Source organism: Coffea eugenioides, chromosome 1 (assembly GCF_003713205.1).
Source record: "Coffea eugenioides isolate CCC68of chromosome 1, Ceug_1.0, whole genome shotgun sequence".
NCBI lineage: Eukaryota > Viridiplantae > Streptophyta > Magnoliopsida > Gentianales > Rubiaceae > Coffea > Coffea eugenioides.
This window is the reverse complement of record NC_040035.1, coordinates 9,845,768-9,917,856: the sequence shown is the minus strand read 5'-3', so window position 1 is coordinate 9,917,856 and position 72,089 is coordinate 9,845,768. Positions and strand designations below refer to the sequence as shown.

Below are 72,089 nucleotides of genomic sequence, written 5' to 3'. Positions count from 1 at the left end.
TGAAGGATGCAATGAGTAATCTGGAAGATCAAATATGTCTATTGACATCCAGAATAAATCGATTGGCTTCTCAATTTGAAGAATTGCCCTCGAAAATTATTGTGGATTTTGAAGAAAATGAGAGTGCAATTTGCTTGACTAGTGATGAGGAGATGCAAGAGTGTCAAAATGAGAGATCTACAGATGCTGTTGAAAAAAAAGCCGAAAATGAAGAAATGGAACCCCAACCGCAACCCATTCAAGTGAATGAATCCAGTGAACAATCTCCAAATACGGTGACATCTTCTCCACTCCTTAATCAATATTTTCCTGACTCCTATTCTTCAATTCTTGTTACTGAAATTGATTTTATTATACCAGAAAATTTAAAATTTCATGACAGGAATAAGTTAAGAGTGGAGATGGCAAAATATCTTGAACCAATGAATGCGTGTGATGGAGGAGTGAGTGGAGAATGCAGATCATTGTTGACTTGTTTAGCGCCATTTACTAGTCCATGGAAGCCCGTAACTCGTGTGCTCAAAGATTACTCCATCTATGAGGGTTACCAGGATCATATTGAAGATGAAGCATTGAAGCGAGCCACAAGATTTTATCCTCCATGAACAAGCATAGATTGTCTAGCCAAAGACATTAAAGAAAGGCGCTACTTGGGAGGCAACCCAAGACTATTTGTTTCAGTTTTCATGCATTTTTTAAGTTTTAGTTAAGTGTTAGTGTCAATTAATAGTTTGATGTTTGGTGCCAGGGAATTAGCAGTTAGACGTGCCCACGCTAGGTGGTCAAGCTAACGGATCGAGAATTTTTTACGGATGGTCAAATGATTAAGGGCAGTTAGGCGTGTCCACGCCTGAGACAGGGGTTGCTTGTTATTAAAAAAAAAAAAAAAAGAGGGGGGGTGAAAAGACTGCCCTTACCAAATGAAAAAAAAGGGCTAAAAAAAAAATTTTTCAAAGGGCACGAAGTCCTACTCTTTTCTTCTTCTTCTTTCTTTTCTTTTTCTTTCCTCTTCTTCCCTTTCCTCTGCTTGGTCTGCCGACGCGCCCCACCTGGCCGCACGACCGCCGCCCGAACCTCCGCAAGCTTTTCCCCAGCTTCGTCCGCAACACGCCGCGCTGCATCATGCGCACAAGCAGGGGACCTCCACCAGCCCCCTGCGCTCTCTCACCTCTCTCTCCGCTGCTGTTCACAACCAGCTCTGCACCGCCAGCTAACTCTCCTCTCGCCATGAGTTCAGCTTCCACCGCCAACAGCTCCACCAGCTCGCCACATCTCCGCGTGCAACTCCAAGCGCGTCGCTGCCTCCTGAGCTCGCGCCACCAACAGTTCGCCCAAGCTCCGCAAACTGCCACCCAGCTCCCCCTCTGCTCTCTCTCCACTTGGCGAACGAGCTGCACTTCAGCTCACCTCCACCAGCTTGGCGCCCCTCTCCGCTGAGCTGTGCGCCGCCGCCTGCTCAAGCTCCACAACCACCACCACAGCAGCCCTGCGCGCCGCTACCTGTCACCCAGCCGCGAGCCGCGAGCCGCGCTTCCTCCCCCCTGCAGCTCGTCGACGAAGTCCACCAGCCCACCACCAGCTCGTGAGCTCTCATCTCCTCCAGCTCCACCCCAGCTCGTTACCACCTGTCAATTGTTGGCAGGTGGAGGTATTGCGATTCCTGCCTCAATTTGTCTTATTCTGAACCCTAAATTGCGAAATTTTGCACCTTTGCTTGGGCTTCTTGTTGGAAAACAGCGGGCAGTAATTTTGGGCATTTTCTGGTCTAATTTTGGGTAGAGTTGAGTTAAACTGCTGCGATATTTGGGGGTACTTTGGGAGTGAGTTGCCAATTGCTTATGGCTTTAATTTTCGCTCATTTTTGGCGCTGCTTGGGTGTTCGCATCTATTTTGTTCATTGGGTTGGTTACTTGCTTTATTTTCCCCCTATACACTTACCAGTGGTACTGGTAATGGTAGTTGTTTGACATCTGATAATCCTGTATTCTGGATTGCCTAATTAAGCGAGTTGGGACTACTGGGCATTTGTGATTGAGTCCACCCTGTGATTGAGTGTTTGGATAAAGCAGGGGTGATTTAGGCATTTTCTGGGGGAACTTTTTGGACAGATTTGGGTTTAATTGCTGCCAAATTTGGGGTATTTTCTGCTATTTGTTGAAAAGCTAGCCTTTTGATTACTTTTTCCCTGCAACTCATCAGTGGTACTGGTTGAGATCTTTTGCCTATCGTTGTGGCTTGCATTTGAAGATACTTGCTTATTTTGAAGTCAAAGTTCTTGCATTTGAGTTGCTGCCGTTGAATTTAATTCTTTCCTGTCTGTGCACCAGTGGTACTGGTTGCAGGGTTGCTTTCCATTTCTTAATCATCTGTGTTGGACTGCCTATTTGATTCCATTGGTTGTTGCAATTGCCTTTTGCTGGGCTACCAATTTGAAACCAGTTGTTGAGATCTTGGCTGAATTTGTGTCCAATTGCTGAAATTTGTTATTTTGATTAGCACTAGCACCGCTCTTAGTTTGTTCGACTTGTTGTTTTGGTGCATTGTTGGAAGCTGTGCGCTGGTATTGTGGGGTACTTTCTGCATCTGTTTGTTGAATTGGAAGGCTACTGTGCCACTTCCATTGCTTATTGCTGTTGGTGGCGTCTAATTGACTTGCTGGGAGTATTTTACCTATTGATTTCAATTGCTAAATCTTTAGAGCATTTGTTGCGATTTTGGACTACATTGTTCCTGCATTTGACCCAATTGGGGCCACCAGTGAGTATTGATTGAAATTGTTGTATTGTTGGGATATTTGTATAGTCTCTAGGTGCCTGGGTTGTGCATTTTGTTGATTGGGTTGTCTACGAGGGAGGCACCAGTGGCTATTAAATTGTTATTGTTTTGAATTTGCTAAGTGGCCTCTCCCACCGATGGCCTCTGATGCTCAGTGGATGAGCGAGTAATGCATATCGCCAACCAGGTGGCTCCAATCCCTAAGAACCTGGCCGCGTATTTCCACCTGAACCGCCCCTCTTTTGATGACTTCAGGGAAGTACCGTTGCCCCTCTCCTTCCTTCTACTTTTACATTATCACATTGAGGGCAATGTGTCATTTAGGTGGTGTGGGGGGGGATCGTTGTGGTGCTAGTATTTTTGTTTTTAGTTTCTAGGGGCTTTTCCTTTATTTTTAGTTAGTTTTTGCCTATTTTTCATTTCTTTTCTTTTCTTTTTCTTTCTAGTGGTCAGTCCTTAAAGGAATACCAAGTTTTGATGCTGGATTGTTGCCTCTAATTATGCTATTGCCAAGTTTTATTAATAAAAGGGTATTAAATTAATGTGGTTGAGTTCATGAACATCTCTCTGGTCAAAATCGGTAATTGCTTGACTTTTCTAATTTTTGGTTAACTTTTCTAGGCATAGGGAATGATAGTTGGCATTTTTTATGTGAATTGGTCCAATTATTAATTTTAGTTCTCCATGTTTGGAAATTTGAGGCTGGCTGCTGTTATTTTTGTGATATTTTCTAGTTCTTGTGGTATGTTATCATAAATAAGAGGTGACTGTACTCTACTAGTTGTTACTACTGAGTAACCGGGGATCTTCACCTAAAGTGTCGATTCTCGCGTCAAAAGGTAGTAGTTACTATGAGTGCGTGGTCCCGTAGCAATTAGAGCTGAGTAACCGGGCTCCTCCATCTGTCAAATGTTGGAGTTCGCGTCAAAAGGCTCTAAGGGCTATAAACTAAGTCTTTTGTTACTAAAAAAAAAAAAGAAACAAAAAGAAAAAAAAAAGAAAAAAAAATAATAAAATAAAGATTGTGTTAGTATGTGAATAAATCAGCTTGCCAATTTGTGATCTTAATGTCGAGATTTTGGTTAATAGTTGGACCATTTGCTGATAAATGTGAGCAACCATTCCTTTTTCTTAGATTGGTTTGCTTTAAATTGGAGGAGTTGGTGGTTGGGAAGCTAACCGGGGTGATTTTTCTTAGATCTTAACTTGTGAAGCTTGATATATGTTTTTCTGGGTATCTTGGCAATACTGTATTTGGAGCAATAGCCATTATTAAATTTCGGTGTTCAATTGTTGTTCTCATGCTTGAGGGCAAGCATGGTTCAGGTGTGGGGGGAATTGATAGGGTGTTAATTGTTGGTTATTTTATTGTTAATTTTTCCCTTTATTCTTGCCAAATATTGTTTTAATTATTAATATTTACTTATATTTGGTATTGGACTCGATTTCAGGAAGTGAAACAGAAAACTATAAAAATGAGGGACTTTTTGGAGATAATTGGGATTTCAAACAACCGGGCCCACATGGTGCTACAAAGAGATTGCATTTCCTTTGCTGATTAGGAGATTGGAGTCCTACGGGCAATAGGAAACTAAAAGCAAGGAATTCGGTAGAGCCCCACTTTTGGTTTGATTCTCAATTTCAGCAGGGGACCACAGGGATAAGAAGCTTTAGTCATTGTTGGCTTTAAAGAGGAGACAAACATACAGAGAACTCTTATCAATGAATCAATAGTTTTAGTTTAGGCTTTTAGCATAGTTTTAGTTTTTCTTCTCTTAGCTCTTTCGCATGGTTGTTCTCCATTAATGGAGGACTAACCTCTTAATTCTAGTCAAGGGGACAACTGAAGACTTGGTTCAACAATTACTGTGAGATCGAAATTATTTTAATCGCTTCCTCATTTATTGGTATTTATGTGTTTCTTGTTTTTAATTGTTATAGTCCTTATGTATGATTGATTAGTGCGCAATAATTAATTATTCATATAAGCTATTTTGCTAAATAGAGGTAATTGAATCCGTAATTATTCGTTATCTCTATCTTAGTAGCAACTGGCGTAATTGGGTTTATGTCAGGGGAGCATATGATCTAGTTTAAATAAACCCTCGTAGCGTGTTTGTTGGTTAGGATTGGGCCTTTCTAATTATTAATGCAATCTAGAAATTAAATCCTACGGTCGTACCTAGGGTTATTTTTGGGTTAGAGAAATAGCTAACGGTCGTACCTTAGCTATCGAGAAATTAAGGAAGGGTTGGTTGTTTATCGCGTGCATGACAACTATAACTAATCTATTACTAAATGTTGGAATTATTTCTGCATCAATGATCAGTGCATGAACCATTTCTGAAGTGTACCCTTGGCTAGAGTTTTCTCTTAATTATTTCTCTTAATCAATTATTTTCTGCGGTTAATTTATTTAGTTAGCATTTAATCCAAAACCCCCCATACTTTGGACTCTAGAGGAAACGAATTATCCCCAGTCCCTGTGGATTCGACCCTGCTTATCACTATCTACAGAAATTATATTTTATTTAAGCAGGTATTTATTATTGCACAGGTTCGGCACCTGTCATCAAGCTGCCCGAGAAATTTGCTGCAGGCATGCTAATTGAAAAGTTACCCGAGTCATGGGCCGACTACAAAAATAACTTGAAGCACAAAGAAGAAAATTACACAATTGATGAACTCGTGAAACACATCCTGATTGAAGATTCACACAGGAAGGAGTTGAGAGCTGCCAAAGCAAAGGAAATGGTATTCAAAGCTAATCTGGTACAAAGCAACAACAAAAGGTACGCCAATAAGTCCCAAAGTAACAAGTCTTGGAATCCCAATTACAAACCAAAGAATCCCAACTTTAAGAAAAAGAAAGGCAATTGCTACAGTTGTGGAAAACCAGGTCATCATGCTGCTCAGTGCAGATATAATAAAGGTAACAAAGCAACTGCTAATCCTCCTAAGGCTAATTTAGAAGAAGGAGATGAAATAATTGATGCAGTTATCTCACAAGTAAACATTGCAGCCAATGTGAAAGAGTGGGTGGTAGACTCTGGAGCTACTCGGCACATATGTGCAAATCGAGAAGCATTTTCCTCCTATATTCCAATAGAGGATGATGGAGAGGTAGTCTACCTTGGAGACTCACGAACTGCTAAAGTTCTTGGTAAGGGCAAAATGTTTTTGAAACTCACTTCAGGAAAAACTTTGGCCCTTAATGATGTGCTGCATGTTTCAAATATTCGGGCAAATCTTGTTTCTGTGGCTTTGCTTGGAAAAGTTGGGGTGAAAGTATCATTCGAATCTGATAAGATTGTAATGACAAGAAATAATGTGTTTGTAGGGAAAGGCTATTGTAACCAGGGACTTTTTGTACTTAACATTTCCAATGTGATCAATGAGGATGCTTCTTCTTCTTCTTATATTGTTGATTCAATTTCTTTATGGCATGCAAGATTAGGACATGTTAATATCAGTTATTTAAAGAAAATGCAATTTTGTGGTCTAATTTCTGGTAATTAATGAAAAAATGGACAAATGTGAGATATGTGCAGAAACTAAAATGACAAAGAAGACTTGTATAACTGTTCAAAGAGAAACTGAACTATTAAATTTAATCCACACAGATTTAGGTGATTTAAAACAAACTATGACTAGAGGAGGAAAAAGATATTATGTTACTTTTATAGATGACTACTCTAGATATACTAAACTTTATTTACTTAGAAACAAAGATGATACTCATAATGCCTTTTTATCTTATAAGTCTGAGGTAGAAAATCAACTTAATAAGAAGATAAAAAGAATTAGGTCTGATAGAGGAGGCGAATATTTAGCCTTAGATAAATTTTGTGAACATGAAGGCATAATACATGAAATAACACCTCCTTATTCACCCGAATCTAATGGAGTAGCTGAAAGAAAAAATAGAACACTAAAAGAAATGATGAATTCTATGTTAGTTAGTTCTCATGCTCCTGATAATTTATGGAGAGAAGCTATTTTATCTGCATGTCACTTACAAAATAGGATACCTCATAAGAAAACTGGCAAAACCCCTTATGAGTTATGGAAAAATTATAAACCTAATTTGAAATATTTGAAAGTATGGGGGTGTCTTGCTAAAGTATTGTTGCCTGAACCTAAGAAAAGAAAATTAGGTTCTAAAACTTCTGATTGTATGTTTATTGGATATGCTGAACATAGTGCTGCATATAGATTCCTTGTTTTAAGAAGTGATGTGCTGGATTGTAATACAATTATTGAGACAAAGAATGCTGAATTTTTTGAACATATTTTTCCACTGTCTAGTAAAATTTCTCATGCACCTGTTGAAATAAATAAGGAAATTATTCCAATTGAGGAATTAAGAAGGAGTAAAAGGCCAAGAAAAGAATTTTCATATGGAAATGATTTCCAAACTTTTCTTATTGATAATGATCCTTTAACATACTCCGATGCTATTTCTTCTCCTGATTGTAAATTTTGGAAAGAAGCAATTAAATCTGAAATTGATTCTATCTTGACAAATAAAACTTAAATTTTGGTAGACTAACCTCCTGGTGCAAAACCTATTGGTTGTAAATGGATTTTTAAAAGAAAATATAACTCTAATGGCTCTATAGAAAAGTACAAAACTCATTTAGTAGCAAAAGGATTTGCTCAAAAACAAAATATTGACTATTTTGATACATTTGCACCAGTAACTAGAATTGCGTCTATTCGAGTTTTATTTGCTTTAGCTTCTATCCATAAACTTGTTATTCATCAAATGGATGTCAAAACAGCCTTTTTAAATGGTGAGTTAGAAGAAGAAATTTATATGTTTCAACCTGAGGGATGTATTGTATCTGGACAAGAAAATAAGGTTTGTAAACTAATTAAATCTCTTTATGGTCTAAAACAAGCTCCTAAACAGTGGCATGAGAAATTTGATCAAGTATTGATAAAAGATGGATTCTCGTCTGTAGAAGTGGATAAATGTGTATATGTCAAAATTATAAATGATCAATATGTGATAATCAATTTATATGTGGATGACATGCTTATATTTGGTACTAGTCTAGATATTGTAAATAGTACTAAATATTTTTTGTATTCTAATTTTGATATGAAAGATATGGGTGAAGCCAAAATGATATTGGGTGTTAAAATCATAAGGAGGGGTAATGGTATAGTGTTGTCACAAGAACATTATACAGAGAGACTTCTTAGGAAGTTTGAAAATTATGATGTGACACCTGTGAGTACTCCTTATGACGCTAACACTCAATTAAAAAAAAACAATGGTGACCCAATTGCTCAGTCTAAATATGCTCAGATTATTGGGAGTCTGATGCATCTGATGAATTTCACTAGACCTGATATAGCTTATGCTGTATGTAGACTGAGTAGATATATTCATAATCCCAACCGTGAGCATTGGTTTGCATTAGTCAAACTAATGAAATATTTGAGAGGTACCATGAATTTTGGTATTCTGTATAGTGGATTTCCCACTGTATTAGAGGGTTACAATGATGCTAATTGGATCCCTGATTCAAATGATACAAAATCCACTAGTGGTTATGTGTTCACCCTTGGTGGTGGTGCAATAGCATGGAAGTCAGCCAGACAGACAATCATTGCTTGGTCAACTATGGAATCGGAGTTCATAGCTCTGGAGTTGACTGGTTCTGAGGCAGATTGGTTAAGAAATTTCTTAGCCAATATTCCTCCTATTAAAGATCTGTTGCCTCCTGTGTCTATACACTGTGACTGTCAAGCGGCTATTGCTATTGCAAAAAATAAATCTTATAATTGTAAAAATCGACACATGAGATTGAGACATGATGTCGTAAAGCAGCTGCTTAGGGATGAAATTATTTCCATTGATTTTGTGAAGTCAGAGTTGAATTTGGCCGATCCTCTGACTAAACCTGTAGGAAGAAAATTAATTCTTCAAACTACAAGGGAGATGGGACTTGGGCCAACGGTTGTCAATAGAGATGGTAACCCAACCTATATGATTGGTGATCCCATGAAATAGGTTTATATGGGTAATAACAAGTCGATATTGACTATAAATCACTTGAAATTTAAGTCCCTTTAAAAATAAGTGCCTTTGACTGCTAGTAATTGTGAGGTTGAGTTTAAATACTCTTAATGAATTTATATCCCTTTAGGGAGGTGTATTTAGGGCAGTGTACACTTGATAAATTCACCTATATGTGAGTGAAGTGGGGCCGCTCCTATAAGATTTTTTTTGGTCGAATCTTTAGAGCTCTCATGAACAACCAGGCAGGCGCTCGGCCTAAATGCGCAAAACTGCATTGAACAGCAAAATTATGAGTTATAATGTGATTGATAAGATCTCTGTCATACAACAAGAATTATTGGTTCATAGAAAGATATTTTTCACCAATAATTCTGTAAGACATATTTTATCAATTTAAGTTTGGTTCATAGTCCAAAAGACACCAAACTGATTACATTGATCTCAGACAAATCCAGCAGATGTTTATACTCTTTTGTCCAAAATCTTTTGAAATGGGTGGGAGATTGTTGTGAATGATAGATATTTCACAAGATTTTATTATGTTTGTTATGATAAGAGTTTATCTGATAAAGTTTTCCAAATGTTTGTTCCTATTTTTAGGGAGAAATCTTCAAAGATAAGATTTTGATAAGGCCTTAAAAGCAAGTTCAGAAGGCTAGTTGATGTGTTCCAGCCAGAGGAATTGTTCACGTGCTTTGACTATCTCAAACATTCGGTTTTCACAACAGAGGATAAATAGATAATAAGATCTTATCATGTTGCAAACAATTTGGGAAGCATGCAAATCTTCTACCGGAAATCAGATTTCACTCTTCAAAGCACAATCTTATGAAGCCTATAAATAAAGCCTTTTGTCAAACTCTTTTTCATCCAGATTGAACGAACACTACACTTTGAAAACTCTCTCCTCCCTCTTTTCTATTTGCTTTTCTTAATATTCTTATATTCCTGCTGGTTTTGAAACGAAATTTGTTGGTTCTACATCCCTCTTACATAATAGAGGAAGACTTATTTAATCCTGGGAAAACATTTCAATACCCTGAAATAGTTTCTTAGGACAGTGCTTTCAAGCACGACTCAAGTGTTCAAGTGTTAGTATTGTTCTGGCCATTTATACTACAGTATTCACCGAGCCCACCATATATACACACATACTAACAATTATTATTCTCTCTTGCATTTATATATTTTTTCTATTTAATCTTGCCTACCCTCCCTTATATTTATTTACTTTTCTAATTAATCTTATATTTTCAAAAATATAACACTTGAAATATATCTTAACAAGTGGCCTCTGGGCACCCGTTAGATAGTCCGAAATTTAAATTTTAAAATTTAATGCTTCATTGCACAAACTTACAATTTTACTCAAGAAACTTACATACGGCTAGATTAGTAAATTTAATCGCGATAATGGTAAATTTTGTTAGATAAATGTTAAGTTATACTAGTAAAAAAGTAACTTCTACAATTTACCACTTCATTGGACAAACTTACTATTTACTTCAAAAACTTACGTACAACTAAAATGAGCAAAGCTTAGCCAAAAATATAGTGAGTTTCATTATGTTAAGATTTAGCATTAAAATGGTAAATTTCATAACTACTTCAAACTTACCATTTTATTAGGAGATCTTACCACTAGTTGGAAAAGTTACGTATATCTCTGGACGTACTTTTTAATTCACAACAAAATGTTGGCGTAAGGCACTTCACTGTCGCGAAAGAAATGCAAACCTTGTGTTGCCGGTCAACTATAATTATTTTATGGATTTTTCTAACAGGTGCCTATTGAACACTTGTTAACACACCTAAAATTTACATAACCTATCATGTATATATATGCACATATTAACAATTATTATCCTCACTTACATTTATATATTTTCTCTATTTAATCATACCTAACCTCTCTTATATTTGTTTTACTTTTTCTAATTATTCTTACATTTTAAAATAGGGCAAAACACCTCAGTGACCATTAAACTATTATTCGAATCGCCTTTTGACCATCAAATAATTTTTCATTATAATTTGACTATTAAGTATTAATTATATTCGATGAATTTTGCAGTTGGTGAAAATACATACATTTAGTACTGTTTATCTAGAAAGAGGAAGGGTGCAGCTGTTGCCATCAAGATAATTAAAAGGAGATGTTTTGCTGGAACTTAATAGAGCAAGGGAATAGGGTCGAGTTAGTGGTGGACAAAAATACCCCTGAGTGTTCTAATTATTTGGTAGACTAAAAGTTAAAATCCACAAAATGGCCACGATTGTATTAATTAGTTAGTTAAGTGGCCAATTTATTACGAAAAAAATTATTTGAAGGTCAAAAGTTGACCCGGACAATAGTTTAATGGCCACTGAGATTTTTTTACCCTTTAAAAAATATGAAACATGAAATATATCTTAATGGATGTCCATTAAATAGACCCTTAGTTTATTATTCAATCACCTGACGACTAGTTACCATAGCACTGTGCGTAGTTAAATTAGAAGACTGTAGATTGCCTCCAACAATTTTAGTCAAACAGATAAACATTGACGCCAATTCTTACGTCTCCTTGAATATCAGCATCTAATACCTGGCTTGTGATGACTTTCAATTTAAAATTAGTGCTTATTGGCCCACTTAACTGCCACAAAAGTGTATAAATATGATAATTCTTGCAGTCTTCCTACCAGAATATTTTTAACTTTAAAATTAGCAATGGAGAAAATTATCAGTTGAGCATAGTTTACCAGGTCGAATGTTCCTGGAATCTTGATGTTTAAAATGCAGATCTAAGAAGATTTTATGATGTTTAGGGCAATGCAAGCAACAGATTAGGCGTCTCTAGAATTTTAAATAATGTCACTGAGGTCAATTAGCAACGAATTTTATCACGAATGTCAGCACCTAATAGATGGAGGCTTGATTATCTTCCATGTTATTGATCTTGCTTTTTGGTCCACTTAGAAGCCAAACCGTGACAAGTGTGGTTCCTGGAAGTGTTCTCAGAACACATTTAAATTAAACTCATTTGCCAAACAGGCTCGTATGGATAACGAGTGTTCGTTATACTAATTGCATCTTGAAATGTTGATGTATTTTGAAAAATTATTTAATTTTAAAATAATAAATTTTCATGTCAAATTATAAGAATTTTAAGTTATTCAAGAAATTTTCCAATAAAAATTAGGAAGTATAATATAATTTAGAATTAATCAAAATAGAAGGTGATTGTAACTTGCACAATAGTATTCTAATAACAACTCCTCGTATTTCTTGAAACTTGTGTTAATAGATGAAGTAAAACCAAATGTAGCTGAATTATTTAACAAAGATCATTACAAGAAATTCAACATAAAAAATTCAACACAAAGGCTCGGTAGGACAAAGCTTGTCAACCAATTATTCCAGGCCATGTCCATATCAGAAGACTGGTAAACTTCTTAGACGAATTGATGAAGGAACTCCTCGACAGTGGTGTACTTGACATCAGGATAAAGCTCTGAAGTCTCTACACCGAAAGATGGCTCAATTGGAAAGTTGGAAGTACCATTTACCAGAATTGCATGGTTAATTGATAATATGGCGTCGAGTGGACTTGGAGCCTCTGCGAAGAAATGGTCCATCAGAAATTTGTACACCAATAATTCATACAATAAGATTTGCTAAGAAGAATTAAGGAAATTGAAATCAAACTTCTTGTCACCTTGGATGTTCTTTAGGAGTTGTTCCTCAGAAATGTATTCCTTCTCCAGCGTTTTACCAATCTTCTTCTCCCATATGGCCACTAACTCATTAAATGATGCACAATTCTTAGGAGGATTAATGTAGACAACTTTGTTCAATGTTCTTGGATCATCAACGGTTTTGATGGTGAAGGTACCAACGTCATGTTCTCCAATGAAAATAACTGCAATTGAAACATTCAAAACAAAAAAAAATTAAAGCGCCAACGTACAATATAGGGGATAAGTTGGGCAGAGGATAAGAACATTTTGATCAGGTGAAGTAGGTGAAAATGAATAACCGAGTGATGTTGTTTGCCATACCTTTGGCATTTCCATCTCCCAAGATGAAAACTTTATCTCGTGGTGGAGCAGTGGCTCCTTGCTGTGTAAAGGTTGAAAGAAAATATCCAGCAAAAGCGTTAGATGCGATATAGGTGTAAGGAATCCCCGCTGCCTCAGTCGCTCTACGAATCTGAGACTTTGCTACAAATCCAAACTTGACAGGCCCAACTGCATCTTGGCGATCCACATCAACTCCAAACTCTGAAGGGTAGAATCTCTGATAATTTCACCATATCATGTATCAGATTTTGGGAATGATAGTTGATAAAAACTGACATAAATTGTACCTAGTAAAATTTCATTTTGCTATCTTTTGTCGAATTCACAGATGGTGAAGATCACCATGGTTTCTCCCGAGGACTAAAACATCCCTAATTAACTTCTGCCCAATAGATAGGCTTAAAATCGATTGAAATTTCAATTGTGCAAATTGGCCAATTATTCCTAGTTGCATCTTCACTCTGAAATTGGGGAAGTACCATATGCATGATTTCTCATGTATTATCAAGTTCTATGAACGACACACAACAACCTTTAAATTTACTATGGGATTGTTTGACAAGTGAGTTCTTATAAGTTTTTAAACAATTTAAATTAAAATAACCCAAAAATTTCTTTAAAATTTTTAAAATACGCACTTCAAAAGACAAAAAATATACAATAAATTTCCCGTGCTTTCTTTTCTCCTTCTTCTCTCCCTCCATATCAACCCACCCTCCTCCTTCCTTCCTCTCTCTGCAAGCAGTGACGGGTGAGGAAAGAGGGGAAAAAATGACGGGTGAGGTGGTGGCTCTGCAGGCAGTGGTGGTATCCGGTGGATGGTGGTAGGGAGGGAGGAGGAAGGGAGGAAGAAGTAGAAGAAGGGGAAAAGGAAAAGTAAAGGAGAAAGAGGAAAGGAAAACAAAACAAGAAAAGAAAAAGAAAATTTTTCTCAAAAATCATTAATTTTACAAAAAATTTTCTATAACTTGTACGATAAGTTACAAGAAATTTTTCTTCAAACACCTAAGAAAACTCACTTGTCTTAGACAGTTAAAACCTTTAATTATCTAGATTGCAGCGCCAAGAACCTACAGTGAGCATGCCCGAGGAAATTGTGTTAGTGCTCATTGGCAATTACAGCATACACGCAGCAGCGTAGATTTTAACTACGACAAAGTGAAGGCAGTGACAGCATAACCCAAGAAAAACAACATAAGTAATCAAGTACACTCGCCTATGACAATCAATAGTAACAAGACCACATAAACAACACACCTTGACATTTCCAGCTTCTTTAATTGCGTCAATGATCTTCCCCTGATCATCCAATTGATTTTGACCAACAGTTGATATGACCACATCCACCTGTTTTATGGCCTTCACTAAACTTTCATGATCATACAAGTCACCCTGCTCCAAGAAAGAATTCCAATATCAAGAACAAAAATAAGCATCACTAGCTAAAAGGGAAAAAAAAAAGAATCCCAATTGAAAACACTGTCAAATTAATTGAAAAAATTAATGCTTCTTACATGAACCAGAGTTGGGCCTGAGTTCTTGAAGCCTTCAACAATTTTTCCCTTGACAGGGTCAGAAACTGTAGATGCTCTAACCAGAACAAAGGTGGGATGGCCAGCCTTAACACTTGCCTCAACCATAAACTTGCCAATATATCCCGTTCCACCGATGATCAAAATCTTGCTTTTTCCCGCCATTCTTGAATATTCAGAAATATCTAAAAATGAAGGGTTATAGAGAGTTTTTTAAACTGATACGAAGGAACAGGAAAAGGATGAAGTCTGGGGACGATGACATGCTGAGGAACACTATTTAAGCAGTGGAAGACTGGATCACATTATAGTGGATGCCACTATGGTGCAGATATCTTCACCAAGTGAAAAGCCGCCACTTCCAATAATTTTTGACGAGCGTCCCGAGCTAATGTGGCAGGTGGGCCCCGTGAGAGATGTTCAAAGCCACGGTGCTCCCCTGTTTGGAGTAGTTGACCCACCATGCTCCCGATTGCAAACAGGAGGAATATAAGCAATGTTTTGAAAACCGGACCGGACCGGCCGGTTCGACCGGTTGAACCGCGAACCGGCCATGGCACCGGTCCGGTTCAATGACATGTTAACTTTGCTAGAAACCGGTCAAAGACCGGTTGAACCGTAAAAACCGCCGAACCGGATTGAACCGGCGGTTTTTCGGTTTTCAGCTTTCCCTCTTCTTTTTTTTTTTTTTTTTTTTTTAAGTTTTGCAAAATGCAGCTTCAAGATTCGAACCCAAGACCTTTGTAATAAAAGACCAATGTATTAACCGTTGCACCATCACATCTTATTAGTTTTTTTTGATAACTTATTTATATAAAGCAAACACTCATATTTCTTTTTTCCATTTTTCTTACAAAATCTCATCTCCTCATGGCTCTTTCTTTTTAATTTTCAACTCTCTCTCTCTCTCTATCCTCTTTTCTTTTGTCACTCCCTTTTTAATCAAACCTCTTTATTTTTAATTTATTGATGTTTTCTTCCATCTTTTAATTTTGTTTTTGTCCATTAAATTGAAAAAAGTTAAAAAAGAATTTTTTTTAACCCAAATTATTTAATGCCACAACCACTCACTTTTATCTTATTTTTTGTTTCTTATTGAGTTTACATTTCTATTTTCGATTTTCTTGACTTCCTTCGAACTCCAAATTTTCTTTTTTAAATTGCAATCTCTAAATCCCAAAACGTAAATTAAAATTTAAGTTCATAATATCTAAATTCTCAGAGACATGAATTTTGTATAATTTCAAAATATTGTGATATTTTGGGGTTGAATTTAGATATAATTGAAATTGAGATGAAATTTATTTGTTTTAACTTATAATTTAAAAAATTTATTTTTAAAAATCCAAGTTATTAAAAAATAGTAAACTTTTCATCATATAAAATATTAAATTAGTCCATTACATGTCTTATTTTGTACATATATATATTTATATAAATTATTTTAAAAAAAATTCATTGAACCGAGGTTGAACCGGTCCGACCGGTTGAAACTCGACCCTTTCACTTCACCGGTTCAATTAACGGTCCGATTTTTAAAACATTGAATATAAGTAAGAGCGGGGCCAGTGCAGTAGCATAGTGGGCTGTTGATTTAAGAGTGAATATAATAAGGAAATGACATAACAAAGCATTAAGCAAGGGGATAACTTCATAAACCTCATCTTAGGTTTATGACAATTACAGTCACCTTCGCTATTGTTATAAAAAGATTATAATATCCTTGACAATTTTACAAATTTTAAGTAAAAAAATGGGTGTTAAAAAAAAGGATAACCATAGTTTGCAAATATCTCTTCATCCAAAAGTTTTAATGTCATCTCAATTGATACGTTAGATTCAATATCTAGATCATTTAAATAGAATGCTTGCTTGTTGTATAAATAGCAGACAAATACAGATGCATTTGTTAAAATAGTTTCTTCACAAGCTTCTTATTAAAGAAAGAAAAAGAAGTCCATACATAAAAAATTGATGCCTTGAAACATGGTATAAATTTTGCTGCAAAGAACTACCTTAAAATTTTTTATTTAGCAAGTAATACTTATATTTGATTTTTCTTGGTCATTTAATTTGTTTTCTAAAATATAATAGGGGCAACATAGGATATTCATTATGCTTTTGTACTTACATCATCGTCTATTACCAAAACTGTTATGAAACAATTAAAAGTATGGATGTCCCTTTGTATTCCCAAGAGGATTAATTATTGATTTATGGATACATTATGTATAGAAGTTACAATCCATAAATCTATTCATGTAGTGGAAGAACCGTTTCATAGGTTTCTTCATATTCTTGTAGTAGTGGGTGTTTAATAGAATTGATGCACCTTTAATCTTGTAGTACCTATATATAGAGGTACATTGACACCCTTTGGGAGGACTTTTGTATCTTGTTGGAATACAAGAATATCATTCTCTATTGCTCTACTTTTCCTCTAATATCTCTATTCATACTATAGTAGTTTATTAGTTTCACAACACGTTATCAGCACGAAAGCTCTACTTTTGAGCAAAAGGTGAAACACGAGACTCTGTCAAGATTCTGCTAGTGTCAAATCAGCTGTTGGTTTTTTTTTCGAGCAACTCTTGACTACCTATTGAGGTAAATCTCTAACCCATAAACTTATTTCAATTTCTTATGGCTAACATTTGAATGATCGAAAAATACAAAGTGGCCTGGTGGTGAGCGAAACACAAACAACACGTTATCAGCACGACCATTATATTCTGATGCATTAAATTTTGGAGATGCTATTATAGAAAATCAATTATATTTGAGGATCTACTTGTCCTTTGAAATATTTAAAGAAAAAGATTCGCCCACCTGAAGATGGTCGTTCTTTAACAAAAAGATTTGGCCACCAGAAGATGGTCATTATTTCAAAACTTGGTATGATAAATTTACTTATGAGTGCAAGTACACAATTCTGCTATGTTTAGAATTATTTATTAGTTAAAAATAATATTCTCTACATATTTCTCAAATATGCTCTTGTAGTAGTAATATTGAGATAAATTTTGAGAATTATTTTGTACTTATTGCATGCGAATTCTAGTCCATTCCCAGAAGTGAATCCGACTACATTTCAATTTATTAGTTATGGTTGTTGCCATGACTATGATTTTGGTAAATATATATTTTACCATGACAAGAGAAAAAGTTACCACTTGAAGTGGGATAATAATGATAAGGACAGGAAAATAAAGGTCCTAAAGATAAATGTCCCGAAGTACATTTGACGAATCAAAATTATAATCGCATCTTCACATGGCCAATTTCTTTAAATACCCTGAAGGTGTATGATGCTTGATTTAATTTATAATAATAATTAGCTTTTCTTCCTGAAGAAGAAATGGATGTTAAACATTTGGAATCAAAGGATTATGGTGATGATATTTGTCCCATAAGAATTATAGTGACAATGATATGTGTCTCATTAATAAGTGCTACTATATACACTATATTCCAATGAGAGAGACAAACACAATCTGGTGTAGTGTTTAAGTGATCGAAAACTCCAGAAGAGCCACTACTATATTTCTCCCTGTAGGAGAAAAGTTTATCATAAATAAAACACTACTTTTTATCATGTCTCGAAAAATTTATTGAATTTGAATATCCGTTGAAATGGATATCAAATTGAGACACTAAATGAGACAATAATAGAGATCATGTTTAGAAATCAAATGAGATAAAGGTTAATTATATCATAATAACCATTCGAGAGAGAAATGGTTATCGATATAGTTGTCTTCATTCTCATTAGATTTATAATCATCACTTGCAGTAAATCAGAAATTTACTGATCCCAATGAATACATGATTTGACGAAAGTGAGAATATTTGAGAGCCGACAAGTATTTATACATACCTCCTTTATATTATATATGGTTCCGAAAGAAATTTAAAATTTATTTTCGGCATGAATCACCTTTTACGATTAAATATCGTAAAATATTGATGGGTGATCTATTGAATGATTTATTTATTCTGATGAGTTATGATTCCCGACATTAGGGGGAGGAAGGAATCAACCGAAAGGAAATCACTTGAAAAATTGAATTGAAAAATTGAATTTCCTCGATCCTCGTACAAAATAATGTGAACTAAAAGTTCAAGAAATTCGTCATTTATAGAAAGTTATATTTATCGACTCCAGAAGAGTCATTAAATCAACTATTCCTGCAGGAAATACTCTAGTTAAAATTGATGTCCCTGAAGGACATGCACAAGTGCTACAAATAAATTTAAGGCCGGCCTACCTAAACAAAGTATAAATTGATTTGAAATATCTCCGGAGATTAAATGTCATGACAAAATTCAACCTCTTGAAGAGGTTGCTCCTGAAGAGCCAACTCATGAAGAGAATGAAATCATAGAAAAATTTAATTGGAGCCTAATGAAATGTAGCACTTGATATTATAGAAATTGATGAGGATCATGAATCTAAATCGGTTGATGAATGTCGGTATAGAAATGATTGGTCAAAGTGAAAAGATACGATCCAATCTGAATTGGAATCATTGGTTAAAAGAAAAGTTTTTGGACCTGTAGTCCAAACACTTGAAGGTGTAAAGCTAGTAGAACATAAATGGGTATTTGTGAGAAAAAAAAATGAAAAAAATAAACTTGTGAGGTATAAAGCAAAACTTGTAGCCCAAGGATTTTCACAAAGGTCTGGATTTGATTATGATGAAACGTATTCACCTGTAGTGGATGCTATCACATTTAGATATCTTGTGAGTTTTGCAGTACATGAAAAATTAGATATGCGTCTAATGGACGTTGTTACTGCATATTTATATGAAAATCTTGAAAATAATATTTATATGAGAATCCCCGAAGGATTCAACATGCCCGAAGCATGCAAATCAACTTTTAAAGATATTTATTCTATTAAATTACAAAGGTCTTTGTATGACCTAAAACAATCTGGACATATGTGGTATAACCGCTTCAATGAATGTTTAGTTAAAGAATGTTATACAAATGATCCAATATATCCATGTGTTTTTATCAAGAAAAATGGATCAAATTTTGTGATCATTGCTATATATACATTGATGATCTAAATTTGATTGGAACTCCTGAAGAGATTCAAAATAATGTTGAATATTTGAAGAAAGATTTTGAGATCAAGAATTTTGGAAAAACAAAATTCTACCTTGATTTACAAATTGAGCATTTAAAAAGTGAAATTTTTGTCTACCAAACTGCATATACCCGGAAGGTATTAAAGCGGTTTTATATGAATAAGACACATATATTAAGTACTCCAATGATCGCCAGATCATTAGATCCTAATAAAGATTCTTTTAGACCGCGAGAGGAAGATGGAGAGATACTTGGTCCTGAAGTACCATATCTCAGTGCAATTGGTGAAGCATATTGAAATGCGACGATTAAAAGATCTCAAATGATGTTTGCATCAGGGGGAGAAATTAATACACAAGAATAGTGTACTCTTTTTCCTTCACTAGGATTTTTGTCCCGATGGGTTTTTCCCTAGTAAGGTTTTAACGAGGCATATTCTTTGTGTAATGGACATCCAAGGGGGAGTGTTATGAAACAATTAAAAGTATGGATGTCCCTTTGTATTCCCAAGAGGATTAATTATTGATTTATGGATACATTATGTATAGAAGTTACAATCCATAAATCTATTCATGTAGTGGAAGAACCGTTTCATAGGTTTCTTCATATTCTTGTAGTAGTGGGTGTTTAATAGAATTGATGCACCTTTAATCTTGTAGTACCTATATATAGAGGTACATTGACACCCTTTGGGAGGACTTTTGTATCTTGTTGGAATACAAGAATATCATTCTCTATTGCTCTACTTTTCCTCTAATATCTCTATTCATACTATAGTAGTTTATTAGTTTCACAACAAAAACATACTTTTTAGGGAAGGTTTTTGTAATTTTTCAACCTTAAAAAGAAAGCTGCAATCAGTACAAATCTTACGGGAGGTTTATAAAATTATCCCATAAGCAAAAGCATATAATGACTAAGCAATCCATCATCTTGTTAAATAACGTCTGCCTATTTTGGCATTGACCTAGACCAAGTATATCTCCTTCAAAACTAAATGAAATTCGCGATCATTCATCCTTTTGTTGACGTAATATAAACTTTTAGAGGGAAAAGCATATATGAGACAAATAACCAAAAGGGATAATTTTAAAAACATCCCATCAAATTTTTGGCAATATCACCTATCACAATTGAGATTTCAAAATTAAGCACTTGACTCCCTTATTTTCAATTTTTTTAACATTCTAATCCATTTCAATATATACTATTAAAATACTCATTTTAAGAAAGAGGACGTAGTTTCTTTCCAATGTTGCTTTTCGGTTGTCTCATTGTTACAAAATAAAAAGTATATGAATCAAAAATTGAACACAAAAACAAAAGTTTGAAGATGTAAATATTGATGGAATAAAATAAAGCAGTTGCAACCATAAGTATAATTTTTTTAAAGTACAAAAAAAGAAAAAATAATTTAAAATGTTTTCAATCTACAAAATCGTGCGTTGTTGCATTCAACTTTTACGTGTTATAATAGGGGGTCAATTATTTTGACGAAAGGGTAGATTTCTTCTACTAAATTGCTACAATTTACCAGGTTGATTATGATTTTAAAGCTTAAAATTGGATCCATCTTAATTTTTGTTGAAATTCTAACTGGATGTCTTTTAGGCCAAATCAAAAGTTTTTTTTTGTACTTTTATGTAAGCTATTTTGAGTGAATTTGAGAATTTTTTAAATTTTTTAGTTTTTTTAATTTTTTTATCCATATCGATGGCTTGGAAAAATATATATATTATATATATATATATAAAGGAAAAGTGTTTAAAAACATATTTGAGATGGCTAACAAAAATTTATTTGAAATGCTCACAAGATGCAAAACAAAGTTATTTCCATTTATGTAGTATTATGGATGATTTTATTCATAAGTTCTAAATTTTTAATATCTTTTGTCTAAATTATAAAATAAAGTTTTTTAAAAGATCTCCTAACCCCAATAAAAACTTATAATTTGGCTTTAATGAAGTAAATTCATAAATTCTCACAAGTTGTCGAACTTCAGGTTAGTTTGTCATGACACTTAAGGGAACAAAACCAAAGGTCAACGTTGGAATCAAATCATCTATGTACTCCACACATTAGTTTTTTAATATTATAGTTTTAATTGGGTTGATAATGTTACACAAGTTTGAAAATAAGAGAGGCAAGTAAATATTTTTGGAATTTTAGGAGTGCTAGATGATACTGTCAAAAACTTCAAGAAAGGCTTTTGAAATGAATTAATCTTCTATACACTAATAGTGTATATACTTTCACTATTTTGAATGTATGACATATAATCTAAATTTGAAATTACAATCTAAATTTTACATATGTGTTGTGCATCCAATCGTAATAGTGTATACACTGTCAGTATATATAAGATTTATCCCTAACCAAAAACAATAAGAGTAATGTCACTGCAAACAAGGATTAAACTACAAATATTTAATGCATAAGGAATGGCAAGGAAATACAACGTAACTTCGAATACACACAGCTTCAGACTACTGATGATATTTTTCACAAGACCTACTAGCAGCTAAGTAGATAAATTTGAGAAATATGTGATGTCTGTTTTCATTTAATCACAATCTAAACCATTGATTTCAAGTGTTAGAATTTCAATTAGTCGGTCATAATGAAAATATATGATAACAAAATAGTTTTTAAAAATTTGTCCTCAAAAACGGCGGATTGCAGTGTGGCATTTTGTATTACACTTTCATTCCCAGCCTACTGCATCGTTACACCATAAAACTACCAGGAATGGAATTTGCAACCCAACCTACAAAATTTTCCACTTTACGAGGTCTTATTTTGCAATTTGCCCGGCTCCGCTCCACGCTCTATCTTCACTCCGACGAGATGGGCCACAGCTACACTAAAGACGTCGCTTCAAACTTTTACCGCGTTACCGGGTACCCAGCTGAGCCTCCACTCCTTCCACCAGCACACCAGACATCCTCGTGCTCTTTAGTATTTTCTTCATTTCATAAGCTGTATTTATTACTTTTTTTTGTCTCAAATTATTTTTTATCTTAAAAAATTAATTTACCCTTTTGAATAAAATTTTATTTTTCCCTTTCATGTGATCTTATTCTTTACAATTATCAATACATTAAATAAAAATATTCAATAACTATAAATATAAGAAAAAAATAAAAATTTTTATTTTAACTAATATCACTATATATAAATTACACGTTATCTCAAAATAATAAATTTATAGATCACGGCTCTAGAAAGTAATATTAAGCCTTTAGAAAGCACAGCTCTAGGAGGTGTCCCTGATTTACGGATCACGGCCTTGGTTACCTAAGCACTTCCTTTAAGCAATTGGAAAACGTGAATATCAATGTGTGTGACTTCCTGGTGTTACCGACAACTTGTAGCCACACCATGTGAGCCAACATGCAACTTGACTCATCGGTCACATTTCTTATTGGCCAAAACAGCGGCCTCGCCCTTTCCCATGTAAGATTGGTTTAACTTGTAACTCATACTGCTGTTTCTCTCTTATCCGTTTTAGTTTTATTCCTTCCGTCTCATTAAAATGTCATGTTTTTCATTTTAAAATTTTTAAAATACTTGTCATCTTACTAAGTTCAAAGTTACTTTTAATCTTTTTTTCAATATGGTTCTCACGTTTATCAATATTTGACACTAATTCAAATTTAAAATTGAATTTTCAAGGATAGTTTTACAAACAAATTCACTAACATTATCATCAAGTTACTATTTTAAAAAAATTTGAATCCTGAAATGCAACAAACAATTTGATACAGGGGGAGCATTTTTTTAATTTGCCTTTTAGTATTTTTTCTTTTTTGGTAGTAACAAATACTTCAATTCTCCATCAGTTTTGCATGTTTACTCAAATATAATGATGATTTCTTAATAGAATTTTGGCACTTTGCATTGCATTTTGTTAATTTTAAATTAAAACACATTAAAACTTTGGAAGGTTTTACTTTTACAATAGATTAGTACAAATTATCACTGATTATTTTCCCCACAAACTCAATAATACAAAATAGTCCTATTGAATTTATATATATAAGATAATGAACAAAAAAGCTTGATCACTAGAGGGAAATTTTGTACAAAAGAACAATAGCTAACTGCTAATGGTATAAATACACACCAATTAAACACAGTAATATGGACTTGATTCAATTAAAATACTCCCTTCGTCCTGAAATTTTTGCCGCATTTCGTGACACACATTTATTTCCAACAATGCAAGAATTTTAAATGATTTGGGTATTAGATTCCAGTAATACCCCTGCTTGAGTTTCCAGGTGATCATGCGTGTTTGAACGATAAAGAATCACAAGTTGTTGTTGACAAGATATGTGGGACTCTTTTTTTTTTTTTTTTTATCAGTAACGATACATTTGTATAATCTATTTTATCCTAATCTAGGGGGGAAGGGGAGCCTAAGAAGGCTATGGTAGGGGGCTAGTGGATCAAGGGAGTGGTATGGCACAACCTTTAAATTTTTTTCACTACAGATAAGGTTTGAACTCTCACCTACAGTTCAAGGAGAGACTTAAGCCCCTCCTTGATGGCCACTGGGCCAATTGGTTAACAAGATATGTGGGACTCAAAAGGATGAAATTTCTCAAACTACTTTTGAGCAAAGTATCTTTCACGTTTGTTGTTCGTCTTTCTATTGATAGCGCTATGAAGCGTAATGTTTGGTACTTTTTTTTTTTTTTTTTGTCGAAACGATATATGATTTTATAGATGAAAAGAACCTTTACAGTTTCAAGTAAAGACTTGAGCGAACTTTACAACCAGTGCATACTAACACTGAGGAATCCAAAATTCCTGATCTACAACAAAGTCTAGCGCTTGTACACTTATCCTATGAGTAATATGGTTAAGATTCCTATTAATTAAACAAAAGGAGCACATACGAAACAACGACTTAAGACTATAGATATCCTCCATCAGGGTGAGCATTCGCATTTCCTGAGATTTCCTTTGCTGGAGGAGAGTAAACGTTACCTTGTTCTGGATTTGCACTTGAATCTTCTCCAACTTCTGAATAGCAGCTTTACACATCAGTAGTTTGATTGCTATGAGCTCATCCAGGACCTGGTGTCCAGAACTTCGTTCTTGCAACGTCCACCCTCGTATCATGCTTTGATTGTCCCTTGTTATAGTGACACCTATCCCAAATTGAGGAGTGTGTTTGCTCTTTTGTGTTGCAAACCTTAGTGTCATGAGGCCTTCGATATGTTGTTGTTGCTGAGGGGATTCCGTCTGGTCTCTTGTTTCTCCTGTGCTCATGCTTGAGGTTTTTGTCAAAACTTCCTCATATTCCAACCATTCCTCTTGAGCTGTCTGCATTGTTTTCATAGGAGGGTGCTGCTTGGCGTTGAATTCGTTCGCATTTCTGCTTTTCCAAATTTGCCAAAGGATATTTGCTGTTAGGGAGATATGTTTGCTACCTTCGCTTCTCATTCTGGCTTCCATCACCATAGTCCACCACTTACTGAAACAACTCTGCTGTTCTTGAATTCCTTCCCACTGGACAGGTGACATTTTCCATACTAATTTGACATGGCTACAGTTAAGCAACGCATGCTCTATGGTCTCACCTTTCTCACCACAGAACCGGCATGTTGGGTCACCTTGTTTGGTTCTATCATAAATGAGCTGCCTTACAGGTAGTGCCTGGTTCAAACATTTCCACAAGAAAATCTTAACCTTGTGCTTGATGTTCAGCTTCCAAAGATATTTCCAACCTTTTTCTCTAGCCGAACTCCAGCTTGTACCTACTCTCTCCCTGGCTTCTTGTGCATGTTCCCTCTGGACATCAACTTGTAAGTTGTAAGCTGATCTCACTAAGTAATTCCCATTGGAGGTTTGACACCAGTAGTTGCTGTCCTCTCTATTGACCAGGCTTATGGGAATGCTTAGTACACTTTCTGCATCCTTCGAGTTGAAATTTCTGAATATCAGATTTTGGTTCCATCTGTTGTGTATTATCAGCTCCTCTACCTTAGCCAGCTTGCATCCCTGTGGTTTCAGTGTGGTGACCTTGCCTTGATGTTTATCTGGCAGCCAGCTATCCTCCCATATGTGAGTACTCTTTCCATTACCTATTCTGCGTCTGGACCCTTTCTCTATCAGGTGCCTTGCTCCCATCAGTCCTTTCCAAATCCAAGATGCATTCCCAGCTACTTTGCACTTGAGTAGTGAATCTCGTGGATGGTATTTGTCCTTGAGCACTCTGCTAACAAGTAGATTTGGTTGTGTGAGCAACCTCCACACTTGCTTACCCAGTAGAGCTGCATTGAATGTCGCTAGATCTTTAAATCCCAAGCCCCCATCCTTCCTATCCAGTGACATTTTACTCCATGATCTCCAATGCAACTTGTTCTTTCCATTTGCCTCTCCCCACCAATAGTTTGCCATCACCGCATTGATCTCTTTGCATATCTTCTTTGGCAGCTTGAAACATGACATCGTATATGTTGGCATAGCCATTGTCACTGATTTGAGCATCACCTCTTTACCTGCGCCCCTTAACATCTTATTTTTCCATTTCTTCATTCTTTGCTGGATGTTGTCTTTAATGAAGCCGAATAGTTGCTGTTTTGAGCTGTAATCACCATTGGGAGTCCCAAATATTTACCTTGGGTGGCCACTTGAATATTCCCAAGTGCTTGACAGATTTCTATCTTTAATTCCCTCTCCAGATTCGGGCTGAAGATGACTGAGGATTTGTCAAGATTGATGAGCTGTCCAGTACCCCTTTCATACACTTGGAGTAGTCTTCTGAGTTCAGTTGCATTCTGGGAGTCAGCTTTACAAAATATTAGCGAATCATCTGCAAAAAACAAGTGGGTTAATCTAGGCCCTTGCCTACTAATTCGCATGCCTGCTATTCTTTGTGCAGTTGCTGCCTTGTTGAGGAGATTGGAGAATCCTTCAGAGCAAAGTAAGAATAGATAGGGTGACAGTGGGTCTCCCTGTCTAATTCCTCTCTGCGGTATTACATACTCCTTCACCTCTCCATTGATCATGAACGAATATGAAACTGATGAAATGCATTCCATGATCCAACTCCTCCATTTGTCATTGAAACCCATCTTCTGCATGATAGCTTCCAGGAATCTCCATTCCACCCTGTCATAAGCTTTAGACATATCTAATTTCACAGCCATAAAACCATCTTTCCCAAACTTTTTGTTTTTGAGATAATGAAGAAAGTCATGGGAAATCATAATGTTATCTAGAATTTGCCTTCCAGGGATAAAAGCTGATTGATTTTTGCTTATACAGGACTGAAGAGTTGGTTTCAATCTACACGCTAAAATCTTAGCTATAATTTTATACACAGTAGAGCACAGGCTTATGGGTCTATAATGCGTGAGGGAAGTAGGAATCTTGACTTTGGGAATGAGGGAGATAATGGTATGATTTACTGACTTAGTGAGATGACCAGTGTGAAAAAAAGTTTGAATAGCACCAACTATATCCTTTTTGACTATATGCCAGAACTTTTGGAAAAAAAGGGGTGGCATTCCATCTATACCTGGTGCCTTATCCGGATACATGGAAAATAATGCTAATCTGATTTCCTCCTCTCCCACAGGTTTAGTTAGATTTTCATTCATACTATCTGAGATCGTGTGTGGTATACCATCCAGAACCTCCTCCATTTCCCTTGTTTCTGATGTTGAGAAAAGGTGTTTATAGTAATCAGCAACTTCAGCACCAAGCTCCTTCTCACCCTTTGTCCAGGTGCCATTCTCTCTTTGAATTTCCAGCATGCGATTCCTTTTACGTCTCCCCTCCACAGTAGCATGGAAGAAGCTAGTATTCTTATCGCCTATCTTTAACCATTGCACTCTAGCATTTTGACTCCAGTACATCTCTTCATTTCTGTATGCCTCTTTCAAACTCTTTTTTAGACCATTCCTTACATCCCTCTTGCCCTCAAAGTCTCTAGTTTTTAGCTCCTGCAATTGGCACTTGAGTGCTTCAATATTCTCTCTAGCATTACCTTGTATCTTGTTTTTCCATTGCAAAAGTGTCACCCTACATCTTTTCACTTTGCTTATAACTCTAAACATCCGTGTGCCTTCATCATCCTGGTCCCATGCCTGTTTGATAATGTCATTGATTTCTTCTCTTTGGAGCCACCTTTTATCAAAATAGAATCGTTTTTTCTTCCTGGTTGGACATGGCTTGGTGTCAAAAATCAGCATGCTATGGTCAGATGCAATTGTATCCTGATGTTTGCAGGTGACCTGCTCAAAAGTTTGTAGCCAAGGGTAGCTACACAAGCCTCTATCCAATCTTTGTTTTACTTCCCCAGGACCCTCCCAATTGTTACACCAAGTCTATGGATGTCCCTGAAATCCCACATCCATCAACTGGTTGTCATTAATGAAATCCCTGAATGCCTTGAAGCTACCTTCCTCCCTCCAGTTGCCACCCCATTTCTCGTCATTTGACACAATGTCATTGAAATCACTTGCTATTAACCATTTGTTTCCTCACAATCTTTTCCTCGCCTGTAACACCTTCCATTGCTGTTTCCTTACTTGATCCTCACTGTTGGCATAGACACCTACAAACCACCAATCAAACTTGCTTTCCATATCCTCAATCTGAGCTTCAATAGTAAAGGCTGTTGTGATCACTTGTTTTATCCGTAAGTCCTCTTTCCATAGCAATGCCATCCCTCCTGCCTTGTTCATGGCATCCACAAAAATAGCTTCCTCAAAATGCAAGATTTTTTTTACTTTTTCCAGGTATTTACTTCTGTTTTTTGTTTCACATAAGAAAATAATTTCTGGAGAGGAGAGGTTATTCGCCTCTCTCAACTGGGGAATTGTCAAGGGACTCCCCACACCTTGACAATTCCACACCAATACTCTCATTTATCCATTGGGGTCCATGAAGGGTTGGACCCCTCTCCCTTCGCCCCTGACCTTAAGGATTTGTTCTCCAAGTCAACCTTATTCCTCTTTCCTTGTTGCATGATTTCCTCATCGATGTCCATGTCAAGTTCTCCCTGAATCCCTTTCCTTTTCCCATTCTTCCTGTCCTTACCTGTATTACTGTTCAGCTCCTTCAATGAGTGCCTGTGTTTCCTAGGAGACTTTAGCACTCTCAGTATTCTTCGCGCCTGCTTGATCAGTGCCTCTTTAACCTCCGGTCCCTCTATTGTCTCCATGCTTACAGATACCTGTGCTGGTATTATTTCCTTGTTGCTGTCCGACCCTCCCACTTGGGTTACCAAGGTACCCGGTTCCTCTTCCAACATCAGGCAGTCACCTCCTTCGTTTGTAGTGTCTTTACCTTGTTCTTGTACAAGTCTCTCAGCTAAATTAAGAACTTTCGGACCATGATCCATATCCCTCACTTCCCTGTTTTCATGCAAGTTCCCTACTGTCTGATCAGTCTTCCTTACTAACTCAGCACACACGTCTGATCTTTGTAGCATACTCTCACTAGTGTTACCTCTTTGTGCTGCCTGGCCCGTTCCTACTTTTCTTAGTTCCCCAACCTCAGGCTCGGTGTCTTTGGTTTTACCTTTTTCTTTCTCTGTTTGTGTTTCCACTCTTTGGTCCTTATCTTCCGCTTCCCTTTGCTTAGTCCATTCCCCATTTTGGAGCCTCCAAAGGGATTTTTGAGGGTTAAAAACCATGCCAGCCTGTTTTTCGTGAGGTGAGTTTCTTGCACCACCAGCTCACAGCCATGGACCATATTGATTATCTTTCCTCCCCGACCCCTGCAGACCTTGTTTCATGCATGTCCTTTCGCTATGACCAATAATCCCACATTTGTAGCAAAAGTCCGGGCACCTCTCATATTTGAAGCTTGCCCATTTTGTGGTTTCCCCTACCTTGACAATTGTTCCTCTCAAGAGTGGTTGGGAAATATCTGCCATCACCAAAAGTTTTAAGTGTCTTCCTTCCTTGCCTCCAGTCTGAGGGACTATCACCTCTCTAACCTTGTGGAAGTTTACACCTATCTTTTTACCTGCTTCCTTGGACAACCAATGCACTGGCAAATTCCAAACCTGTATCCATAGAGGAGCTATCCGAAAAGCCTGATCATCCTCCTCAATACCCTCATACCAGTCGCTTAATTAGCACCAATAACTGATTGTCAATTAGCCATGGTCCTCCTGTCAGAATCCTCTGTCTATGACTTGTGGATGGTAATATGAACTGAAACAAGTTGGCTCCAAGTTCCACCACTTGTAGGTCTCTTGGGTAGCTCCAAGCATTCAACACAAAATTCTTGATCCCTGTGTAGTTTGCCACTTTTTCTCCCATAACTTTACCGATCAAACTATTCTTGCATTCCTTAAGTCCCCCAATTAGTTCCTCATTGTCCAGACTTGTCATTTGGAGCTCTGTACTAGAAAGGTCAAAGTTTTGCAAGATTTCGGCCAGGTCATCCGCCATGATAAGGACTTTCTGTAGGAATACCATACACTACTCTACAGTTTGAATAAAAACTTATCCCTTATGTTTGAAGATGGATAGATCTACAGCACCAAACCAAAGGGCTAACCTAGATGGGAAAGGTACTAAGATACAAAAGAAAACAGCTTGGGAAAGACAGTTATGGTTCGGAAATTACCTGTCCGAGCTTGCGTGGGTGCCAACAAGATCTAGTTGCCAAAATGCAGAAGCAGCTTTCTGGGTGGCTCTTTTATGCCTCTACACAGTAGTGACTCTTAACTTCCCCTGCATTGGATGCTTTTTTTCCTCTCACTCTCTGTTTTTTCTATGCTGTATCGATTCTGTGACGCCCCCACTTCTCCCTAAGGCGAGCCAAAGGGTATCAGCGAGACGCCTGCCCAGCTCTCGCCAAGACTCACTACAATCCATCATTCAAGAGCTCGAAATACTATAAGTAACTTCAATACATAATTAAAATACTTCAAATATCTTACACTTACAACTATGTAGCTTTCAAGCTTAAATACAACCCAACGAAAAAGGGTACAATAGCCATCCGTTATAATATAACTTAAAATCTTCAAAAGAAAGCAATCTAGTACTACTCACGAGCACCCTTGGTCTCGAACCCTGTAAAAGAAAACCACAACGTGGGATGAGCTACACAGCCCAGTGAGGTTCCAAGACACTCTAACAGTTCAAATAAATCAAGTAGATTGGGCATATCATATGCATGGTTCAAGGTTACACAATGGCATGTTATCATGAGGTGATAATCATTGTACGGGTAATTTGAGACATTTATCATGGTATGAGACATTTATCATGAGATAGTTATCATGGTTCAAGACATTGGCATGTATAGTTCACGAGTGATTGGAGCTTATTACAGGCATAGCTCAGGATTTCATGTTGGCATTTTAGCATGAAACAATTATCATGATACCAGGTAAACATATACTGTAGGATACGGTGTTCCAGTGGAACTCTGTCGGTCATCTGCACCTTATGACTTCCGATCCCCACGGTACGGTCTGGCCATCGCCTTATCCCTCCAGTGGTAATACTCGAGTATACCGAAACGGTGGCCCAGGGTTCCAACCTACCCGACCGAGCCCAGTCCTGGCTCGAGTAGGCCAGTAACCAAGGGCAGGGCCCAAGTTCAGCTTAGAGCTTACAACATGCACAGGTAACCAAGTAATTCGACAAAAGGTAAAATTCATCATTTGAGTAGGTCGAGTGAGGTAAAGTACACACTCGCCTAACAATGATGGGCAGCTTCATATAACATGTGATTCATGATAATCAAGTAATCAAGTGGATACTTAGCACGTAAGCAATACAAGTTGATTTCATGGGAGCATGTAATTCACGGATATCGAATAGTCATGTAGATTGGAAATCATGTGAGCAAATAGTCAAGTAATTAGGTAGTCATGTGGGTTGGTAAACGGTTCACGGTTAGCGGTTAACGGTTCACGGTTGACGGTTAACGGTTGAGTAGTGACGGTTAGTTAACAGGCATTTGTCATATGAATAGGCCATCATTGGCCGTTATCACATTTTTACCATGTGAGAGTCGAGGAGATTCACTCCAACGACGTATGCAACCTTAGCATACCAAATCATGTTATTCGAGCATTTCCAAGCATGAGTTATTCATCTCAAAAGAGAATGAGTGCGATAAAGTACACACTCGACTCCATTTTTTTTTTTTAAAACCGAGTAGGCTAAGCAAGCAATCTAGCAAGTTAAGCATGTATCGAGTTTATATGGTCATTTGATATGGTTAATCATTTAATCAATTCATGTAGATATACAATGCAAGTATACATTCCTTAAATAGGCATGAGTATGGTAAATACTCAACACATAGCACTTAACACTTAATAATCATGAAATAAACATGTCCTAGATTTATTCAATTACGTATTCCTATATGGGACACTCACCTAGTCAAAACCAGCGAGTAGTTTTCAAACAAGCGTTTTAGGTGTCCGCTCCGAGTTCCTCTTGGAGATTCTCTCGAGTGCCTGAGCAAACAATAATCAAGTACCACTCAATCACTACGAATCTCTAATTATCGAGGAAGATTGTACGCTACTGCAATCTAAGGAAATCTTATGAAAATGAACCTCAATTACTCGTAAATCGAGGTTCAAGAGGAGTTTTCTTAAAGTACATGAGCAATCGAGTTTTCATTTTTGGAAATCAAGTATAAAATGTTCGAGTAATATCGAAGGAATAAGGAGTATTTGAAAACTCCCTTCCCTTGGAATTCGGAAAGTTTTCAGGTTTGATACGATACTTTGAAAAATCGTATCTCACATTCTATATGTCAAAAATTGGAAATCTTGGTACCATTGGAAACCTCTTTGAAAGTACTAAAAGTTCTTAGAAGGCACTTTTCCATGAATGTAAGTGAAAGGCACTCAAATTTTGGCTCAAAGTTGGTAACTTGAATTACCAAGACAGATTTAAGTTGATTTTTGGCCAACTTTGGAAATTCGGCAAAATTCACTTGTTGTAAATCAGCCTCCGAAATTTGTAACTCAATTAGAGTTACAATCAACGTTTAAAACAAAACAAGCAGAACGAGAAACGGAGTTTCGAGCACCAAGATATAGTAGCTCCAAGTTGCTGAAAAAGTTAAGACTGTGGGCTATTTTCCAGGTTTGACGACTAGATTCGAAGTATCATTTGGTCATCGAATTGGCAGTGGAAATACATCAAACTTGGTACACTAAATCTTCCATGTGTGAACAACATTTCTACCAAGTTTCATACAAAAACTCTCACGGTAAGGTAGTCATTAAAACAACCAAAGTTTATGAAGAGTTCCAAGGCTAAACTACCTTCTCACTTTTCTTTTGTTTACAAACTTTTTGTACCATGAAATCAGTTCCAAATCTCTCCATTATTGAAACCAAGAGTTCATAAACATCCACTGAGCAATTTAAAGACCATTGACATCCAAATTTTCGAAATAAAACTCCCCAAATTAGATTTGACCATTTGGCTAAGAGAAAACGAAAAGTTTTCCAGATTCGATGAGCGAATTTTGTGACATCATTTGCATATCAAAATGGTCTTAGAATATTACCAAATTTCGTACAATTAAACCTCCATATGAGGATTACTCTTCTATCAAATTTCATTTAAAAATTCACATGAGAAGGTAGTTAACTAAACCATCAAAGTTCAAGAAATTTCCCCAATGTAAACTGTCTTTTAGCTCTTCTTTCCTTTTTTAAACATTTTGTCCAAAGCAACCAATCCAAATCTGGTTTATTTGTGAAACAAAGTCCAAGGAACATCTAATATAAAGTTTTGTAGATGTTGGACATCAAAGTTTCCAAAACAACAAGTCCCAAATCATTGTTAGTTACAAATCTGTCCAAGTGGAAAATTCTATCACTGTAGCAGTTTCGAACTTTGGCCACAACTCACTCAATTCAACTTGGAATTGGGCGTGGTTGATGGCGTTGGAAAGCTCTCTCATAAATCTGAATTTTATCAGAAGAAACCATTTTCAAATTCCATCCACAAACAGCTCGTTTTTGAGCATCAAGATACAAGTCCTGTCCTGTCTCCTGGAGAGAAACGAAACAGGACAGTGATTTTCAATCGAATGGTGTGGCTCACTCAAGTGGAACCAGAACATGAAATTGGTACCAATGGAAATCTGGGAATGTCTAGTTTCCAATGCCACAAACGGCACTTGATTTCGACATCGGAACAAAGAGTTATAGCCGATACAAAATGACTGCCTGGGCAATACGGGATTCATTTTCCAGTTTTGCTAACTTTGGATATCAACTCATTTGACCAACCAAATCATGTTATTTTTCAACAAAATTTTGTACACACTCACACTAACATGTAAACAATATAATCAAGTCATTAGAACCTCAAAATTGTGCACAAAATGGTCGGACAAGGCAGGGGTAAAACGGTCACTTTTGCTCCAAGCACCTCCTTTGATTTTCTACCAACAATACAACATTAATCTACTAATATAAGCACTAAACCACCATTAATTTCATCATCCAACATCAAATCAGTCCTTCCATCAAAAGTGAGAGTTCATAGAGCCCACACAACACAAATCCACCATAAACAAGACCACCTACATGCATGCAAGAGTTTATACGTGTAATAGAGCTTCCGTAAACTAAGATTCAAAGAGTTGATCGTCCATTACCTCCCTTGATGAATAGACAGAAATTTCGGCCCCTTAGATGCTCAAGAAAACCGTGGATAGCAGCCCTCTTTCTTAGCTTGATGTAATCTCCAAGTAATTAGCTAAGAGTGGTTGAAATTTGAAGTGAAATGGAGAAGATTTGGTGAAGAAATTAGGATGGAATTGGAGTTGTTTTTCCCCTTTGTTAGCCGGCCAGATGAGGGAGCAAGAGAGAGAGATTGTGGTCTGAAATGAGGCTTCCAAAGGAAGCTTAATGACTAAGGATTTGGTGCACAAAAGTCAACCGCAAAAAGTGCGCGCACTCGCGCGTTTTGTGCTCGATTCCTCTTAAGTTTGTTTCACTAGTGCACTAAACCTCTAATGCTCATATATTCCTATAAATATTATTCACTCTTAATTGTCCCAAAATAAGGGTCTAACGTTCCTCAATTTAAATCGCGCGTGTGAAAACGCGTATCTCCAATTTAAGCGCAATAACGCGAAACTTCCGAGAAATTCTTATAACGATAGTACTAATAACTATCACTTGAGTATTTAAACATTAAAATACCTAATTTAGGTCCATTGTACATGTCTCCAATATTCCAAACTTATTGTGCTCTCAATCGGTCAAGATTTCCAAAGACGTGTTCACTATTTTCACTAAACGAGCTCCCGGAAATTAATTTTTGATACAAGTCACTTTAAAAATATAATGAAACTATATTTCCATGTAATTAGGTCTCAAGAGCTTAGAAAATAATATTCGGAATAAAAGACCAAATAAATAATTAAATAAGCTAGAAATAGGAGATTAAATATGTAAATTTTGCGAGTCCTCACAGATTCTCTCTTTCTTTTTGGTTTTTTTTTTCTCACTCCAGCTAACAAAGTTTAGCTAAGTGTTTCATACCTCTAGGACCTGTGTTAGTGGGGATTGACCAGGGTTGCTCGCTGTTGCTGAGAATCCGACAGCACTAAACAACAGCATACGTTAAAGAAGCGCAGACAGAAAAAATTTGAAAGGTGCTCCAAAGTTCTAGTTGCTGGGTATTGGTTGATTTTTCAACCCACAAAGCTGCACTTTTCAGACTTGTTGGTAGCTCCCACCAGGGGGAGAGAAAGCTCTCTTTTTTAGAGAGAGAGAGAGCCTCTACTTTAGAGAGAGGATTTGTAATGTTTGGTACTTGATAAGTGCATTTTAGGGGCCACAAAAAGATAAAAAGGTCTGTTATATTGAAGGACGTGGAATGGAAATGAATGGAAGTTTTCACTTGCCAATTTTAGTAAGTAGCACTGATATCCACCCAAGAGCGACAAGAAACTATTTTTGACTCCTCACAATCAAATTGAAATAAAGTAAAGGGTCAATTAGCACTAATCTCCAATGTAATTAGGGATAAGTTACACTTTGCCCACTTGAGTTTATTTTATTATCACTAAACAAAAACACACCTCTCTTTTTAAGACTAGCTATTTTACTTCTTGGTTCAAAATGAGACACATATAGTGATAGTCTCCTCAGTTTCTCAAGAATTAGGCTTGTGATCTCAAGTTAATCGAACTTTTATTTTCTGAACGAGATAATAATCATTAAATTCTTGAAACTTCTACTCCCTTTGTTTGATTATTAATATCATTTTTTTACTTTTTTGCTGTTCCAAAATAAGAGTTTCGTTGCAAAAGTCAAACAACTTTCAACGCTGTTTTCCTATTACACCCTTCACTAATCTAACACGGGCGGACGATCAAATTTGACGTGGCTGGAGGCCCTTCATGCTTATTGTACATGATGATTAATGATAAGATTTCAGCAATTAACAATAAACAATTCCATATAACCCACCAAAACACATCCACGCTTTCCCAAGGCCTATGACCACTTGTCTTCAAGGTGGCTGGACTCCAGATTCAAACATGGATAAGGCCAGAAGAACTGGGAAATTGTAGCCCATAATTTTACTGTGCATAAAAAGTGCTACTCCTGAAAAATGTCCCAATTTTGAAGATAGAGGGAGAATTAATTCACTTTGTTTAATTTGTAAATATCATTAAGAATCAAGACCTTAAACTTTACATAACCGAAAATGTTGAGTCTGATGTTATGGGGGATTAGTATGCGATCCCCATTCTACGTCCTAGTATGTTTGAAAAAATGGTTATCGAGTTCGAGATCTTTTCCTGACACTTAAAGAAAGAAATAATTTTTTGGGAGGAGAGAAAGGGATAGGGTGGTATGGGGAGAGAAAATACAAGTGAGAAGTCCTAAATTCGATACCTTCTATAAACATTTAAAAAAAAAACCTTGAACAATGCTTTTTTTTTTTTAAATCCTATCACAAAAGGAGGCATTAATACAAATTCCTGTTTCTGTTAAATTGTTTGACTAAGGAAGCTGAGAAAGAGTAACTTGAATGGATCTAAGAGGTCTCAATTATTATTAGGTCTAATTGCTTGAGACTATTTATGGCGAAGATTAATCTTGACATTCATCACAGCCCAAGTCCATGCTGAAATTGTACATTGATTGTGTCAAAGGTGTACATGAATTACCCCGTGCATGACCCACAATTCGTGTTGTGGTAGGAAATGGATTGCTGGCAAATTTGAGTAATTAAATTTTGTATGCCAAAGTCAATTAATTGCAAATTAAGTAAATGGTTCTTGTATATGAATCATATATTACCACAAGAACTTTGAGGCGCATGTAAGTTGTTATAGGGCACTAGGAGTGTGGACTGCCGCATGTTGATACCTTGCAGCCCTACATTTCACCAAAAGGCAAGACAAGTAGTATCGTCCAAATGGAGATCCGCCATACGTAGAGGTGGCAAATCAACCCATTTAACCAAATTTACCCATACCCGTCCATGAATAGATGAGTATGTGTATCTTAAATTTTTGTATATGGGTATAAATGGGTTACCCAATAATACTCATTTATTAAATGGGTATTATTGGGTAACCCATCAAACCCAATTAACCCATTTAGAATTCTCTTCCCCTAAATCTCTTTTTTTTTCCCACCCATTTTTTTTTCAAATTTTTCATTTTGTCGTGATGTTATCTACTTTTGTTTCATTATTATTATTATTTGTTGGTTTTATTTTATTATTTTATTTTTTCTTAGTTTGTTAACTTGCTCATTTTTCGGCATTACCAATTTATGATAAATTTGAGCCTCTTTTCTTATCTTTCTAAAATGAAATTTTAAATTTATATATGGAAAAAATGTTAGGGGTTCAAAATTTTTGGATTAAATTTTTATATTAACTTTTATAGTACTTAGTTCAAATTTTTATATTCTTATTATTCAATTATTAAATAATATGTAATTTTGTGAAATAGAGTATAAATGAAAAAAATTGGTAATTAGGCTTATTGAACATTATAAGTAAATATTTAAAACTAATGATGGGTACAAAGAGCGGTATAAATTGATAACTTAGTTTGCAAAAATGAATTTAAATGAATTTACAAAAAATTAAAATAAATGGGTTATAAATGGGTAATTGGGTTACCCAATTCATTTTTTGACTTACCCATTTAATTAAATGGGTTGACTCACTTATACCCATTACCCATTTTACCCAACCCAAACCCATTCAAGTCACCCATTTTGACACCTCTAGCCATACACACACTCACACACGCAGAATATTGCAGCCAAAACTTAAAACACATTTCATGAAGTCAAAAGGTAAGGACACAGAAATTGATCTCATCTATTATCTACCTAATAGTAGGACGAGTATTTCTTTTAAGATGTTCGCAATGAGCAGGTCTGTTTAATCTAGAAACTGAGTATCTTATACTAACCAGTACCAACTACTGCTACTACTCTAAAGAATTTGATAGAGAAATGCCCAACAATTATCTGCACTAAATTAGAATTCTTATCTTCATCTTAGAAAGCCATCTAGCCTCGGCCAGACTCAACTGTTTTTCTTTGTGGTGATATGCTACAATCTTCCAACCTAGTGTGAAAGAAAAAGGAACTAGTGACGGAGAGTGATATAGGTGGTGGGTGACGGAGATTACCGCGTGGCATGTGATGGGAGAAGGGGGAAACAAAGGTTAAATTTCCATAACACAAAATCACCAGTTATATCATCAGCAGCATCAGCCATTTTTTTTCTTGCTTAAAATTGGAATTAAGATGAAGTTTTCTGAGATCAGAAGAAGGAAGGGAGGTTTCAGCCGCAAATAAGTAAAATCTGTGTGGGAGCCCAGAAGAAAGAATATAACTTGGGTCATGAAACAAGTTTGGTCAATGGTGGCGGCATTTAGTTGTTTAAAAATTTCATTATTTTTCGTTGTAGGAATTAAAAAAACAAACCAAAGTGATTTCAAATCATATATATATATATATATATAAAATAAAGTCATATCCTCATTCTTATCCCTTCATATTTTCTCTTTTCTACGTGGCTTAACGAGACGACAAGTAGTTTTCTAATAGGATTCATAGTAAATTTTATTGTTAATTGCGTTATCAAGACATAGTGCATAACACGAAATTTATGGAAAAGAAAAAATTTCAATCATATATATATAATAAAATCGTATTCTCATCCTTATCCTTTTAGTTTATCTCTTTCCTACGTGGCTTATTGACATAGCAAGTAGGTGCAACGCGCTCTATGAGTTAACCCCCTAATAACCTACGCTATTCTATCCCTCTTTTTACTCTTGCCTTTACAATTATAGATAATTCTTCCATAATTAACTCTTCCATTCTCTCACCTTTTTTTTTTCTTAACCTTAATCGTCAAGCCTAAATTTCTTGGGGATTAGTATAAATAATTTTGAATTATGTTTTTAACTCTCTCTCATCTTCAACTGAAAAGTTCGAAATATCAATTCAAATATTAGATTATCTTTATCAGATTATCGCTATCGAAGATGCTCTACATTTTAACTTATATATATGGTTATTGATCTATTACTCATCACTTTATCAAGCAGTGCAGATGTTTACACTTTTCCACAATGTTTTTGGAAAGTTTTTTTTTTTTTACTTCAATGCAAGGACCGGATTCGGAATTTCGTTTTTATTCCCTTCAATGCAAGAACTGCATTTGGACTTTGTTTATACTCGTTGTATTTGGTTTGTAATTTCCTACACCTTCTTCATAGCTAGGTCATTGAATTTGAATTTTCTAAATCTTTAAAAGTTACAATTTAGTTTTTATTTCTGGTAAGGTTTTTGTAATTAAGTTGTTATTTCAATTTATGGATTCACTCTTCAATTCAAGTAGAACGCATATTGCTTTTTTGGTTAGTGATTTAAAAGTGGCCTTTTGAACTATGTGTTTTCACACGATTTTTTAATTGCCTTTGACAATTTATTAATTATCTTCAACAACATATTAATTTTTTTTTATTTTCTAGGTTTCTGGGGTTAAAAAAATTTTGTCCAGTTTTTAATGTTTTCTTTTAGACTTTGGTAGAAAGTTTTTAAAGAACAAGAAGGTGTCACTGATTACATAAATGGCAAGACTATTTAGATTGTCATACAGCAGTTCACGTCATGTAATATACATCAGACTATGTAGATTTTTTATGTTTTTTGACTTAATAGCAAAATACATCTTATGTTTTCATTTTGGTTTCTATTAGCCATGAACAGATTTAGAAGGTTGTTGTGTTCCTATGACTTGATTGATTCTGAATTCTTATCTTTTATTAATATTTCATTCGGCTTCTTTTCTTTTCACATTAACCTTTAAGCCATTTATATTAAGTACCAAAATTGATGTTTTGGTAACGGGTTGGCCATTCTTTTGTTTATAGAAGATCAGCCAAGATTTGATCTTCCCTATTTTCAAGTCACTACAACAAAAATGCCCTTTAGCGGCATTTAAAGGTGTCAGTATAGATAATCTAAGCTGACATTTTATCTTTCCTCACACCTGGGACGAGTGTTGTCCCTTCCAATGTGGGGATAGCCTCGTAGCATTAAAATGTGTCAGGAAAACTATGTTGTTATAGCATCTCATCTACCAACAAAAATATTTTTCTTGATAATTGAAAGTGTCAAGATAGCTATTCTACCACATTAGAATATTGCTTTAGAAGCTACGCTATGCTAACACTTTTAATTGCTAGGAATACATAGGTAAAGAGAAATTAATCACACCATATAATAACACCGAGATCCAATGTAGAACAACAAATAAACCTTCACTTCATTCATGCCACAATTATGTCAGATATACAAGTCTTTGAACTTTCCATTGAAACTCTAAGTTCTTTCAGAAGAAAAGAAACTATACTAATCTACTAACTTCGCTATAGATGCCATTCCGTACCTATAAAAAAATCAAACAACTAAAAGGAGGACCACCATTGCCTGAATTCAATGACATAACAATTCAAAAAAAAAAAGGAAAAAAAAGTTGATATTTAACTCCATGGGTCATCCCATCCCTTGGGGCCCTCTCTTTTGACAAAGTTTAACATTGCCTGGACAGCTTCCTGAACTCTGTTGGATAGGGCATGGTTTCCCCATTCAATTTCAACCTTTCTACACCACCCATTGCTCTGCACAGATTCAGGAGCTTCAAGTGAACAGAAATTTTTTTCTTCCCAAAGATGGTTTTGCATTGACACCTTACCAATCAACTCTTCACCAAGGCATAACCTAGCATCAGACATGACAGAAGAATCACGGTAAGGGCTTCCAGAGAATACCCACCTTCTAATCTTCTTGATGAATTCCACAATCGGGCCATGTGCATTGTATCAGCATGGAAACCATCAAGTTTAAGTCCATAATTCTCTATAACATGGTTATCAAAGCTATAGTTGTGCCACACCTACAAAAAAACAAGCCAGTGCAGTTCCCCACATGGCATATAATCATTCGAAGAACTGATGAGCAACAAAGAGCCCCACATAGAATTACATACAAAAAATCTTTACCTTTTTAATTGACGGGTCTTCAAAAAAAGGAGCAAATTCAGCCAAAAGATTCCTCCCGTCCTCATCAAGAAGATCTACCCAGATACAAGACTTGCCATTTCCAAAATTCGCTTCCGGTCCACAATAAATACTGCAGCATACAATTTCTCCATGATCAACTGGTGTTTCCTGCTTAACATCAATCTTTGATACCTAGACATTAGCAGAAACCAGTAAAATGAGCTCCCAAAAAAAAATTGAATGCTACTGGAGAGAACATGAATATTAAGCGAATAAGATAATTAAAGTACAGAATTCAACTGGTTGTATGCAAATGTAAAATAGTCTAAAAGCAAGTCAAATGAAAAACATACTTCCGTGTCACATGCATGGACCATATGCCTGTATTGATTTGTGAGCATACCAACTACTTCCTTTGCAGCAGAGACAGTATCAACCACAAGAACCTTGTCATAAATGCAACCAAGCCTCTCACGAAGATTTGACTGGATAATAGCTTCTGGTTCCACAGATCCTTTTCCTGTGGGGGTTCCATTTATTTTGTCAACACCAACAGACTTTTCAGCAGCAGCCTCCCTTTTTGTTACATTATGAGCACTGCCTTTATCAATTGAGGGATACTTTTCTTTCTGTTCTTCGAATAATTTTGGCAGGGAAATTTTAGGTTGGGAAGACTTTGGAAGTAACTGCATTGTCCTCGGAGAGATTTTCCAGTGTATATCTGCTTGTTGGCTATTTGATGTATAAGACTGTCTGCTACTTGAAAAGTTGTCCTTCATCTCACGATCTGGTGCAATTGTATTCACACTTACGATATTCGGTAGGCTAAGGTTTCCTGAAGAACAAGCTGAATCATGAACATTTCTGAACGAGAGAGGTGAATTACTAGTAGATGGACAAGATAAGTCATTATCAGTGCTTTGTTGTCTAAATTTGTGATCACTTCCATCTGTCAAACTAGGCAAACTAGAAGTCCGTTCAGCACAATAAGCTTCCTTTCTTCTCTTATAGTATTGAGTCACGTCACCCCAGGATTTGTAAGTAGGCCTCTGATAGTCATGCACAAACACATGACTCCTACTTGATATCTTCACAACGGAATGATCAGAAGCAGGGCCATTTGAGACATTTGAGAAGGATACGTAGCCAGAATGGGTTTTGCAATATTCTGGCCTGAGAGTCACGGTGTCATGAAAGCCCAAAGCCAACAAAATACTCAAATAAAATAAATGAAAATACATTATTTTGTCACACAAATTGAACTCATGACAAGTACAAACATTTGCATTATCAACTATTTATCCTATGTTTAATGAATTTGTACAAATCTCAATAGCATTACAGCTCTCTCTGACATATGGTGCTATGGAACAGATATTCTTACAGCAGAACAGAAAAGCAGTTTTCAAGTGAACAAAAGTGCAGAACAGAAAAGTGAACAGATATCCTTACATGTTCATTTCTGACTATGTAAACCCAAATCACCAAATGACAAAAAATAATTACCCAAAAAGAACTCAAAATCAGACAAAAGTAAACAAAAGAAAATTTTCAAAAATTAGAGAAAAATAGAAAAATAATAGTGAATAATACCTTAAGATACTTAAGCTTCAAATTTCCATAGACGACTCCAAACGTGAAGGCTGAAGCACGAGCCACCTGCCACCAGTTATACGAAAACGAAAAAAAAATCCAAATTAGATCAGACATCAATGAAATTGTGAGAAATTAAAGCTGGCGGAGGTGGATGGTTAACCAAGGCGAGAGTGCTGGTGCTGGAGTAGGGTCCAGGAGGAGGCGACATTTGCTGCTGATCGCTGAAATCGAAGAAAGAATAACTGCAGATGCTGCGAATACTGCCCCAAATCTAAGGTCTCTCTCAGACTCAGAGCCCTAATTTTCGTCGGACACCAGTTTGGAAATTAGAAATGTTGGGGAGATGGGCAAGGGCTTCCCTTAGCTCCTGCATTATTCAGTAAGGAAAAAGGCCCAAAAAGGTAACTCTTTTTGCAGGAAACCACCAACCAAATTTACATATAGAAAAATTGCAGAGTATAACCTGTTCATCAACGACATCGATATCTGCGAGCATGCGGCTGGATTTCTTACCGGAATTGCCTAATTCGTTTGCTAAGAAATAATTTCTGGAGAATCCGAACTCGTCCTTTTCGATGTCATGTTGTTCCATTTTCTGGTTTTGACGAACCTAAACCTGATGATGAGAGGGAAGGAGTAGGGGCAACGGGACGGCGGAGGTAGGGAGCAGAGGAGAGGAGAGTGGCCGAGAGAGGCGGAGGGCAAAAATTTAGGCAACCGAGAGAAATCAATTTAGGGCAAAAATTTATCATGCAATTACATCCCTTCAATGGGAAAGCAAGGGTAGTTTGATTGCGGAGAGATTCAACAGAAAAGACTCTGCGGGAAAGCAAAATTTTGGCCAAGAGTTTTGAGAGATAGTTTGCCGAGAGAGAGAGTTTCTGCGAGAGATAGAGAAGAAGCAAAATTTCACTAGGAGGCAAAATGAAATTTTGAGATTTCACTAAGTGTTTTGGCAAAGGGATCTTCCACCAAAATCAAATGACGTCGTTTTGTGTTTTAATTTTTTTTTGGTGTATCTCACATTTCCGCAAGTGTCATAATAGGGAGTCTAGAGGTACATTATTATTTTTATGTCAAATAAAATAAAAAAAATTAGAGTATATATTATTGAGTTGATAACTAGTGTCATGATAGAAGTGTTATAATGGCACAAACCAGCAAGTGTCCTTATAGACATGTCAGAAAAGACCATTTTTGTTGTAGTGAGTTTTTGAATGTCATCATATTGTCGATTTTTTTTTTTGCATTTTTGAATTTATTAATCACTGAATTAGATATTTAAATTTACATTATAAGACTATTTTTGAATAACAATGTATTTAAGAAAGACAATAATAGATTATACAATAAGTTTGTATTTTATGCAAATATTTTTATGAACTACACTAAATAATTTATTATTTTTAGACAATTCTCATTCAACGAATGGGTACAAAACTAGTTATATCAGTAGGTAGGACTTGTTTTAAGTATTGCTAGGTTAATAAACCTAACAAGTGTGATTAAGCTCTCTAGTTTAATTTAATCACACCAAATCATGATCACTTATTGACGTTTTTACTTGATTGGACGGCCGACTAATTCTCTTTTCTGTTTTCTTATATTAATCTGTTATCTACCCAAAAAAGCATCATCTCGATAAGTAATTAAATAGAGCAATTTGGTTTGCTTCTAACAATTTTCGTCAAACAGATAAACTTTGATTTGAATTCTTACTTATCCTTGATTATCAGCATCTAATAGCTTGTTTGCGATGGCTTCCCAGTTTAAAGTAGTGCTTATTGGGACACTTAACTGCCTCAAAGTGTACAAGTGTAGTTCTTGGAAGTCTTCTTACTAGAATATTTTTCTAACCAATAGACAAAGTGGCTAAGGAAATGTGGAGCCAATTTTGGTCATCTTGCTACCATGCCTGGTTCCCACATGAGTGTTGGTTTTGGTTGAGGGAAAGACAGGCAAAAGTCTGAGGCTTTTTTCCCTTTTTCTTTTTTTGGAATGAAATAATTATATGATGTGCTGTTGGTCAATACTCAATAAGATAATTGCAATTTTTAGTGGATGCATGTGTGTTGGTTTGTGTCTAATATATTTGTGTGTTGAATACAAAGTTATTAAATGGGAGAAATGATGGTAGTTGTTGGCTCTTGGTTCAAGAAAATGGATTAATACAAAGTTATTTTTTGGTTGTTCGATCTTGTTTTGTATTTTAATGTTATTGTTTTTTTTTTTTTTTTTTTATAAACGGTTACTTTATTTCATAAAAAGGAGGGCATACATCTCAAGCAAACTAGAAAACACAAGCGGTATTTTAATGTTAATTGTTTATTATTAAATGGCCTGTGTTTTTTTTTTTTTGTTATTGAAAGCCGGCAACAAATGTTTATCCTTTTCATTAAATTACCTACTACAAAAAAATTGATTTCTGCGTGAGACATATTTCTCATTTCATTCATAAATCTTTGAATAAATATTTATGCTTCCATTAAATTATTTTGTATTTATTATTAAAAGCCATTAATAAATGTTTATCCTTTTCGTTAAATTACCTATTACAAGGAATTAACCCTTGTGTGGGATGCGTAATTAATTTGTCCTTTGATTCTGAATAAATGTTTATGCTCATCGTTAAATTATATTATATTGTAGAAGGAATTAATGTATACATTAAAAAAGAAGTTATTGTTTATATTATCTTATTATATTATTAAATGTCCTGTGCTTATTAGGATAAAATGTTTATTGTTGTGATTAATTTATTTGGTATAAACAATTAGTTTGTTTTTGGTGTAGTTTGTATTATTCTTATTATTAAATGGGTGTTATTTTTTGTGTAAAATGTTTATCCTTCTAATTAAATTACTTCATACAAACAATTAGCTTGTTTTTGGTGTAAAGAATTAATATTTTCCTTTCAAAATTAATTAATTTGTATTTTATATCATTTTCATTGAATGTGCTATCATTTTCATTATTAAATTAGTAAATTATTTTTCCTTATTTTCATTAAAAAAATAGTATGATGGTTATTATTATAATCTTTAATTAATAATTATTTTCCCTATTAAATTATTGGGTCTAAACAAATTATTACTAGCTTTGAATTATCTTTTTTTAGCTGGAGAAAATATTAAAGAAGGGCGTTAATGTCATTTTCGTTTGGAGCAAGAGTGCCCCGCCTTTTCTTTTAGGAGCTTTCACTTTATGCTAACTGTTTCTTAAATACAATGGCCATCATGATCGTGCACATTCCAGCTCCTATTCTTAATAAACTATAATTTTTCAATAATTTTTCACATTAATTAAATACAATTCTTTTAAATATCAATGCAATTTCCACAATTCTTCTTTTTTTTTTGACTTTTTTCAGTCAAAATGTTTCTATCCTTACATTCTCCATCATATGATTTCATATTTTGATCATTCTTTACCAAATACTTTACTAGAAATCTATTCTATGTAATTTAAATACTTGTGAATTTGAACACACCATATTCACTATATATATCCAATATAAATCGAAATTACATTCCCAATAAATAATCCTCTTTTCAAACTTCCAAAATTTCCCTGAATAATATTTAATCCAGAAAAACAAACACGCACGTATACATCCAAACCCATTGCTAACATAATGAAACATAATCTTGAATACTATAACATATGCAAAACCGTGCAGGTCAAATATTCCTGGAATCTTGATGTTTAAAATGCAGATCTAAGAAGACTTTATAATGTTTAGGGCAATGCAAGAAACAGATTAGGCGTCTCTAGAATTTCAAACTATGTTACTGACAAAGACAGATGAGTAATCAAACAGAAAAGCTTTGAGTTCAATTAGTACTAAATTTTATCACGAATGTCTGCACCTAACAGCTGGAGGTTTGATCATCTTCCATGTTATTGATCTAGCTTTAAGTGTGCTGTTGGAAGTGTTCGCAGAACATACTTTATCCTAAACTGACCCTCTTGTAACCCAATCTCTGTAATGCTGTAAGTGTAATTTGTATTCATGTAGCAATTAGTGTTAGGCAAGGCCTCGAACGAGTCAAAAAATGGAGCATTAAAATTTGCTTTGGCTTCCTTTCTTGTAGGGGAAACACGGGGAAGAGATGTACAAGAGGAAGGTTTTGGAGTAGTTTTCTAGAAGAGCACTTGTTCCTACAACGCTGCACAAGGAACCATTGACACCAGAACCATTATTAGTATAAAATGGCATAGAAATTTTGTAGAGGGGATAAATTTATACACCATGATTCACTTGAGCTGTTGCTAAAACGAATTTGGTCTAGATTATTGTGCAAACCATCAAGAGACAAGTGTTAGAAGGTGGTTTGCCCCGATTGTAAATATAATGTTGATATGTTATTTTACAGTAGAACATATTTTTTCCTTCGTTCTCCCCTTCCCCTGTGGTAGTTCCTGACAACAAAGGCACCAATAGAAAGGTATTTCAATTTATAGACTTGTTTTAAAAGGTTAATTTTGACTCATGGGCAAAAAGAAGGGAAAATTGAGGAAGAAATGCAATAACTGTAACAAGTCAATAATATTACATATGGTTCAGTCTACATTAATTTCAAGATGTTATCATTGTCTTTAATCTTCTTATCTTCTCTTCTTAACTTTTGGTTTTTCCAGTCTGTTGAATCAAATCTCTACAAAAACTCCCACCAGTTTAATCTAAACCGTCCAAAGGGTGGTGGTTACCACCAATGCATTAACCCTTACCTCCCACCAATTTGTCAAATTAAAGTGCCTTTACTTAAAAAATCCAGGCGGATGCATAGTGCATCCGTTTGGTCCAGTAGCGGTTCAATCTCTTTTGGGTTACTCTTGGATCTCTTGAGGTCCTCCCTCTCCTCCTTAGTTTAGGATAATTTATCGTATCGACAAAAAAAAAAGTAATCTAAATGGGCTCTTATATTGAGCTCAAATCAGTATACTAATACGACATCTAGATTCTATTAGTTGCATGGGCCCTCCATCCCCAATTGGAGAAGCTTGGTTCGGCCTCAGATAGCCCAAAATGCATTGTCTTTTATCACATGTGGATACTGTTGAATGGCTCGTTTTAACTGTGTAGAAACCTATATTAAAGAGAGTTAAATTACACTTACCTCTTGTAAGATTCAATATAATTATTAAAATTTCTTATCTAGTTTCTATAATTACCCTCTCTCCTCTCTCCACAACTAGGGTAGCCACAGTTCATATTTAAATCAGGTCCAGAGATTTATTGAATCGAAACCGGAACTACAACTATGACTAAAAATTCAGGTTCAGGTTTATTAAAAACATGATTCAGAATCAAAACCAGCGGTTTGTAACCAATTCAAACAGTCCAAAAAAAATACTTGCTATTTAAATTTATTTGGCTAGTTTAGAGTTCAATATCAATAGGCATCACCCAATACCAGCAGACTCAATCCCATCTGAGTAATCCATTGTCTCATCTCATTAGTAAGTCTAAATCCCACAACTAATCTAAATAGGAGATCAATCCAATCTAATCAATAATGAGGTATTCTTTAAAAAATTTGCATCATTTTTCTTTTTTCTTACACATGATAATACAATAAAAGCTATTTGTTTTTTTACATTCATTGTGATATTTTCTTAGAATCAATTTTATAATAATAAGTGTTTAAGTATAACTGAAAAAATTGGAATTGTAATGAAAAAAAAGAACGGTAATTGGAGCAAAGTCAGAACCTAAACCACAGGTTCAAGAATCGTAATCATAATCATAACCATTCCTACAAGGGCAGGTTCTGGTTCCACTAATGTAGACAACTTTGTTCAATGCTCTTGGATCATCAACAGTTTTGATGGTGAAGGTACCAATGTCATGTTCTTCATTAAAAACAGCTACAATCTAAACGTTAAAAAAAAAAAAAATTTTTAGGCACCGGTACAATATTCACCTTCTTACGGAATAAGTTTAGCAGAGGATAAGAACATGATCAGGTGAAGTAGGTGAAAAAGAATAAAATAACCAAGTGATATTGCATGCCTTACCTTTAGCATTTCCATCTCCCAAGATGGCTCCTGGCTGCAACAAGGTTGGAAGAAAATATCCAGCAAAAGCGTTAGATGAGAGACAAGTGTAAGGGATCCCTGCTGCCTCAGTAGCTCTACGAAGCTGAGACTTTCCTGCAAATGCAGACTTGGCAGGCTCTACTGCATTTTGGCGATCCACATCAACTCCAAACTCCGAAGGGTAGAATTTCTGAGAATTTTACCATATCATGTGTCAGAATTTGGAAATGATAGTAGATAAAAACTGACACAAATTATACTCTATTAAATTTCATTCCAATCAGCAATCTTTTCCTCAAATTCACAGATTGTCAAGATCACAATGGATTTTAAAATGACTAAAAGAATCTCAATTAGCTCTGCCCAATAGATAGGCTTAAAATCGACTGAAATTTCAATTATGCAAATTGCCAATTAATCTTAGTTGCTTCTCGGCTCTGAAAATGGGGAAGTATTATATACATGATTCACATGTATCATCAAGCTCTACAAACGACACATACAACCTTTAAATACATGAATTTCGTGTGCATTATCAAAATTTACTATATTTCGACAATTAAAAACCTTTAATGATCTAAATTGCAGAGCTACAGATCTGCAACAGAAGAAAAACAACAAACGTATTCAAATACATTCCCCTGTGAGAATCATTAGTAACAAGACCACATAAACAACACACCTTGACATTTCCAGCTTCTTTAATTGCATCAATGATCTTCCTCTGATCATTCAATTGTCCGTTACCAACAGTTAAGATGACCACATCCACCTGTTTTATGGCCTTCACTAAACTTTCATGATCATACAAGTCACCCTGCTCCAAGGAAGAATTCGAATATCAAGAACAAAAATAAGCATCACCAGCTCAAAGGGAAAAAAAAGGAATCCCGATTTACAGAACTGTCAAATTAATTGAAAAATTAACGCTGCTTACATGAACAAGAGTCGCCCCAGAGTTCTTGAAGCCTTCAACAAATTTTCCCTTAACAGGATCAGAAACTGTAGATTCTCTAACCAGCACAAAGGTGGGATGGCCAGCCTTAGTGCTGGCCTCAACTATAAACTCGCCAATGTATCCTGTTCCACCAATGATCAAAATCTTGCTTTTTTCTGGCATTCTTGAATATTCTGAGATATCTAAAAATGAAGGGTTACGGAGAGTGTTTTAAACTGATGCGGAGCAACAGGGAAAGAATGAAGTCTGGGGACGAGGGCATGCTGAGGAACTCTCTTTAAGCAATTTGAGGTTAGCTTGGATGTTACTAAAGAGACATTTCACGTCACTCACTCAAGCAAAAGGAATCTATTAAATTGAGTTGCATTTGATCGATGATAAAGGTTTGGTACATGATAGAGCAATTATTGGGCTCATTTTGTGCTGTTATTCTGTGCTAAGTATTGAGATTTTGTTCATATTTGATGTTTATGTAAATTGTAGGTGATCGGTATCAAAAGTGATCTCCCGAGACAAATTTTCAGAAGACTCTTTATTTTATGACATGTTCACGCCAGAAGCTGAAGGAAGGCATTTAAAAGACCGACCATGGTTGTTAAAATCGCGATCCGGATCGTAGGATCGTACGATCCTACGATCCAGAAAATCAAAATCGATCCAGATCGCATAAGAATCGTAAATTTCATTAATCTATGTAGAATCGAGGTAGGATCGGTAGGATCGTGTAGGATGTACGATCCTACCTCGATCCTACAAATTTTCCCTAATTTGTGAAATTGATACTCCATTTTGCAACTAAATCAAAACATTTGGGGTGGGCTTGTAATTTATCAAAGGATTGCAGCCCTTAGTTGCAATGTTTTAACATTTTTGACCACATGGACTCAAAAAGCTCCGTCAAAACTCAAAAAAGCTTCGGTACTCTTCATCTTCTCAAGCAATCCTTTTCCTTTCTCCTTTGTCGTTTCTCTTTGCTGCGGTCCTGCCCAAATCCCTAAATTAAAGCTTCAATCTCTAGCCTCCAGCACCGCCACCCTAAATTAAAGCTTCAATCTCTGTCGCCGTTGCCATGGCTTCGACGGCCAACAGCACTTCGTTGTCCTCCGAGGACCCGAGCAAGAAGGTCCGAAAACCCTACACCATTACCAAGTGAAGGGAGAGCTGGACAGAACCCGAGCACAAGTCGTTCCTCGAAGCACTCCAATTGTGAGTCTCGCTTCACTTTCAAATTTATTGCATCTGTTGTTGAATTATCGCCTTTGGAGTTCTTCAATTTTGGGTTTTGACGGGACTGTTCACAAATGGGTAATGTCTCGCGACGATTGAATTGGAAATTTGAATGAGTTCCCTAGGTTATAATTGTTTAGTTTGAAGTTGAATTGTAGTTTGTGACTGCCAGTCTTTAATTCTATAGTAATCAGTAGAAGGTCCTTCATATACTAGATTATGTACATGTAGTTCATCCTTGTTTCATTAGCTAATTTTGTCACAATTTAGCTGGATATTAGGGGCATCCCTCGTTATTTAATAATTACTTACATGCTTCAATACGTATAACTTGTTAATTGTTTACTTGTTTGTATGATATGTAGGTTTGACCGTGATTGGAAAAAGATTGAAGCATTTGTTGGATCGAAGAATTGGGATGGTGAAGATGATTGGAAAAATAATGATTTTGATAATGTGAATTATGGGGATACTGAATTTGATGAAAATGATGACAATGATTGGTTATAAATTAATGTATTTATGAATTATTACGATACTTGAAAACGATGAATTGTTACTATTTTATTTTTATTTTTTCATGTTTGTTTAAACTTGACAGATGACATTTTAGTAGTTAATTTTGATTTTGAAAATCGTTTTAGATGTTTGGCTTTTTAGTATTTGTGAAGGTTGATGATTATTTTATATTTGAAATTATAATTGTGTAAATTGTGAAGCATTTGGTTTTAAGACTTGAAATTATGACAGATGACAGGTTTATATTCTCTTTTTTATTACTTGTCAGATATTAAGTAAAAAATGTTATATATTTATGAGTAACTTATTTATTTGATATCTTTTAGGATGTACAAAATGATATATGAATTTCAATTTCATTAATTTGATAAATTTAGGAGCTTTTGGTGGGATCTTACGATCCTACGATTCGATTCTACGATCCGATTCTGTGAAACTAAAATCGATTCCACGTAGAATCCCGATTTTACAAACCTTGAGACCGACCCGCAGGATTGGTAAAGGAACAAAAGAACTGGGATGCGGCTACTCTCATGTGGGCCGAAAAGGAGGTAGGGCCCAAGGAGCATTAATCCTAAAAGCTTTTGAGCTTTGACGTTTTCCTAAGGAAAGAAGGGCTGAGGCCAATAGAAAAAAAAGCCAGAATCACGTGTGATAGATTAGCTAGCTTTTAGTTTCTTTTCCCCGGCTGTCAGACGCACTTTGTTTACTTTTGCTCTGGTTCTGTACAATTTTAGGGTAGCTTTCGTTTTGCTACCCCTGGAAGACGATTTGGCTCTCTGCTTTTGTTTTGTACGACTTCCATCAGACCTTTATCTTTACCTTTCTTTTGCTCCGGTACGAACACGAAACCCAGAGATAAGAAAAACTTTTCGTTTGTCTCCTCGTTCTCTCTTCTTTCCCAACTTGTTGGTAATTAATTGAATGATTTCAATTAAATCATGCGAGATTGATATGATGAGGAGCGGCTAAGTTTCTCCTCTACCCAAAAGGTCGATGCGAAGGCACGGTTCATAACATCTGTGAGATCTAACCGAATTTTCATTATTTCTTCCAATTCGTTACTATTCGTGCGTTTCTTGGATTAATTGTTCATGGATATTTTATTAATTGAGTATCAACGGCCGGATATTTAATTTAATTTAATAGCCTACTGTAACGTTAATTAAATTGAATCCGTAATTGTTCGTTTAGTTGACAACTAGTGACAACCACCATAATTGGCTTTGTGTTGAAGAAACGTAAGATCTAGTTTAAATAAACCCTCTTAGCACGTTTATTGGTTAGGATTGAGTTTTTCTAGTTTTAATACAACTGGATAATTAAATTCCTACGGTCGTACCTAGGGTTATTTTCTGGTTAGAAAAGTAGTCAACGGTCGTACCTTGACTGTCGAAAAAGTAAGGAAGAATTGGCTGTCAGAGCTTATTGATAGCTATAACCAACCTAGTGACGAATGAATGAAATATCTTTGCATCGATAATCATTTAATTGGACCGTACCTGAAAAGTTGATCCTTTGGGTAGAATTTTATTAATTGCTATTTTTAGTAAATTGAACTTGTTGAGTTAGCTTTTGAATTTTGTTTATTTTATTTTCATCTTCATTCCATTAAATATCCCCCAATTTTGTTTTATTGACTTGGAAAGAAACAACTTCTTATCCGTTCCCTGTGGAATCAACCCTACTTACCATTGTATGCAAATTTAATACTTTTATAAACAATTCTAGTATATCGGATCAAGTAAACTCTTCGGGAATAGAGTGAATCAAGTAACTCATAGCACACCTAGGGTTCCTGCTCCAGTATTTGGATTTGTTCTATAATTAATTGTGGTAGTAATTAGGACTTTTTAGAAATTATTATTGTACATGCTCGACACCTGTCAGTACATCATCTAAGTGACCAATGAAAATAGGACTAACTTCACTCCATAACTTCCAACTCGTACCACTTTCTTGCTTTGCATTTTAAAATTTAATTTTGGACACATTGCATACTTTTGTATTCAAAACTCTTAAGTTTGTCCTATTTATATCCAATAAATGATAAAGTTAGCAAAATTAACAAGATAAAGGGCACTGTAAATTAACAATTATAACTCTATCTTTATTTATACAAATTTTCAAAATATGAACACTTGAACTCCATCTTAAAGAGGGAAGCATGGATTGGATAGTACAAGAAAAGAGAGTATAAATAACAGGTTCCGAATTCAAAACCTCACACTTACATTTAAAAGAAAAGAAAAAAATTCATATTGTTTGGGTTTTTGGGGGGGGGGTCTTGAGTTGGCTTCTAAATTAGAAGGGGTGCAAGTAGATACTTCTAGGTTCAAGACCTCATGCTTTTTCTTTTTTTTCTTTTTTAAAAAAAAACTCCATCTTAAAACTTCACCACGGTAGGAACAAATAAAAATAGAATGAAACTAAGAATTACCCTCCAAAATATTCATTTTTTGTTTCCACACCTCCTTTTGGGGTGAAGAATTTACATGAAACATTATTTAAGTGTCTTTATCAAATTAGTGCTCTTCTCCCAAAAATAGAATCCATTTGCAGAGATTTGGTTTGGTTTTGTTACTTGAAAACAATATGGGGAGGTGAGAGAAGAAGCGAGCCAGGACTAGATTCAACTTATAAATGAATGGAGCCAGCAATGGTGGTCAAACACATCAACGCTAATGAATCAAAAACAAATACTAATACCAATGGTAAATGTTAAAGACCGGCACCCCGAAAGAGTCGTGACCTGAATTGACAAGAAAATCTTACCAAACATTGTTCAGTTTTCAGTCTTCACGCACTATTTATCGCATGAAATTTCTAGATTCCTTCTAGAAAGTCATCTCCCGAACACTTGAAGAAGACAAAAGGGCGTTCGGTAAAACTGAAAAATACTGTAAAATCTAAAATCTGAACACTAAGAAATTTAAATACTAAAATATTATTTTTGGTAAATCTATTAAGGGATACATGTTTCATAATCAGTTGAACTTGAATATCGAATTGCATGTATACCATATAACTTTGGTACTAATACAGGTTAGTAAATGAGGCGAGTCGAATTGATTGTTTGACTTTTGAACTTGTGATCTAACAAGTGGGAAATAATGGATCCTATAACCTATTATTTCCTTGATGTTGGATGTGCCACTTATAAAGAAATTCTTTGCTTGGTTTTGAGTCTAAAATTACATCAAAGATGACTCATAAAGAAATCTTGAGTCTAAACTCGAAATCAAGTTTGACTCTATCAACACATGAACTAAGCTTAAATAAGCCGGAGCTTTAAAAAACTCAAGTGAATTTGAAAATCCTATAGAAATTTGTGACCCAGCAAATTTAACCAATTTAATCAACTTACTAAATAAAAATAATTCCACAAAATATAAGAAGGTGCACCAAATACTTTTCACAAAACAATGTTTAAACAATCAAGATAAGTTAAATATACATAATCATTAAGAAAAATTAGACATATTAGCTCTAAAAAATATACAAATGATTCCAAACGAGTTTAAACCGGTTATTCAAGAGCCGAGTTTATTAAATAAGCTTAATTTTATGTTTGAACTAGACTGGTTCAATTAAAGAAACGAATCGAACTCTAAGTCAAGCTTCACTAATATTATGTTCTCATCTTTTGTAATCAATTAGTTTTTTTTAAATATTAATTTAAAAGTGTGTGTTTGCAAGAGAAAATGTATATTTTAGTGTATGTAGATGGATTTTGTTGTGAGTAACTGTTGGCATGAAAAATACACGCACAACGGAAGCAATTTTAGCACATATAAAAATATGTGAGAAGAGAAAGAGAGTAGACACACAAACAAATACTCAACTATTTATTAACTCATAACATAATAATAACAAATATCAAGTCATAGCCTTTCGCTCACAATAACTCATAAATCTCAACTATGAGACTGCCTCTCAAACCTATTTTTTAATACTCAACTCAACTCTCCAACTAATAACTTACTAGATTGGTAGTATTTATAAACTACAAAGTTTCGTAAGACAAATACAATTGTAAACCGAAACTTATTTGAAAATTAATTTGAGATTTTTTAAACCAATACAGTTGTACGCGGTAAAATTTCAAGTCTGCAAACAAAACAAGAAATATACACGACAAATGTGTAATATAAATTTAAGAAAATATGTGAGTACAATCTCTGAGGTTTTCTCGAACTTGTAGAGAGTTTCCCTCGATTCTCCTCCTCGAATGCTAATCCAAGGGCTTCGCAGCTTGTTCTTGGATCTACCACCGATTCCTTCAAATCTTGATATAGAAGATTTGAAGAACTTTAGAAGATATTTGAAGATTCAAGTCTTGATATATGGGAGACTTGGAGAGCTTGAAGAGCCGGACCTTTGTAGCTTGGAGCTTCAATGCTTTGAACGTATGAGATGCCTCTTGGTATCTCTGTCTGTGTCTGTGTGTGTGTCCTTGATTTGGTTGAGAGGCCCCCTATTTATAACTGTAGCAAGAGGTAGAGGTTGAAAACCTGTGTACCACTTTACTTGCAAGATGTGCAGTCATATTAGAACTGTGCCAGTCAAATATTATCTCTTCATTTTATATTTATCAATAAAGAGATAGGTAATTTCCCGATTGGCCAAGCCTGTGGGGACAAGTGACGTGGCGCCGTCTGATTGGACAGACCATTGCAGTATATAAGAGATATATATGGATCAAACGACTCTAAATATTATCTCTTTAATAAGAAATAAATATTTAAATGTCTATCCAGTAGACATGTGATATGATATGATTTGGTTGGTGGAGATATCCCTGCAATTTGAATAAATTTGGAACACCTCACCTTGACACGTGTAAAAATATAATTGGCCATTTAATAACCAAATTTTCCAAGTGTACATGACATGTGGCAATACCCGATTGGATAGAAATAAGCCACAAAAATAATTTATAGACCAATGGTAATTTTTAGAATTTAATTAAAATTCCATCGTCTACAACAGTAACTAAACAAACAAGACACCAAAACAATAAACTAAAAGGACCCTTAAACCAAGCTTTCCATTGTGATAGGTCCAATACCATCTCGAGCCATAATGTCTATGCAAATCTCTGTTGTAATATAGTTGACATGCAACTCCATCTTATTTTCAATTATCAATTTCATCTTTACTCGTGGCAGTGGACGCATTTTATATTTTGGAAATAATTTCTCAACAAATTTTTCTTGATCAAACTATTCATTGGTACAAATCCATTCATCACCAGTCACCATATTTATTGCCAATGTAAGTGCCAAAGAATACAAAATCGTAGATTGCTTTCTTATCAAAATTATGACTACTAAACAATTTAGAAGCTCCACTACCATAATTACCAACAAATTTCAAATTGTTAATCAACTCTTGAGGAGCAAAATAATTTTGAACTCTAATGAAATCTGTATCTATCAAATCAAATATCTTTCTATAACATTAAGGAGAGTCCAAGCTAACGATTTTTTCAATAACAATTTCCTTTTCTTCACATGCCAAGTTAGATATTTCTTCTTCATTTGCCAAATTATGACAGGTTGTCAGCCTGTGCAATAATAAAATCTGCTCAAACTAAAAGTAACTTCTGTAGATAGCGGTGAGCAGGGTCGAATCCACAGGGACTGGGAGTAATTGTTTCTTTTCAAATTCACAGTGACAAGGGGGTGTTTTTATATCAGGGGTGACAATTTAAACAATTCAACTAAAAGTAAAATAATAAAAATAAAACAGCCAACTAGAAATTAAATAACAATTTACTAAAATCAAATGAGTGATAATTAAGGATGTAGCCAAGAAATAACTTCAGCAATGGTTCACCCAATTGATCATCGATGCACAAGCAATTCCAATTATTTATTAATAAATAGGTTATAACTGTCAAACAAGCGATGACAGTCAATCCCTCCTTACTGTGTCGGTGATTAAGGTACGCCCGTTAACCACTACTCTAATTGAGAAATAACCTTAGGTACGCCCGTAAGATTTAATTCCCCAATTGCCTTACATATTAGAGGAGCCCTGTTCTAACCAAATAACGCACTACCAGGGTTATTTCAGATTAGCCCGCGTATCCCCCTGACACGAATCTAATCATGCCAGTTGTCACTATTTCAAGGCAATTAAACAATTACGGATTTAATGCCTTAATTGACAATAGATTATCAAGTTAACTAATTATCCGGATTCAAGACAATCAATTAATTAAATAATCATGAACACTACAATTAAGGGGTATGCGAATACCAATAAATAAAAGAAAAAGATAAAATTAAATCAATCTCACAAGTTTAGGCGAACCAAAGCCTCCGTTGCTCGTTGATTAGAGTGGAGAAATTAGTTCATGTTTAATGAGAACAAAACATACGAAACTGAAGCAAAAGCTGCGGCCATCTTCTGTGTTTGGGAGAAAAGCCACGGGAAAATCATTCAATTGTACCTAATTGCTCCTGACATCCCAGGAGACAAAAACTACTAAGAAGCCTCCAAGGAAAACATTAAAAACTAAGCTTCAGTAGTGCCCAAAAGAAAAGTCAAAGCTGAAACTACTAAGGAGTCCTGCCATGCGTGAGAAAGAAAAGCCAAAGGAACACTAAGCTAATGGAGATAATGATCCCCCGCCACTCAATCCAATTCCTATCTAATGGTCTTCCTTTGTGCGGCGGCTCCCAGGGAAAAGAAGACTTCGGCCAAATGACCAAAAAGGGCTTGCGTCTCTTTGTTCCAAAAATGCCCCTGCAAGCCTTCTATTTGAATTCTTTCCCGATGACTGTCAAATTGTCATTGATTGTGGTGTTTTCGATCTACTCCCTGGAATAACTGCAAATTATGAAAAGTGAGTAGAATCCAATAATAAATCCACATCAGGTCAAGTAATAGGGAAAATTAATAATAAAATAAATGAAAAAATCGCACCCTATCAATTTCCCCCACACCTAAATCATGCTTGCCCTCAAGCATAAAAAAAGTACACAGACACCAAAATTTGATAATGGTCATTGCTCTATCTACCTAATTGCCAAGATATCAAGAAAAATCATATATCGGGCACTAGTGATCAAGATCCAAGAAACATCACCCCGGTTAGCTTATAAACCACAAACTCCTTCAATTCTAGGTTAACTAATCTAAGAAAAAGGAATGACACACAACATTTATCAGCGAATGGTCCAACTATTAACCAAAATCTCAACATTAAATCCATAAATCGGCAAGCTGACTTTTATCACACATTAACACAACTTTCACTTCTTTTTTTTCGTTATTTATTTATTTATTATTTTTTTCTTCTTTTTTTTGCAATAGCACAAAAGACTTAGTCTCTAGTCATCAGAGCCTTTTGACGCGAACTCTGACATTTGTTAGATGAAAGAACCCGGTTACTCAGCTTCTATCGCCACGTGACCACGTATTCATAGCAATTACTACTTTTTGACGCGAAAATCGACACTTTTGGTGAAGACCCCCGGTTACTCTGTAGTAAAGACTAGCGGAGTACAATCAACTCTTATTCACAGCCAAATAACACAAAAACTCAAAATAACACAAAAATCAAAAGAGAATTTACATTAGCTAGCCTCATTTTCAAATATGGAGAATTGAGCTTAATAACCGGACCAATTCCCATGAAAATGCCAACAATCATTCCCTATGCCTAGGAAAGTTAACCAAAAATTATAAGAGTAAAACAATCACTGATATTCACTAAAGAGATGTTCTTGAATTCAACCACATTAACTTGATACATTCTTATTATTAAAACTTGGCAAAAGTAGAAATAGAGGCAATAAACCAACATCAAACCTTGGCATACACATTGTCGCGCCCCACTTTTTGAAATGTGTGAAAGTAGTGTGTATGTGAACGTGTGTGAAAATGAAAATAAAAGGCCGGGGGATTGCGAAATGCGACGGTTTGGCCAAATAAAGTTCAAAAAGGGTTTTTGAATAGAAAATGGAGTCGCCACTTGGTACAGAGTTAGGGTGTACCAAGTCACCCAAAAAGTGATTTTTTAGAAAGAAAAGTAAACAAACCCTTTTTAAAGAATTTTTAGGTCTACGTAACCAAAGAGAGGGATCGGGGGTCACATTTGATAAGGGAGAAGGCAAAGGCAAAACCTAAGGCACTCCCTTACCCTAGCCAAAGCTAGTTGCGTGACTTAGCCCCTCTTTTCCTAATTTCTTCTACCCAAAGTATGTGTTGCATGTTGGATATGACTAATGGATATGAAAAAAATGCAATCCTAAATCTAAAATGTCTCGTATGAGGTTTTTTGGTCCCAATCACATGAGTTGTGATGGCCAATAAGGAAAACTCTCATAGAGGTCACGGGTAATGCAAATGAAGACCCAAATATGAATGCAAGTGTAAAAATGTAAGAGGAATGCAAAAATAAAATACAATAAAAAATACAAATGTAAGTGCAAGTGTGCAAATGAAAGAAAAGTGTATGTGTGCAAATGTAAGAAAAGTGCATGTGTGCCAATTGAGAAAAATGAAGGTGTATGTGTGCAAGTGGATAAAAATATGGTATAATGGTAGTAAATATATAATGCAATTGGGTGCAATTTATAAGGTAGAAAATAAATAAGTGATGGGGAAAGAAGAGAAATGTGTGAACATGGCATGTGGAGTGAGAAAAATATAAGTAGTGAGAAAATGTAGATAAAAAAATGAAAAAGTGATATGGTAAAATGGGGGTGCATGAACCTAGAGGAGTGCATCAAATCGGGTACGGGAATGACTCCTAACTTCACGATTTTGATTTTCCCTTTGATTAGAAAGAAGAACTAGCGTGCTAAGGCTATTTTGTAGTCACACTCGCTCGTTTCCCTTATCGAAAGGGGACTCTCAAGCAAATGTACCCTATAACTAGCATGAGGATGCAAAAACCTAAAATGAAGGGGAAAGGATTGGAGGATCATGCCAAATGCTAGAAAACTAAGAAAAATATATGAAATGTAGTGAAACATGCAAATATGTACTAACGAGAGGGGACGGCCTATTGGGTCTAGCATTGGACTAGCCCTTTTCTAAAATTCTCTCACAAGCATTGGACTTGCGAGAGCTCGAGGAGAAAGATCATGACTAGCGTTGGACTAGCCACGGTGACGTCACACATTCATTATAAACCAAATAAATCATGTAAAAGCTAATAAAGCAAATAAACACATAAATCACATATTGCACATAACACATAAGCATGGTATCTAGATGCAAGACCCTAAGAAAGCAAGTAACACGTAGCACGTAAGCATGCAAATCACACAAGGCAGTCAAGGCCCTAACTATTACATTTGCTAACTAAAACAAATGGGGGAGAGGAAAAATGAATAAAAATGCTCTCCAAGCCCTATCTATTACAAGCCAAGAGGTGTACACATACCCCATAAAAGAATAACTTAATAAAAGTAAAAGTAAATGAAATAAATGAAAGGAATTAAGGAAAGTCAAAGAAAGCAAAGTAGACATGCAATTCTCACTTAGCACGTTGGATCACATAGAGGAGAGACAAAAAAGATAAAAGAAGTTATACCTCCCTTGAAATAGAGCCCTAATGGAGAGAGTTACTTATTCACCCTCCAAAATAAAAGAAAAGGTCAAGGCATCATTTTAATTGAGAAAATTAAAGAAAGTATACAAACACAAGCTCGCTTGGTCAGAAAGCCCTTAAAATTATGAATTAAAAGCAATTTAAATAAAGCAAGGTGGCTAATTGGATCAAACAAGCAATGAAATTGTAAAAGTTAAAACTACCAAGGACCAAATTGATGAAATTATTCAATTGATTGGGTCCTAGTGGAACAAGGGGAGACTTAGGGGGCCAAAGTGTAATTGTTTTAGAACATTTCCATGCAAAGTTCCATGCAAGATGCTTATGAAGATGGTTTCTGCAACATTTGCTGCACTTTTATTTTCGGCATTTCAAACCCAAAAACCACAATTTCGCTCCAAATTCTTTCAGCCAGGCAACAAAACTTTCACTAACAACAAGATTCATGACTTCAATATCCAACACGAGCCAAAACACAGGAAGGAAGTCACGCAAATGCTGGGGAAGTTTGTGCAGAAGTGGTTTAGCAATCATAGTTCGTTTCCTTTTAGCAAGCATTTGATCATAGCTTAAGCATTCTTTTTAGACCCCAAACACACAAACCCCACACCAAATCATTTCATTCCCTGCCCTCCCCACCAGATTAAGCATGCAAACTTAAATGTAAGGACTCGATGAGCAGCTACGGAAAAGAAAACAGAACAGAAAATGCAATTTTTTGTTCTTTGCTGCGGAAATTTTTTCTTGCAGCTACGAGTTCGTGTAGATTAAATGCAGAAACATTGCATTAGACTCACCATTCATCCACCAAATGCATACACGTTTCCCAAACATCAATCTCAGTAGTGAGGAAACAAAAGAAATACAGCAAAGAAAGCATCAACGTCCACTTAAGATATTGAACCAAAACATTCGTGGATACATCTCAACTCTCGGGCCATGAAGCAAAGACAGCATTAGACATTTACACAGGGCGTTCCGAGACAACATCTAACAACCGTGGAGGCTTATACGTAAATATCAACCAAATAGGAAACAAATCATAAGCTTCAAACAAGCCTACGTCTGAACGAGCCAAAGAAGGAAACAGAATTCATTTATTCACGCTACTGTAACAAACTGAAATCCTTAAACTTGTTGCAGCAGATTTTTATGGGCAACTCCAAGCGTGAAAGTATTCCAAGATCATGTAAACGGGCTCCTCAAACGTTCTTCCCAGTTTTCAACGTAAAATTCTTAAGCTGGAACACAAAAATTCAAAAAGAGAAAGCGTGCAAAACTGGAAAAAATTCCTGTAACCTTCGGATGGCTTTGAGATGTTTATTGAGCCTCATGCGGCAATAGCTCATTACACTCTTAAACAACAAAAAGTCCTCAAATTCTTGTTAAACTCCCTAAACCCATCATCAAATACAATACCAAGCCTTTAAAAGAAAGGAAAACTGAACTGGGGAAAAACTTGCAAACCCAGATTCGTTCATTAGCTTCAAGTTTCTGGTTTCATGTCAGAATCACACAAACACCAAGCTTCTAGGCCAAAACAACAAACAAACTTCAAATCTTATACTTAGACCGCCATAGAATTCTTCAGACTCAAAATATACACACAAACCAGAACCAAAAATGCAACCTTTAGTACATCAGATTACATATGCGGGAAAACATTATCTATTCATGGCTCCTAAACTGAATCCATGGTTTCATGTGTGCATTAAATGAACAAAAAGGCTAACACCAAACCCGTCAACAGCATAAACAACGACACCGAGCATAACCACAGTCATAGTCATCAGGCATGGATAACGACCAAAACTTAGAAAAGGAAAAGAATTATGCATGAGACTCGAGTCCTGTGCAGATTGTGTTAAACTAACTTTGAAAGGAATCCATTATACCTGAGAGCACTTAGGCTGCTACACGGACAGGAGAGATCCAAAGGAGTCGAACGGTTCTGGAAATCGAAATCCTCGAACCAAGTTGCAGGAAAATCCCGGTGCTGATGCCGGCGATACCAATCAAAGATTCCTCCTTTTCTTTTCTTGTTTCTGGCCGAAGCCCCTCCTCTCAGATCTTTCTCGCTCTCGTTTTTGCTCTCTCCAAAAATCCTTCTCAGCCGTCGCTCACTTAGCCTTAGCCGTCCAAAACCTCCCTCGCTCTCTTGCCGTATCCCTTTGCCTTTTATATGGGAACCTCAGGTCCCTAAAACCCTCAAAACTCATCTTGATGGCCCTAAATGATTCCAGCACCCGACCCCCCTCCTAGCCATTGATCATGGTTTTGAATTGGAGCCCTTAGATGGCCTGTATTTACCTCATCTTAACGGAGCCAGAAAACGCAGTAATGAAAATAGGCCAAGTGCCAGAAACCGCAGAAACTATCTTTTTTTCCTTTTTCCATTCATTTTTCTTCTTTTCTCCTCTTCATTTTTCCTCTTCAGAACAGCCCAAAACCCGCTATCGGGTTTCCCTTTTTTCTTTTTTTTTTCTTTTTCTTAAATAAATAACAATAATACAAAAATAACAATTTAAACAATACTTAAATAAAATGTATAAAATTAGTACGCAAAATATAAAATAAAAGGCTACAATTTTCCTCTTTTCCCCTTTTTTCTTTTACTTTTTTTTCAATAAAAAGAAATAAAACATATTTTTCCTTAATTTTCTCTTTTTTTTTTGGCAAAATTTATGCTAAAATGACTTAAAACAAAAATAAAAGACTAAAAGTAAATAAAAACTAACATGAAAAATAAATAAATAATAGTAAATAAATAAATAAAAATACACTAAAAATTTGGTGTCTACACACATGTGAGCTAATCACTAAAAAGAAAGAAAGAAAATGCACGAAAGATGGCCAAATAACAAACTAAAGAAAAAATAATAATAATAATAAAGAAAAAACATCTAAAAACTAGAAACTCTAGCACCCTCATATGTTCCCCCCCACACCTAAATCCTACATTATCCTCAATGGAGGAAATAAAACAATTAAAGCGAAGAGAACAACGAAACCTCCCTCTCGAGTAGCTAAGGGGTAGGCAAGAACGGTGGAGGGAAGCCGATGTGGTGGAAGTACGCGGCCAAGTTCTAAGACATCCTTGCCACTTGGCGGGTGATGTTCGTCACTCTCTCAACTACGTGGTAAATCTGAGCCCACAAGTGGTGCGACTTAACATCAGAGGCCATCGGTGGGGGAGGCGCAGAAGAAGAGGGCTTGGGCCTTACCATTTTCTCCAAATGTCATTTCAATCAACAAGAGACAAGAATTGCCCACAAATAATGTAAACAGCAAATTCAAAACAATAACAATTTAATAGCCACTGGTGCCTTCCAAATGTCAATAGAGAGCGACACAACTTGCCCATCCAAAATCTCTCTAAATATCTCCAATTGCACAAGAACAACTCAATCACACATGCCCAGCAGTCAATCAGGTATCCAACCAAATAGAACTGACACATGCAAAGAAAAATACTCCAACCAGTATCACTGGTGCAAAACGTAGTCCAAAATCAATGAAATTGCTATAACAGAGTAGAGCAGTAGTAAAGCAATAGCCCCAAGTGTTAATCTAATCACAAGAAAGAGAACGTGCCACCAACAGAGCAATATCAGAGCAGATCAATTGCTAATAATGTCTCCCAATTCATTAGGCAACTTCAGAAATAACTCAACCAGAATCCCAAAAGAAACCTCAAAAAACTTAGCAATTGAAGGCAATGGTCAGAATATTTTCCAGCAATTCAATCAGATGCACCCAACTGGAATAAGCAATGTAAATGACATAGAAACCTCCCAATTGAACAAACAAGTGCAGTATTTCAGCTCACCCAAAATCTCAACAAATGGCTCCAGTTGGCCAGTTAAAGTCTTAACTCAAAATCAGCAATTCCAATTAAAACAGCGTAGATATTGGACAATAAGAACGCAGCCAACCAAATTGAGGTACCAAATTGAGGTTTAGTTACTCCACCAGTACCACTGGTGTAGCGAATAATGGAAGATAAATCACACACGACCCATACCAAATCACGGATAAACCAAAATAACAACTAATCACCGCCAACAATTTGAGGACCGAGTTACAAATACCTCCACCGGTCGATAGGCAAAGAAGGTGGAACTGGTGGTGACTGACATAGGGGCAGCGTCATGCGACTCCTGCCCGCAGTGGGCTGGGCGACTGGCGTGAAGCGTTGTGTGAGTGGCGATGGCGCGTGTGCTACTGTGGACGGAGGAGATCACGAGTGGGGGAAAGCGGTGGTATCGATGAGGACAGCGGCGGTCAAAGGTGGAGCAGAAGCGAGCGGCGTGGCTGAGAGGGCTGGTCGGGGCTGTGGAGTGAGTCTGGTGGTCGACGGACAAGCTGGAGAGAGACGCGGGGCTTGGGCAGCGGAGGCGCACGATGTTACGGACGGCGGCGGGCAAGAGATCTTCTGTGGTGGAGAGAGCGAGACGCGGAGGGAGCAGCTGCAGCTCGCGGACTCTAGCAGCGGCGACTTGTTGCTGCTTCGCGTGGCTAGGTGGAGGAAACAACGGCGGCGTGCGGCGATGGTGGCCTTGGCGCCGGCGTGGCTGGCGGAATCGGCGGCGGGCACAGAGGAAAAGAAAGAAAGGGCAGACAGGGGTAGCGGGGGACAAGAAAGAAAAGAGAAAGAAGGAAGAAGAAAGAAAGAAAGAAAAAGAAAGGAAGGAAAGAAAAGAAAAGAAGGAAAAAGAAAGAAAAGAAAAAGAAAACAAAATAGTTTTTATTTTTTGTCTTTGTTTTGTTTTCAAATTTTTTTTTTGTTTTTTGTTTTCTTTTCTTCCTAATTTTATTACTTTTTATTTTTTTTTTGTAATTTTTATTATTATTTTTATTTTTATATTAAAAAAAATCTTTTTTTTTAAAAATTTTTTCTGAATATTATTTCTACAAAACTTATTTTCGAAAATACAAATTACGAAATAACAGAAAATCAATAACCTTTTTTTTTTAGTTCTTTTGAATCCTTACCTTTCCCGCGAACGTGACGCGGGCACGTCAAGAAAGCACGGAATGAGAAACTTTCCTGGTTACTTGACGCAGGCACGTCAAGAGGGCAAGAATCCCTTCTGACGATTTTGACCATGAGACGCGGGTGCGTCATGAGGGCAAGAACCCCTTCTGACGATTCTGACCTTGAGCTCTCCCGCGTCATGACAAAAGGACACTTACAAATCATCAAAAACGAAAATTGAAACCAAAAATCAGTCAAATTCAAGGAAAACATATTTAAACTATCACACGAAATCAAAACAAACAATTAAAAGAAACAATTGGATTGCCTCCCAATGAGCGCCTTTCTTTAACGTCTTTGGGTAGACATTGGACACCACTTTTCAATCTGGGTGTAACTCAATTTTCCAGGAAATCGGTGGCCCTCCTTCAGGATCCAAATAGCCTTTGAGTGCAGTCTTCTTTCTTAATTTTCTACTCCTTTTCACCTCATACGGTGCTTTCATCCCCTTATACTTGTGCTCAGTAAATTTGAATTTATCCCTACAAGCAAACTCAGAAAATTCATGCACAGAGGGATTAATAGCATGAATAGCAAACACAAAGTGAGAGTTAACAGGATGTTCCATTGTATCAAAATTATTAAAGTGGACTAGTTCTCCATCAAATTTCATGGACAATGTACCCTTATTAACGTCAATTTTTGTCTGTGCTGTGCTAAAAAAGGGTCTACCTAGTAGCACAAAGGTGAGGGGTCCGGGGAATGATCATCATCCATATTAAGTACATAAAAGTCAGCCGGGAATATCAATTCATTAACTTTAACCAGCACGTCCTCTACCAACCCATCAGGGTATGCATTTGTTCGGTTAGCTAATTGAATTATTATCTCGGTTTCTTTTAATGGACTGAGGTTCAAAGAAGCATACATAGATTTAGGCATTACGTTGATCGATACTCCTAAATCTAGCAGGGTATTCCTAATCAGAGTATTAGCTATCTTACATGGGACAGTAAACCTACCTGGATCCCCACACTTTGGTGGTAGCTTTCTTTGGAGAACTGCTGACACATTCTCCCCAACAATAACTCTTTCATCTCCCCTCAGCCTCTTTCGATTGACACATAGGTCCCTCAGAAATTTTGCATACTTCATCACTTGCTTGATGGCGTCTAGTAGGGGGATATTGATCTCTACTTTGCGAAGCACCTCCAGGATCTCTTTCTCCTTGTCCTGCTTCTTCGATTTCTCCAACCTGCAAAGAAATGGAGGGGGATTAGTTTTAACGTTTATGATCGAGTCAGGGAGTACCACTGGATTTTTGGTGCTTGTATTCTCTGCCTGAAGTTCTTTCTCAATCTTCTCTTCGTCCTTATCCTTTGGAGTCACGAGTTCGGACCCCTGAATTTCCTTCCCGCTCCTTAAAGTCATTGCACTTACGTTCTTCAGGTTCAGTTCAGGTTGGGATGGCAATCTTCCATTTACTTGAGACTCCAGACGGTTGATTGATATTGCCATCTGACTTATCTGATTTTGCATCGCTTATATCTGACCCATTCGACTTCTTATGTTCCGTAGTTCGGAGTCCGTCTTTTGCTGGTGTTGTGCAGTACTAGCCATCAATTGTTTCATCATATCTTTCAAAGATGGACTGGCGCTCGGTGGAGGTGGTGGTGGTCAAGATTGATACTGCTGCTGGTACTCTTGTTGTCTACTTGGCATAAAATTGGACTGCCTACTCCCTCCATAACTGAAGTTGGGATGGTCCCTCCAACCAGGATTGTAGGTGTTCGAATATGGGTCATATTGATTTCTTGGCGCGGGCGCGTGATCAGCCATGTTCACTTGCTCCACACTTTCTTCTTGAATCATTGGGTACATCTACGTAGAGTGACCCAAACCAGTGCAAATTTCGTACACCTTGGCCTGAGATGCGTTTCCTACAGCCAGTTGCCTAACAAAAGAAGTCAACTCGGTCAACTGCTGCTGGATAGAAGATGTCTCTACCTCATTTACCTTACGTATTGGAACATCCTCCCTCGTACCGAATTGTTGTGAATTCTCTGCCATTCCCTCAATTAACTCCCACGCTGCTCTAGAAGTCTTATTCACCAGTGTCCCTCCACTCGCAGCATCAATAATACTCCTGTCTCTGAAAAGTAGCCCCTCGCAAAAATATTGTATGAGCAACTGCTCACTTATTTGGTGCTGGGGACACTTGATATACAATTTCTTGAATCGCTCCCAGTACTCATAAAACGACTCCCCTGGATGCTGCTTGATACCGCAAATTTCTTTGCTTAAACTCGCAGCTCTAGACGCAGGGAAATATTTATCTAAAAATTTTTTCTTCAACTGGTCCCACGTGGTGATACTACCCGGTGGTAGGTAGTATAACCAGTCTTTTGCAGAATCTTTCAAGGAGAAGGGGAATGCCCTCATTTTTATCTGCTCTTCTGTGATTTCTGAGGGTTTCATACTATTACACATGATATCAAACTCCTGCAGATGCTTATACGGCTCCTCACATGATAAACCATGAAAAGAAGGTAAAAGATGAATTAGACCAGATTTTAATTTGAACGGAGTGTTATTATTTAAAGTGGAAAAAGTAATGCATAAAGGCTGCTGATTTAAATCAAGAGCAGCCAACTCCCTTAATATTCGTGCATTAGCCATAGCAATTTTCTCTTGATCAGAGTCACTCGAAGTGTCACCAAACGAATCCTTTGGTTCAACTCCTGGCTCAGATCTCTGAGATACAACACTGGACTGCTCTTCTCGGAGCTGTCTGGTTTCCTTTCTCATTCTACGCGCGATCTTCTCTACTTCAGGGTCAAAAATCAAATCACCTGTACGAGAAGACCGAGAAATACACTAGAAAAATACCAGAAAATTAGAGCAAAAAAAATAATTTAAAAAGAAACAAATAATAACGCCAGTCCCCGGCAACGGCGCCAAAAATTGACAGGTTGTCAGCCTGTGCAATAATAAAACCTACTCAAACTAAAAGTAATTTCTGTAGATAGCGGTGAGCAGTGTCGAATCCACAGGGACTGGGAGTAATTGTTTCTTTTCAAATTCACAGTGACAAGGGGGTGTTTTTATAACAGGGGTGACAATTTAAACAATTCAACTAAAAGTAAAATAATAAAAATAAAACAACCAACTAGAAATTAAATAACAATTTACTAAAATCAAATGAGTGATAATTAAGGATCTTGCCAAGAAATAACTTCAGCAATGGTTCACCCAATTGATCATCGATGCACAAGCAATTCCAATTATTTATTAATAAATAGGTTATAACTGCCAAACAAGCGATGACAGTCAACTCCTCCTTACTGTGTCGGTGATTAAGGTACGCCTGTTAACCACTACTCTAATTGAGAAATAATCTTAGGTACGCCCGTAAGATTTAATTCCCCAATTGCCTTACATATTAGAGGAGCCCTATTCTAACCAAATAACGCACTACCTGGGTTATTTCAGATTAGCCCGCGTATCCCCCTGACATGAATCTATTCGTGTCAGTTGGCACTATTTCAAGGCAATTAAACAATTACGAATTTAATGCCTTAATTGACAATAGATTATCAAGTTAACTAATTATCCGGATTCAGGACAATCAATTAATTAAATAATCATGAACACTGCAATTAAGGGGTATGCGAATACCAATAAATAAAAGATAAAGATAAAATTAAATTAATCTCACAAGTTTAGGCGAACCAAAGCCTCCGTTGCTCGTTGACTAGAGTGGAGAAATTAGTTCATGTTTAATGAGAACAAAACATACGAAACTGAAGCAAAAGCGGCGGCCATCTTATGTGTTTGGGAGAAAAGCCACAGGAAAATCATTCAATTGTACCTAATTGCTCCTGACATCCCAGGAGACAAAAACTACTAAGAAGCCTCCAAGGAAAACATTAAAAACTAAGCTTCAGTAGTGCCCAAAAGAAAAGTCGAAGCTGAAACTACTAAGCAGTCCTACCATGCGTGAGAAAGAAAAGCCAAAGGAACACTAAGCTAATGGAGATAATGATCCCCCGCCACTCAATCCAATTCCTATCTAATGGTCTTCCTTTGTGCGGCGGCTCCCAGGGAAAAGAAGACTTCGGCCAAATGACCAAAAAGGGCTTGCGTCTCTTTGTTCCAAAAATGCCCCTGCAAGCCTTCTATTTGAATTCTTTCCCGATGACTGTCAAATTGGCATTGATTGTGGTGTTTTCAATCTACTCCCTGAAATAACTATAAATTATGAAAAGTGAGTAGAATCCAATAATAAATCCACATCAAGTCAAGTAATAGGGAAAATTAATAATAAAATAAATGAAAAAATCGCACCCTATCAAATTACTATATTCTTTTCATTCAATAAATTCATCACTCCCAATTTCTCTAAACAAGGTATGTAAATCAAAATTATCAACTGGTTTAAAATTTTCAATATTGCCCATATTATCAACAAATCTATCATTCTTAAAATCCACAAACCAATACCAATAATCAGACTATATTTTAAAGCATAGTTTTTCTCAATCATCTGCAAAACATAGTAAACATCCTCCCAAAATCTCCAAGGTATTTTAGTACAATGAACAAAAGTTTTGTAAATACTTTCTACCATTGTTTTATGCATCACTTGAAAGAATAATCGTGCCTTCTTCTTGAAAATATGTTTTAGCAACTCACTTGCATGAACCCAACAAAGAATATCACACAAATTATATTATTTGAGATATTTTTTCATTTTAGAACTCAACCAATATATGTATGTCTATTTGTGCTTATAGGAGTCAATATAGCAAATTTTTCACCATCAATCAAGTCTCTTTAAAACTTTGCCATTATTTAACAACTCATATGCTTGAATAAATTTTCTCTCCCTTTTGTCAAGTTTCCTTGATTTCTTTGATTGATTAACTAATCAAATCCTTCAATCTAACAACTGACGGCAATTAAAAAAATCTAACAGGACCTTTTTCTTCTATCACTATACAACATTAACCCTTTTTTAGATCTCTGTCCAATTAGGGTCACTTTTTTCTAATTTCAATCAACGAATAAGTACTCTAAGAGCAACTCTTGTAGTCCAATTTTCAATATATGAGTACTCTACCACAATCTCTGTACCTTTTATGGTATAAGCTCCTCTATGAAAACAAACACTGTAAACCCTTCAGACATTACAAACACTCTAGGATCAAACTTTTGAATCTAGGTTCTGATACCACTTGTTGGCACGAAAAAGGCATACAATGAAAGTAATTTTAGCACATATAAAAAAAATGTGGGAAGAGAAAGAAAATAAACGCACAAACAAATACTCAACTATTTATTAACTCAAAACTTAATAATAACAAATATTAAGTCGTAGCCTTTCACTCACGATAACTCATAAATCTCAACTATGAGACTTTTTCTCAAGTCTATTTTTTAAGACTCAACTCAACTCTCCAAGTAACAATCTTCTAGATTGGTAGTATTTATAAACTACAAAACTTCATAAAAAAAAAATTGTTAACCAAAACTTATTTGGAAATTAATTTGAAATTTATTAAACAAATACGGAATTAAACTAAACATACAAGACACCAAAACAATAAACTAAAAGGATTAGGAAACTAAATACAGCTTGGTTTAATTTCCTTCAATAACAATGAAAGAGAGTACGCATGTACATGTAACATTATATGGGACTGAAATAATAATCCTGAGAGAACATTACTCCCTCACTCCCATAGAATTTGTCATGTTTGTCTTTTTCTTGTTACAAATTAATTGTCATCTTAGAGAAGTCAACCCACTTTTTTTAATGAAATTTGATCTTTATCCTTCATGTGTGATGGTGAATTTAATAAGTGTTTTATTTGAGAAATTACTTTTGTAATTGTGGCAAATTATTGTGCCTCATGATTTTTCTAAGATTTTAACTTGGATGTTGAATTTAGAGGTTCATGATTAGAAGAAGTTTAAAAGAGGAAATTTCTGAAGATTTATTGAGAAAGGATGCAGGCGTGTTCGTCAAGCCAGTGAAGCCAGGAAATTTTAGGAGCTACTAATTGTTTTATATTTGCAAGAGTTGTGGGGGCAACAATTGATTTTGTTCTTTATCTAAAGTATTAATGTTTAGGAGTTTTAAACATGTG

General features: G+C 35.9%; 5 protein-coding genes, 1 long non-coding RNA gene and 1 other non-coding gene across 7 annotated transcripts; 2 read left to right on the top strand and 5 right to left on the bottom strand.

Annotated features, from left to right (window-relative positions):
* Nucleotides 1-12,247: 12,247 nt before the first annotated feature.
* Nucleotides 12,248-14,571, bottom strand: LOC113749096 (isoflavone reductase-like protein). The gene is made up of 5 exons (XM_027292754.1): nt 14,389-14,571; nt 14,132-14,266; nt 12,854-13,091; nt 12,511-12,714; nt 12,248-12,411 (listed from the first exon to the last, which is right to left on the bottom strand). The coding sequence occupies exons 1-5, from the start codon at nt 14,569-14,571 to the stop codon at nt 12,248-12,250; spliced, it is 924 nt and encodes a 307-aa protein (XP_027148555.1).
* A 25,735-nt stretch (nt 14,572-40,306) lies between these two features.
* LOC113767476 (DNA polymerase I A, chloroplastic/mitochondrial-like) lies at nt 40,307-42,284 on the bottom strand. The gene is made up of 3 exons (XM_027311586.1): nt 41,397-42,284; nt 41,044-41,235; nt 40,307-40,937 (listed from the first exon to the last, which is right to left on the bottom strand). Exons 1-3 carry the CDS (start codon nt 42,282-42,284, stop codon nt 40,740-40,742), a joined length of 1,278 nt encoding a protein of 425 aa, XP_027167387.1. The 3' UTR covers nt 40,307-40,739.
* A 6,053-nt stretch (nt 42,285-48,337) lies between these two features.
* LOC113783074 (isoflavone reductase homolog TP7-like) lies at nt 48,338-49,934 on the bottom strand. Its single transcript, XM_027329103.1, has 4 exons — nt 49,619-49,934; nt 49,364-49,498; nt 48,661-48,871; nt 48,338-48,517 (listed from the first exon to the last, which is right to left on the bottom strand). The coding sequence occupies exons 1-4, from the start codon at nt 49,799-49,801 to the stop codon at nt 48,501-48,503; spliced, it is 546 nt and encodes a 181-aa protein (XP_027184904.1). The 5' UTR covers nt 49,802-49,934; the 3' UTR covers nt 48,338-48,500.
* A 634-nt stretch (nt 49,935-50,568) lies between these two features.
* Nucleotides 50,569-51,430, top strand: LOC113749835. The gene is made up of 2 exons (XR_003464593.1): nt 50,569-50,845; nt 51,232-51,430. It is a non-coding gene; the product is annotated as an uncharacterized LOC113749835 (long non-coding RNA).
* Nucleotides 51,431-66,669: 15,239 nt separating this feature from the next.
* On the bottom strand, nt 66,670-67,476 carry LOC113767466. The gene has a single exon (XM_027311576.1). It carries the CDS (start codon nt 67,474-67,476, stop codon nt 66,670-66,672), a length of 807 nt encoding a protein of 268 aa, XP_027167377.1.
* Nucleotides 67,477-67,818: 342 nt separating this feature from the next.
* On the bottom strand, nt 67,819-68,745 carry LOC113767456. The gene is made up of 2 exons (XM_027311565.1): nt 68,294-68,745; nt 67,819-68,089 (listed from the first exon to the last, which is right to left on the bottom strand). Exons 1-2 carry the CDS (start codon nt 68,743-68,745, stop codon nt 67,819-67,821), a joined length of 723 nt encoding a protein of 240 aa, XP_027167366.1.
* On the top strand, nt 68,138-68,244 carry LOC113752653. Its single transcript, XR_003464889.1, has one exon. It is a non-coding gene; the product is annotated as a small nucleolar RNA R71 (small nucleolar RNA).
* Nucleotides 68,746-72,089: the final 3,344 nt, after the last annotated feature.

Bases quoted from the DNA above. Each gene is read 5' to 3' on its own strand.
- LOC113767476 (XM_027311586.1), bottom strand. From the start codon at position 42,284: ATGTATTTTCATTTATTTTATTTGAGTATTTTGTTGGCTTTGGGCTTT. The intron at 41,236-41,396 runs GTATGTTTTTCA...GCTAATGTCTAG, and splicing joins TCCATGCATGTGACACGGAA to GTATCAAAGATTGATGTTAA. The intron at 40,938-41,043 runs GTAAAGATTTTT...GTTTTTTTGTAG, and splicing joins AAGACCCGTCAATTAAAAAG to GTGTGGCACAACTATAGCTT.
- LOC113767466 (XM_027311576.1), bottom strand. From the start codon at position 67,476: ATGCAAAATCAGATAAGTCAGATGGCAATATCAATCAACCGTCTGGAG.
- LOC113783074 (XM_027329103.1), bottom strand. From the start codon at position 49,801: ATGCCAGAAAAAAGCAAGATTTTGATCATTGGTGGAACAGGATACATT. The intron at 49,499-49,618 runs GTAAGCAGCGTT...TCCTTGGAGCAG, and splicing joins CTGGGGCGACTCTTGTTCAT to GGTGACTTGTATGATCATGA. The intron at 48,872-49,363 runs GTGTGTTGTTTA...TAAAATTCTCAG, and splicing joins AAGAAGCTGGAAATGTCAAG to AAATTCTACCCTTCGGAGTT.
- LOC113749096 (XM_027292754.1), bottom strand. From the start codon at position 14,571: ATGGCGGGAAAAAGCAAGATTTTGATCATCGGTGGAACGGGATATATT. The intron at 13,092-14,131 runs GTGTGTTGTTTA...TGAAATTATCAG, and splicing joins AAGAAGCTGGAAATGTCAAG to AGATTCTACCCTTCAGAGTT. The intron at 12,715-12,853 runs GTATGGCAAACA...TTTCAATTGCAG, and splicing joins GGGAGATGGAAATGCCAAAG to TTATTTTCATTGGAGAACAT.
- LOC113767456 (XM_027311565.1), bottom strand. From the start codon at position 68,745: ATGAGAAAGGAAACCAGACAGCTCCGAGAAGAGCAGTCCAGTGTTGTA. The intron at 68,090-68,293 runs GTTGAAGAAAAA...GCTACTTTTCAG, and splicing joins AGTATCACCACGTGGGACCA to AGACAGGAGTATTATTGATG.